Below are 61415 nucleotides of genomic sequence, written 5' to 3' on the forward strand. Positions count from 1 at the left end.
TAACATTCATAACGAGAAGAAAATTGCATGGACTGTTATCATTCACCTGAATAAATAACCCGCCGACGGAGGCGTATAACTCCGGGAAAGTTTTATTTACGTACTACCTTTATCCGTTCCACATCTCCCAAGTTTCTGTCGCTGACGCACGCGATTTTTTTGTGTAACTCGAGACCTGAATGGGAAACTCCTTAATTGTGTGTATTTGATGTAGGCATGCGATACCTAGAATGCAATGTATTCGGAGAACGTTGGGAGCGCGCGCCCCTGCTGCTTTGGTGCAATTTGTTTGGCAACAAATATGTTTTTTATTGGGGCGTGTATAAACGCCTTAGCAGCTTTTACACGTGTCATCAAAGCCAGAGAAATATGGCTAAGGATATATTTCTTCAATCTTTCATGAGAGGAAAATAACGGAATAAGCGGTAAGGCGAGAATATTGAAACATCAGCCAAATGTAGTGTTTAATCAAGTGACGCTTTTCTAGAACGGATTTTTTATGTCGAAATAAAGAAAAAAAAAGAGAGTATATTCCTAAAATGATTCGTGGAGTTTCTATGATCCTGCATATATTAGACATGATAATTTTTTAATAAATGTAAGAACTGTTAAATAGGTATGTACAGTTCAAAACTTACAGATCCCTTAAGGCACCTTCCGACGGGATTTGGCAAATATACTCGGTCATAAGTAAATTTGACATGTTGCAAAACAAAACTTGAAATCAGCTAGTTGCAGTGTAATTGAAGCAAAATCAAAAACAAATCAATTGTATCAGAATTAAGAGGGGTCTGGAGAGTTTTAACTGCCAAAGAAAGACTTATTTAACTCTAAAATTCTTTTAAAAATTCTGACGCATTGTTACAGATTTGGAGTTATAGAAAGATCCTGTGCCTCTGATATTTTATTTTCTCTTATTGCAGTATGCACTGTCTATAAATAAAACTCTAAGAACCAGGGTAATGTTAGGATTTTTATAGCAGCTTGTCATTCATAAAAGCTTATTATTTTGTTATAATTTCTTAATAATTGGAATTATGTGCTTATGGAATACTTTTATCTATTCTTCTGACAACGCAATGACATAAAAATAACTAATTTATTTAATGAAAGAAATTATACAAAATTAAATAAAGATTCAAGCGAATTAACAGAAAATTGAATTTATAGGATATAAATACAAATAAGGAGCAAAATACATATAAATAAGTTGTATTTAAAGATTTTTAAAATATCCTAAATAAATCCACTACTACCATCCATTTCCTTAAAAAGTTTATATAAAAAAATCCTGAAAATATCAAGGAGAAATTTTGGAGTACCCTGTATATTTGCCAGTTTTCCGCAATTTTACTTTACTACTTATTTGCTAAGAATCTGAATAATTTCAATTTATAAAAAAATGTAAAAAAATCGGTATGAGTGAAAGCAATGAAGGTTAATCATTTTACTCATTTGTGATTATATTTAAACTAAAACTGACAGACAGATGGAGCTATTGTGGTTCGCGTACTATGTACCTCTTGTCGGGAGTATACGACATTATAACAGCTGGATGGTTCGTCGGTTGTCCTACCTATGACACACTGATGAGGACTAATAAGTCCGAAACCGGTCTGTGCCTAGTGGGTTAAACTGATGACGAGCGATCCTAGCTGTTGCATTTAGTGTTGCGAGTGTAATCATATAACTCGCGGTGTAGTTGTTTCTCGCAACACTGGTTAAAACTGACTACTTTCACTCAAATATTGGTACTCCTTAAATAAATTCTTCACGTAAACTCGTATTTGGTGCACTTGTACCTAAATCAGGGTAAATGTCCTCATTACTGAGTGAGTTTCAATGTATATTAATTGCGAGTAGTTTGAATGGCGTCGTGAAGATGGCACCACTTACATATTGCTTCTGTAATCTCAGTTGATAGGGGCCCGTTAGATGCTACAGAAAAGCATGATCGCCAGGAGAACAGGCCTTAGCCGGCGGCGGCGGGTCTCAGCTGGCGGGCCTCAGCTGGCGGGTCTCAGTTGACGGGTCTCAGCCAAGACAGGGGGAGACCCCGCGAAGTGAATTAATTTCAACACTGTATATCCTAATTAATCATGGGTGATTTATTTTTTAACTCAATATTTAGTTAATTAAAAACCACATCTGAGTAAAAAATAATAGTTAAATTTAAATCATATTAGATTAAAAGTCAACTCTAAATTGGTTTTATATACTCAGAATAGTCAAAAGTCGCTCAATTGATAGCATTAACTCATTTCTGATGAGTTGAGTTTCACTCAGTTTTACTCATACTAATAGAGTGAAAATTTCACTCAGTCGAATGTGGACAGAAATTGATACATTGTTGAGTAAAATTGAGTGAAACTGTTTTACAGTGTATTTTCAATTTTTTCAACACAACTCTGATCAAAGTTTAATATAGGCAGAATATCCAGTAAGCTGTGAGAAAATTAAAACTATGCCATAAACAAACATTGCAGACAATATATGAATAATACTGCGTAAATTAGTTCTCTAATAGTCAAAGTTTAAAATATTAATAATTTTATATCCAAAACTTTTAAGATATCACAAAAAATATATTTATTAGCTAGCTTAAAAATGGACGATTTTATAAAAAGTGTATACAGGGTTTTTCAGTCATAATGACATCAATTTTACCCACCCATTGGGAATGCCTAATAAAGGCAGAAAATAAAAAAAAAAAAATTTATCGATCTTTAAAAAAATAAGCAAATTACCCCTTAACTCGCGTTAACTCAGCGCCCCACTTTGTAATAGGGAACGCGCCGCGCAGGCCGGCGCAGTACACAGTGATTGGACGTTGTAGCGAAACAGCTGATTTCCTAGTCGTCCGTCGTCTCGTCCAGTTGCAATTGCTCTCAAAATCAAAGTACAACGGATCTCAACTTTATTGAGAGTTTATGGACGAATGAGTCAGTGTTTTTTAGCCGTATTGGTGATTTTAAATAAGTAGTTACCATACAACTCTGAAAAGTAATAAATTACACAATAAGATATACGTATTACAAACTGAATAATTACCTACTTGAACATAATGTAATACTAAAAACTCGCATTCAATTATAAAACATTAAAATTGTGTTAGTGATTGAACTGTAAGGTAGGCCAAGATTCACTCTCGATGTATAGTAGGTTAGCGGTCAAGAGTGGTCCGAAAAAGGGGTTTAAACAATGATTTCAAAATATTTTTTTTTTCAGCGTAAATATCCATTTTAATTTTTTTTAATGGCGTACTCCTTCCCTTAAAATTAGTGACATTATGACTGAATCACCCTGTATAAAAAGAACCTACCTCTTTTGTGGTGTATCTAAAGATATCGAGAGATAATTCAGGACCATCGTGTATATTTTCCGGTTTTCCGAAATTTTAACCTTGCTACTTACTTATTAACTAACAAATTGCAACAAATTCCGTGCTGTGAGGCTTACAGTTTCAACCTTTCCGTGTGCCAGACAACTTTGATCAAAGTTTAATATATTTCCGCCGGTACAAGCCGAGGATCAGAGAAGATTGCCAAAACCAATAGAAAGGACTAGACACGATGTAGGTCCAGATTGGACGAACTCCCGACAAGATTAGGGCTGTCAATACGTTAGGAAGGGGATGGATGGCCTTGCGGGCCGCCGATTTCTATTTTCTCCCTAATCAAGAGCTTCACACGAGCAATTAATTAGCGGTCGACCGCCTGACCTTTGCCCGCCCGTCAGTTTAACCTTTCCCGCGCAACGGGGCAATAATAACGATTTAAATATTTTAAGCTGTACACTGAATTATTAGTTTGCTTTGTTTATCTAGGCGGTATACGTGCTGGCGATTTGAATCTCCGGTTTGCGCGGCGATCCCTGCTACGCCCCGATGCCTTTGTGTGTGCTTTAGCCAGAAATGAAATACAATTAGGATAAAGAGGAGCACCGCGTTCTCGGTATACATTGAGGGTAAAGTTTTTCCACTCCGCCAAAAAGGGGAGTTGTTTAAGGGAATCCTGGCCCGCACCGGAATTTTTGCTGAAATAAAAGCACTTTGTGCAAAGCATCCACCGTGGATTCCAAATCTCGAAATTGGATATGCTTATGTTTAAGGAAATACAAAATACGCCGCATTACATTTATTAACATTCACAAATTCTACATTTATTGCTAACAAATTCAAGACTTATGAAGCCACTACATCGGGGTTCCTCAGTGTTCGAATTTGGGCCCCCTACTCTTTCTCCTATTCGTTAATGACCCTCATAGTACACTAAATATGCGTTTATATCTCTTTTGTCAGTCAGGCCCACAAACTTCAGGAAGAATTCAATACCTGTAGTTTCGTTTATTTACAACAATATTAACCTAAATATGAATAAATGCAAGTTTTTTCACGGCTCCAACATTTTTATGGGCACTACTAGAATTACCCCAAGGTGCAATGCCATATGTCAAATGACTGTGAACTAATGAGTAATACACCATTCCCATTACACTGTTGTCAACTGAAGGTCGAATATATCTTAACAGGAATATTTGTGTTAAGAGTTTTGAAGCTAGACTATCAATATGTGCTGTCCAGTTTAGACTAGAATCTAGAGTAACACCCAAATACTTTGTATCCGATTTGGATTGGATTTTACTAGAAGTAAATGTTAGGTGTTGAGTTTTGGAAACATTTAGCTTCAATTTATTCGCTGAAAACCATCCGCAAAGATGATACAGGTACTGTTAGGAATATTGCCCGGTAAATCGTTGATGTATATCTGCAAAAGCACAGGACCTAGCACTGACCCTTGAGGTACACCATTACATATAGGGAGTGATGTATTTTCCGTGTTATTTATACTTTCATATTGCTGTCTGCCTATTAAATAAGATTGAAAACGTTCACTGTTACGAATACCGTAATATTCAAGTTTTGCAAGTAAAATATCGATATTAACGCATTCAAAGGCCTTCGAAAGATCACAAAAAGAAGCATAAGTAACAGCATTACTATCAAAACCATCAACGACTTCGTCAGTAACTGCTAGAAGGACTTTGATGGTAGAAAAGTAAAATATCGACATTAACGCAATCAAAGGCCTTCGAAAGATCACAAAAAGAAGCATAAGTAACAGCATTATTATCAAAACCATCAACGACTTCGTCAGTAACTACTAGAAGGACTTTGATGGTAGAAAAGTCCTTTCTGATATCAAATTGTAAAGGTGACAATATACATGGTGTCCCAGAATGTGTGGTCAATCTCTCGGATTTATGCTGGGGATGTTAAAATAACATGACAAGTTCCTATAAAAATTCTCCCTAGAGCCCCCCCCCCTCCCCCCCGACGGAGATACAGGCCCCTAAATGATGCCCTAGTAAACTTCTAAAATACTTTGTGTAATTTAATTATTTTTTAATATGAAGGACAACAGATAAGACTCCTTAAAAATTGACGCATGAAAACAATTTGGCTTCTTTGGTTTGCCAGGGACTGACTAGTTTTAGCACAGTAATGTCAATTTTTGTACACCCTGTACGATAAAGACACAAAAATAATATTTTTATACAGCTTGAACCTTAAACTAAAAAAGGTACTCTTGGTTGATATCGATAAAATTGACTGTTTTCGAGAAAAAACTATTTTTGTTTAATATGATTTTTATTACATAATTTTGTATGTCATGTCGGTTCAACTTGAGCTCCTTCTAATGTTATGCATTCTCTAGGTATACGAATTACAGATTGTTGGATCGAGGAGGCCAAGCCACTGGTCTTCTTCTTCCTATCCAATGATTTTCGAAATGCCTGTTTAAGTGTTTTCGAACTGCCAGACTAAAATGGGGTGGTGCCCCATCATGCATGAACAACATACCATGTCGCATTGCCAAAGGTAGGTCGTCTAAAAGTTTTGGCAAGTTGTCTTGGAGAAATTCCAAATAAAGTTCCCCAGTTAACCTTCTAGGCAATATAAATGGTCCAATGAAATGTTGCCCGATGATTCCAGCCCCGTTAATAGGTTCAAACTGCTGCTAGATGCGTCACAACAGAAGCATGTGGATTTTCTTCTGCCCATAAATGCAAATTATGGGAGTTTATGATTCCATTTTTACAAAATCAGGCTTCGTCCGTAAAGAGAATAGAACCGATTAAATTTGCATTGTTACAGTAGGTACCTATACAAAAGCTAGTTTGAAAATTACATCCTTCGCGGAAAGTCTTCAGGAAGAAGTGCAATAAGGATGCAATTGTTGCTCTTTAAGGATTCTAAGAACCGTAGATTTTGGGCAATTAAATTGTGTCAATTTCCGGACACTTCTTGAAGGAACTGCTTCTATGGCATTTAGGATAGAATGCAAATTTCATTCGTTTATTTCTCTTTACGGATGTAATAAAAATCGTATTAAACAAAAATAGTTTTTTCTCGAAAACAGTTCATTTTATCCATGTCAAGCAAGAGTACCTACTTTTTTTTAGTTGAAGATTCAAGCTATCTAAAAATATTATTTTTGTGTTTTTATCGTACAGGGTGTAAAAAAAAATTGACATTACAGTGCTACAGCTAGTCCGTCCCTGGCAAACCAAATAAGCCAAATTGTTTTCATGGGACAATTTTTAAAGAGTCCATCGTATTAAAAAATAGTTAAATTACACAAAGTATTTTAAAAGTTATTAAAAAAAATCGAGTTTCAGGGGCATCCTTTCCTCTAGGAAAAATTTTTATAGGAACTTGTCTTGTTATTTTTGTTATTTTCACATCCCCTTTATAAATTCGGGAGATTGCCCATATATTCTGGGACACCCTGTAGATTTAACTTCTAAATAAGTAATTAGTTTTTCTTTTATGAGAATTTCAAATATTTTTGAAAAAATCGGAACTATAGAAATAATATTTTGTATTCAGTATTTTATTTTGATGGATACAAGTTATTCGAATATCCTACACTATTTTCGTTGCCCTATTCTAATAATTACTATTCTACCGATGAGACATACAAAAATTATTTTCTATTATATTGATTTTATAACTAACCAAAATAAACTAAAATTAAGTTGGAACGGATATTACCTACAATAGAAAATATACGTTGTCTGAATCGTTAAAATGAATAGCTTATTAACAATTGCTTTTGTCGGTAAAATTCGCTCGTGACGCAAATAATTACAATGAAATGTTTGACTTTCAATTACAAAGTGCAGGGGCTGCGCCCCCTCGGGAAATTGTTAATTGAAATATCTCTCATCCCGCCCTTTGTTCCAGGACATAGACTACGAGGGTTTCCACAAATTCCTGGATACGTTTTTGGAGGTGAGGACGCCCGAGGAGCTATGCAGGCATCTCTTCTTGTCTTTTGTGAGGAAGGGGGTGAAAGTCGAAGGTAAAGCCTTCAAGGAAATGACAGTGCTTAGCTCGACAACGGCTTGTGCCCCGATAACGTCGCATAACAAAGGTTGCTCTTAGTTAATAATCACTCTAACACGTCTAACAAACACCACACAGACAAGCTAACACGCCGCTGGTTTGAATGGGTCGATGTTTTACTCACAATTTGGATGTTTAACAATTTTAGTACATAACATTAAATAAAGATTCAGATGTATACCGAATTTTTTGTTAATCACTGTATACTGTATGGATTATTTGCTAAATTAACTGCTAACTAATGCTAACTAACAATCTTTTGTCTTTTGAGGCTTGTTATTTAAAAAAAAAACAAAATATGTGGCTTTTAAGAGACGGAAACAACATACCAAAAAACTACTTGTGCAGGATGTTTTTAAATTGTCTCCCAATATTTTCAGAACATATAGTATTACCTACGTCTTTTGCGATATCTTAAAAAAGTTGTTTGAAATATTCATGTATTCAACTTTTTGCACCATTTTTAAAGCTGTTGAATAATATTTGATTTCTGGACTATTGGAAAAAAGGTACTTCTTCAATTTTGACGTTTTTTTTTTCAAAAACTCGAGTTTACACACGAGAATGTATTTTTAAAACTTCGATCAATTTGTATAAACAAATACTTTAATTATTTTATTGCCAAAAAAATTAAAATTTTCGCAAGGCCAACCTATTTTCAATATTGCAGCAGAATTTCTAGAAAATATTTGAAAAAAGAAAACAAATTATTTTATGCAAATTTATTTTTTTTTTTCAAATGATAACAACTAAAGTACTTATTTTATAGAAACTTTTCGAAAGCGATCGATATTATGAAATTTTACAAATGCAGTATCTTACTCATATACCGGGTGTTTCAATTTGATATTCCCGGCCTTGTAATATATTTTTAAGTCGCCGCTCAAACTCTATCAAATGACATTATTAGATCGTCTCCATGGTAACATAGGTATGTCAAAATTGCTATAGTCAACTGTTTTTGTCCAAATGGCATACTATATACTTTTTAATCAATTCTGGAAGATTTTTTTCTGCGTTCAACTATGTAAAGATGTCTATAGTTTCATTAGAAACATTGCTAGAAAAATAGCAAAAAAGATGAACCCTAATTCTCGTAGCTTTATTCCGAGAAATGATAGCCAACTGCGGAAACAAGTTACTATGTTCTTCAAAGTAACATATTTTATTTTTAATACGATAATAATATAACAATTTATAACAATATTTATTTCAAATGTTCAAAATGACCTCCCCTTGCTTCCAAACGCAGAATAGCTATGTTTATTACTCCACCTCTACAAACACATTCTTGTTGTGTTTCTTCATTTAATCTCCGACATTCTACTCTTATTTTGTTTTTAAGGTCGTCAATATCAATTAAAGAAGAGCAAACTTTTTCTTTTAAGTAAGGCCAAAGAAGGAAATCTGTAGGAGCGAGATCCAGAGATCTAGCCATTTAACATCTTTATCGAATGTTCTTTTTTTTTGAAAAGTTCCATCTTCCGCCAAATTCCTGGCTAACTTTCCGAACCCTCCTAAAACTATGCCTTATGCAAGACATGGGATTTAAATAATATTGCGTAAATTAGTGTTCAGATGCCACAAATCTAATATCATTAACATACCTCAAAGGATTTTCAAAATATTAAAATAATAATAAACTTAAAATACGAATAAGATATGTCAGAGTTTTTATAAATCGATACCCTTATTTTTTTGATGTACCCTCCTTGAAAATATCGGAAGACAATTTAGGACCGCCTTGTATAGTTACACAAACATTAATTATGTAATTTTTTTAATTAGAAATATGATAAATACATACGAATATTTGGCTATTTTAAAATAACCAAAAAAAAAAAAATTATTACTCTACTCCAGACTTGCATTGTTCGTATACTGATATTAAACTGGCTAAACAGTGCAATGTTTGCCCGCCTTTAGGGTTCGTAAGTTCCATTAAGTAACAGAGTAATACCGACATTTGAGGGGACGCTGCGATGTTTCGATGTTGCGCTGTTGCAGGATGCTGTTCAGACTTGAACGCGACATTCTTACGGTACTGTATTCTGTTGCATGTCTGTAAAGACCTAGAAAAGATATACGACTTGCGTAATGCTACAATTTTAAGATGTTAAGCTGTTGTAGGTGAGTCCAGACTTATACGTGACGTTTCCGCATTTTTCAATGCAATTAATTCACGGGAAATGGTAGTTTACGTCGTAAACTTTATTTTCCGAAAAATTCAAGTCTTAATATTTAGAAACAATTGCGCTACGATTTAAACAAAAAATCTTATCCATTGTATCTATTTTCGGTGAGATAGCATAAATAGCAACAATTGTATTCAAATTGTTTATAAGCGAAAAACGAACAGTTTTTAATGCACAATTTGAGAATGTTAATGTCAAAAAAACAGTGATATTTTTTAATAGGTCGCTTAATTACGTCTTTAAGATTACAATGACGCTTTCAGAATCATGTTTCATATCATATCATAGCAATGTTACCATTTTTAACGTTAGATATTTTTTTTTCCGATTTTCTGACTGAATCGCCCTGTATAAAGTTTTTTTATTATATTTATTATCTACTAATTTTATACAAAAAAATTTTTGCAGCATAATCAAAATTAATTAAAATAATATTAATCACAACCATTTTCAATAATAGATATAATGGAATATAATACAACTTAAGATTTAAAATTTTTTCTATTTTTATGAGAAATAATAATTTGAAAATAATTTATGAATTTTCACTTTAATTTTACATTTAAATCGTAATTAAATAGCTAACAAAATATTGAAAAAACAAGTTTACTTTGCCTTAATATGTAAAAGAAATAACTTTTTAAATGAACGATAGCTTCCTTTATTTATTTAATAATAGTAAAATAATTCCGAAATTGAAATTTTAATTAATATTTCGTTTAACAATAATTTTTCTGATATTTTCGTAAATTAAAAAAATTTAAGTATGTATTTAAGATGCATTTTTTCTGGGGTTCAGGGCTATTCTACGAATTCGTAAATATGCCCATTGTTATTTTTTCGTCGAGCTATCCCAGTTTTAAAAATAAAATAAGTTTCTACGATGAATAGAAGCCGAGATATTGTAAAATTTACAGCGCGCATCAATTTGAATTAACTTTTCTCGCGCGCGCGACCGCTTGGACGAGCTTCCCCCATCACCACGCCGCCGGTCGCCGGACAGTTTACTTAGCGAGTACCTTCTATTTAAAGGGCTCGTGAGTCGTTAATTTTTCACATTTTTCAATGCAATTCACGGGAAATCGTAGTTTACGTCGTAAACTTTATTTTGCGAAAAATTCAAGTCTTAATATTTATAAACAATTGCGCTACGATTTAAAAAAAAATCTTATCTTGGCTCCTGTTGGTCGTAGAGGGTACTTTTTTATTTTAAAACTTTATTTTTTTGCCAGCTATCCATTGCATCTATTTTCGGTGAGATAGCATAAATAGCAACAATGTTATTCAAATTATTTATAAGCGAAAAACACACGGTTTTTAATGCACAATGTTAATGTCAAAAACACGGTGATATTTTTTAATAGGTCGCTTAATTACGTCTTTAAGATTACAATGACGCTTTCAGAATCATGTTTGGTTGAAAATTAACGCCTGTACAGAGGCTTAAAGTATATAAACAAATAGAATTGTGCGAAAACTATTGCACCTACAGCGCCCACTTCTGGTACACTTTTGAAGTATGGCAAAACCCTCAACTTGTGAAAGGTTTTATAAAATTTTAACAATAAATGCGATAGTTATAAACAAATTAAAAAATGGGCACTTTTCTTGTTTTTTTTGCAATAACGTTTTTGTTTATTAACCGATTTTAATTTAACAAGTCTCATTTTGTAGATAATTTTATTCCCTACAAGCAGTCTAAGAGTCACTTTTCGCTAAAATTAATTATTTTCCCTGCAAAGTGAAAAAACTGTTTTCCCCACTTATTTGTTTAAATAGAAAAGTTAGCTAATAAAAGTTTTTGACTCACGAGTTGAGAGATGTCTTGTATTATGTTCCTTTATACAATTTTACAATAATCTCGCGGATAGGACTTTTTTCGAGTAATAATCTTATTTGCTTGGCCTATAAGGCAACAATGTTATCGTATCTAATTTTTAAACAGATTTAGCAAATATTCACATATAAGCTCATGAGCGTTTACTAAAGAACGTATTTGTAGAATTTATGAGTTTTGGCCTAGGCATACGGAAGTACCAAGAAAAAACGACGCGAGAAAATCTTTTATACGTCGTAATTTTTCTGGATTTGGTAAGCAAAGAAACATCTCCCGCCAGTATCGTCAACATTTGCACATTTGAGTGCAAACATATATCCACATACATTAGAAACCATTGTGATTGAGAATTCGATCCAAGCCGGGAAAATAAAAAAGCATTCCGTATGCTAAATCAATGAATATTTTATTAAAGGAAGCCAAGGACTTCTATTTTCAGGGCACACTACGTAAAGTAATATCAGAGATTGATGCAGTATAAAAATATTTTCCCCAAGAAAGCATATTTATCCTACTGATATAAAATGGAGCAGCAGACGAAAATAACTCGTCTGTATTTTATATAATCCTTCAGTTCTTGTTTCATATTTTATTCAGCTGAGATGAGTCCTTTTCTGAATTTTTTCAGCAGATTGTTCTCACAAATGTGTTGATGCGACAGATATATATAGTTTTAGATAAATATGGTTTTCATGATGATGGGTGGCAAAGCAGTTGAATTTGTTTCGAAAAAAAAGTTTTCTGATTGATAGATCTGCATATTTTACTTCAAAATTTAGATTTTTTTTCAGTTCAGAATAAAATTCTGTAAAAATATATTTTATTTGTCTTAAGACATAGATAGATGACTAAGTCAAATAGGACGCAGTTTTGTGTAAAGATTCTGAAAACTTAGAGTGGATGTACACAACTGGCTAGGCAATCGTGTCCCGGCTAATAAACAGCAATTTGCTAGGGTAGATGTTCGTACGCAGTCTTGGCTGGCACTACAAATTTCTAATAGAACATCACCTACCAGGTGGATTCAAACGTAGGAACAAATTTCAACATCCCTGTCGTTCTCTCTCGGACTGTTGTAAATGACGTCCTAGTCGTCTGCAAACATAGAGGTAGACTACCTCTTTTGGATGTCGGGAAGTTGTGGAGCTGTTGGCTGGAAGCCCGCAAATTTGAAAGTGTGTTGAAATTTCTCTATACCCCTTGTTGCTCAATCGTCCATTTAGGATTAATTTAAGCTTACTAGGTGGATTGTTTGGAAAAATTCGAAAGGTGAGTGGTTTAAAAATATTTTGTAAAATGTTAATTGTTTTCAAGCAACGCCTCGGAAACGAAGCCTTTCCAGACATTTGTTTTTTCTTGTTTTGACTACGCGAATTCAAATTTTTAGCTTAGTAAAGAGTACTTCGGATGCCTTTTCATAACAAAAGCGAATTATTACACCATCCATCTTCTTCCGAATCATATTTCTTTATTTTCCGATATTAATAGTCGCCGCTTCCCTAGCACGAGTGGCGAAGCCGCTCCCGAAACGGACGAAAGCGGGGGCGTCCGTGTTGTCAGGCTGTAAAATCCAATTTATATTCTTATAAACTAATAAAACGCCTAACGAGAACGAATTTGTACATTAAGAAGGTTACGGGATCCCGAACCCGTAGCTTCCTTAATTAAAATGGTCCATTAAATTGAACAGGAGGACATTACATCATAATCTCGAGTAATTTCGCTAGAAAATTGCCCGTAAAATGTCTTACGATCCCGCCGAGCCACTTGTGTACGAACAAACAGTTCCTGGAAGGAGATACGGACGACGACGTCTCCTTTCCTGAAAATTGCAAGAGTAAATCTCGGGGAATAATGAAAATGGAGCAGGCCATGAAATATTCAGGCGATATATTCCGCGAGTGCGCCTGCATGTATTGCGGGCCGGAACGGGTTCTTCATGTTCCAGCGTGTATTACAGAGTGGCATCAAAAACTGTCTATCCATAATCGGTATTTCTTAAATAACAAAAAAAACAAAGATAAGGATTTTGCATAGAATAATTCTTATAAGGATAATAATTGTTTTCGAATTTACATTTTTAATATGGTTAACGTTTTCACTGTTTTATACTAGAATATGAGTTTTTAGTATTATGTTCAATTAATTATCCAGTTTGTAGTACGTACACTTTATTATGTGACTTATTACTTTTCAAATAGTAGTATGGTACCTACCTATTTAAAAAAACACTCACTCATTCAGTCCATAGCACTTTGTTGGGATCCGTCGCACTTTGATTTTGAAACAAATTGCAAAATTCAAGAAGACTGAGGAAATCAGCTGTTTCCCCTCAAGGTTCGAACGCTTTGTAGTCCGTCGGCCGTTCCCTATTATGAACTAGGGCGCCCAGTTAAGGAGTAATTTGCTTATTTTTTAAAATGTCGAGTAAGAATTTTTCTTTTCGATTTTCTGTCTTTATTAGGACATCCGAATACGTGGTTAAAGTTAGTGACATTATGACTGAATCACACTGCATACAAGAAAATGAACAAGACCCAAAACCGACCTCTGCGGCACCCCAGACGTTATTTTATGCAAATCATCAAGTACAACCCTCTGTTGCCACCCTGTAAGATACGAAGAAAATGAATTTAGAGATGTATTGTCGAAATCTTAACATTTCTTTTTAACGTATAATAATGATGTATCCAGATTGTCAAATGACTTATAAAAATCCAACAACACCAATGCACTAACCCAGCGGTATTCAAACTGTGTTCCGCGAAACCGTGGGATTCTCCACAACCTCTCTAGGAGTTCCGCGTAAAAATTCAAAATTTTGAAATTAACAATATCGCTACTTTCTACAAAATTTAAAAAAATTTATACTCTTAAAACTAGTATTTATAAATATATTATATCTTAATAAGCAAAAAATGTGTTCGAAAATTATTTTAGGTTTAGGGTTCCTCAAAAAAAATTGAAATGTAGGCAGGGTTCCGCAAGTCGTAAAAGTTTGAAGACCGCTGCACTAGCCATACCCTTATCAAGCGATGCAAGATGGTAGTACTAAACCCCTTCCTAAAAGCTGTTTGATTTTCAGAAATTATGTTGTTATACAGGGTGATCCACAAATGGTGACCAAAAATGAAAAAAAATATTTTTAATTTTTTTTAAATAATTTAAAAACTAGGAAGTGAAATAATTTGAAATTGGGCACATGTATTTATGGAAACATTGCCCAAAATCTGAGAGTTTTTCCAAAAATGTATATGTTCCAGTGGCGGAGTTACAGGGTATTGGTGGCATATTTTTCTTCTAAATAAAATAATACTCCATTGCTTTACGGTAGCAATCATGTAATTTTCGGATTCACCTTTCAATTTTCTACAAATTACTACACTTTTATGTTTTTCGAAAAAAGCCTGATTTTCAAGCAAAACTTAAAAAACAACTGAAAACACTTTTACTTAAATGACATGATAAGCACTTATCACTCGGTTATTTATTCGAATAAAGAAATTAATAACATTAGTCATCATTTTAATGATTTTATTTGAGTAAATGCTCAAAAATACCTCCATTTCCACGAACACAGGCCCGACATCTTTTTAGTAACGAAAATGTAATTTATTCGAATATATTGTTGCTTGAATCTGATGAAAAGCATTATTTATTCTTTCTTCTAAGTGCTCAGAATATCAAAGTTGCTATCGCAGCCCACTATGTAATTTTAAAAAACATTATATTCGAATATCGAAGTGTGTTTTCAGTTCGTTTTTTAAGTTTTACTCGAAAATCAGGGTTTTCGAAAAACATAAGAGAGTAGTAATTTGTAGAAAATTAAAGGACGAATCTGAAAATATTATGGTTGTTACAGTAAAGCAGTGACGTACCATTTTATTTAGAAAAATATGCCACCGATAGATACCCTGTATCTCCGCCACTGGAGCATGTAAATTTTAGGAAAAGCCCTCAAATTTTAGACAATGTTTACATTAATTCATGTGCCCAATTTCAAATTATTTCACTTACTAGTTTTTAAATTATTTAAAAAAATTAAAAATATTTTTTGATGTTTTAACACCCTGTATCTTTTTAACGAAGCGTCCTAGATAAAAACTTTATAGAAAATACTACCCTTAAAATCCACTAAAGAATACAAGGTTTCATTTCTGGTCACCATTTGTAAATCACCCTGTATAAACAAATTGTTGCTTTTGCATTTTTCCAAAATTTTTGACATAGCTGGTAAAATGTTGACACAACGAAAGTCACTATTAAGACGGCGGCGAAACAGTTTTAGGAAGAGGCTTAATAAGACAAATATTTCCGCATTAAAATTGTAAAAATGCAACGCTCATTTACAATAAAGAATATATTAAATTCTAGTAAATCTACATGCAATTCTTTCTTTTATACTATAATTTTATTGCGATAGTACAGAATTTTTTAGATAAAATTACAATATTTTCACAATCATTCTCCGCAAATAGTTTGCTAGTATCTTGTTGAAAAGCTAAACTTGGTATATGTGTACATAGATAACTCGTTCCATCTTATGACCTCTGGATCTATAACCATAAACTAAGTACACACAATGCCAAGACTTCCGCGTAATACATGCTATAATGCGGGATTATATGCCAATAAAAGTATCTCAAACTCATAGTTCGATACGGTACTAAACTAGACGGATTATTTTGTATCGTCCCGTTTACATTTCTGTTATGTAGAAGTAATCCTTTACTTTATTACCTATTGATCCAACTCTCACGAGCCACAGACGACTAGACTTCGAAAACATTGAAATCCATTATGGGACTTTTATGATGTTGGTCTTTCTATTTAACATTTTTATGGCCCTGTCTATTTCCTCATTTGTTACAAAAATAACATCATGAAACAGTTTTACGCTCGTTTATAGATATGGTTATACTGTGGCCATAGCCAGTAAGAGATAATTTTCTTTGAAAAGAAAGTAGAACTAGCAAATTGTTCAATTTGAAAATTTTAGAAAGCATTGAATAAGATATAAGTTCCAGTTGAACACTGAGTATCGAAACGGTTTTATTATAATCCTTCTAAAATCCCTCTATATATCGGCAACGTTTGAAGATTTCCATCCCCAATTAGCATTAACCAAAATGGTTGCATAGGATCGACGGAAACAATATCCTGTGTATTTACCTGCATTTAGCAAATTAAAAAATGTTGCTACAATTTGAAGCATTTTACCACACTGACGTATTTCGACTACTTGTCAGCAACCTTTCCCTTTTGAATATTTACAGAGAAAGCGGCAATTTTAAAAATTTTCTGGTCTGCATGCAATATATTTTCTATACAGTGGCATATAAATTTCGTTTGTCACAAATGAACTCGGTTTTTCATTGTCCGGGATTCTAATCAAAAGCTTTGATCTTAAATCATCTATATATTTCAAATTTAGTTGATACAATTCATCACGGCGACATGCACCGACAACACCAAATATTAAGTAACCTGAAAAGGAAAAACTAATATATTTTTAATTTGTACATTCCGAGAAATGTGACAACACAGTAAAAAGAAAAATTCATATATTCCTCATTTTAACATAGATATTGGACTTTCCCGCACTAGTGAGACACGCTGTATATGATAAAAATAATTGAAAGTGGTAAACATGAAAAAAATTTCGATTTTTTTTGAAAAAGTTAAGAAAAAATTGAAAAGATCGTTTTGAATAATTTTTTTGTATTTTTTTTCAAAAACTACATCCAAAAACAAAGAAAATGAAAAAAAAAGTTGTTATTTGTTCCATTTTTGGAGGAACAGTGGGCTTTAAAAAAAGACATGCAACGCAAAATTTTCAAAATGGTGTTATGTGAAATACCTAAGCTAAAAAATAGAAAACGAAAAACCACCACTGAAAAAATTTGAGGATTTATAACAAATGTCAGCTTTTTATAAAAATAAAATTTCAAAAATGGTAATCGAGAAATTTTCGTTTTTTAAAACAACAGTGAAGATAGGTCCAGATAATTTTGATCTATTTTTTTTCAAAAAGTACATTTAAAAACAAAAATTTTGTAAAAAAAACGTCCCGACAACTCAATTTTTGAAAAAGTTATGGTTATTTAAAAAAAAAGCAATTTTTTTTCAAAAATTCATAACTTTTTTGAATTATGGGAAAAAAATTTAAAAAATTCTCAGAGGTTTTCAATGGGGTAGAAATCAATAAAAAAGTTTCAGTCAAATCGAAAGGGGTCAGAGTTAAAACTCTGCTGACCAGTGTAATTTTAATTAGCATTTAGCTTTTTTAATATACGCCCTAAGTATTAATTTAATTTTTTAAATGCTGGTAAGCAGATTTTTTAAAATCTATACTTAGAAATCAGAAAAAGGACCTCTAAATTATTATATCCCAAAAACAGATAAATATTTGTATGCCATGACGAGCTATAAGCGTATGCCCCGGCGAGCATTGAATTACACCATCAATATCATTAAATACAGCTGGGATTATTCATCGGCCAAATGACCAGACATATATCGGTTTCGGACTTATTAGTCCTCATCAGTATGTCGTAGGTGCGAGATTAATTAACTCCAGGAAAGGAGTAAGTACAGAAAAAGATGTAATAAACATAAACAGTTAAATCTAGTGGCCAATGCTACTAGCTAGGTACCTGAAACTTACTAAGGGCCGGTTTTTCAATCGTTGGTTAACTCCTAACTTAAGGTTAGCCATCACTTTATTTTCTTCTATTTTAGTGGAGAAGCAATAATTTTCTTTTAACATGCAAGCTTTTAACAAAGAATGAATGTATAAATTCGTATTTAATTTTTTTTTCTTTACTAATCTATGACATCTCCAATACAAAAAGTGACGAGGGCTAACAACCCCGAAACCGATATATGCCTATGATTCTGCTGGTATAATTAAATGCTAGCCTGAGCACATGGCCCGTAGAGCAGTTATTTCTGACAATATCATATGGCGACACTAATCATGCTTTCATGGTACATGAAATATATGTCGCTTTCTGTCATTTTTTGACCTTTGTAGGTTTCAGGTAGTTAAAATACTTCGCGCAGCAGACCAATTGGAAACCAACATTCTTCGGTTACAGATTACTCAGTTGTTTACACTAAAGTGGTAATTATTGCTGCAGGATGTATCAGCGAAATGACATGAATGTATAGAAAGGACCAAATTCGATTCTTAACATTGGAAATTGCAGATAAAGGGAGTACTGTTATCAACGTGCAAAGTCGCATTCCTAATGTGTTAATTAAACCTATTTGAACTGTGAAATATTCATTTAGACGAATCCAGATGGAATTTTGTTTTGTACCACAGAAATGTACGTCGCTGTTCACCTACGCATTATTATTTATAAAAAAGAAAATACAACCTTACTTTCAAGTAGGATAATGTATAGCCGGTATTTATCTTCCTAAAAATCGCTATAAAAAAACTGTAATTTTACACCGGCGCTACAACACCACTGGGATTAAACTGATATCCTGCCATAATAATTACATAGCGGCGAAGGGTAGAATTTTCTAGCTAGCGCCGCCTTCGAATCCTATGTTGAATTCTGCGGCAAACATGATTTGATTTGAAACACTACGGATTTATTATTTATTATTGTATACTAAAATAAACAAATTAATTCATTAATTAAAGCCCATTGTAAAAATTACATAATACGATATAAAATTACAATAATTCAAATGGATGCCAGTAGTTATTTACAGCACCAAATTTGCTCAAAAACTTTTTCCAGGATTTTCTTGTAAGTCATTTGAAATTCAAACCCAATTTTCACGAAAAATAATGGATATAAAAGTAACAGAATAAATAGACGTTTTCAACTGAAACTGTTAGTATGATCTTGATAACAATTTTGAAATTTAATACATTGTTAATAATTCAAATTTGATGACACAGACATTCTGGAGACCAATATTTAATCAGTTGTTAGGTGAAAACTAAGGTCACCATCTAAGAACCGCGCACTAATTACATTAGAAAGTTACACAAAATTGAAAATTGCCATGGATACGAGTTATTTTTGGCCTCTGCAAATAAAGTTCCAATCATAGAAACGGTATGTTTGTCTGTTTTTTTTGCCCACTTTTACTCCATTTTAAACAGGTGAGTAGATAGAGTAATGGGGATAGAGAAGTCACCCATTTGCAAGCAAGGTAAAGCCCATGAACAAACGAACTTCCTATCACGCCACCCGCATCCTTAACCCCCCTCCCCTCCCCAAATCGATTATAATTAGCCCAGAACAGGGGTTAAACGCATATATTCCACCCGTCACATCTGCTTATAGATAAAGCCCACGAACATATTGTCACGCCATCCGCATCCCAATACCTCCCCCTCCCTCCCAATGACCAAGATCCAACCCCAAAAGTAACCCACACGCGTCTCTGATCTGTTCCATCGACCGGTTCTCCACCATCCCCGTAGCTGAGGACTTTATTGGCGCGTTTGAGCGATTGGAGAGGATCGAGGTAGCGTGACATTATGTTTGTGGGGTCTATCATCCTCAGAAACAATCGGTGGAACAGATCAGAGACGCCTATAACCCCTTTTGGGTTTAGTTCTTGGCCATTGGGTTTTATCTCTCTTGAAAATGGGTAATGGTGGCGTGACAGTCTGTTCATAGCCTTTACCTTCCTTGCAAATGGGTGACTCGTGTCTGAAATGTTACTAAAAAAAATAATTAAAAGTTACCAGCAACAGACAAACAAACCATCTGCCGGGGTTTTTATGATCTCAACTTTATTTCAGAGACTAAAAGTAACTCGTATCCACAGCAATTTTCAATGTTGATCAAGACCACTTTTTAATGCAATTAGTGGCCCTTCGTCATTCAAAATCCAACAAATTTTGGTTGAAACATATTTTGTCGAATTATTAAGGGAAAAATAAGTTTACATGCAGAAACATACAGCAAATCTAAGGTCACTAGCAGATTATACCAGCACATATCTTATAACTTTTTCAGAAACTTTTTTTGAAAAGTCTCAATCCTGAAAAGGGGGCATCCATGAATTTATATAACTGCTTATGTCCGGGATATATTCCATTAATGTGGTCCATAAATGATAAACGTATCATCAACATATCTAAACCAACATTTTGGCTTAAGAATTACTGACCCATTAACCTTGTTCTCGATGGGTTCCCTGTAGAAGTTTGGCAGGTGAACAAATAACTGCTCCTCCAAGTCTCCTAAATTATCCTTCAACAGGGTCCTTGGGTCCTTCAAAACGTCTTATATTAGTTCTTTTACTTCTTTTGTAGACAACGACGTCATTCCAAACAAAACGTTTAAAGAAGAAACACTACAAAATAAGCAATGTTTGTTGTTTTTCTTCATATACAGGGTGTTATTTAAGTATGTGGCCAAACTTCACGGGGTGATTCTGTGAGTGATTTTAAGACAAAAAGTTTATATGAACAAGTTCAGTTGCTTCGTTTTCAAGATACAGGGTATGAGACTTTTTTAAAAAATCGTTTTCTCCTAAAAATCTTAATAATCCTTTAAATGCTACTTATAATAGAAAAGGGCTAATTCAGCCCTAACTTAATTAAAAATATTGTTTAATCCAGTGGCGTCCCGAGGAGAACACCTTAACTAATATTTTTGTAAAAAAAATGTACGCCACTAACTTTTTAAAAACTTTTCGCAATAAGCAACTAAAAATACAACTTTTTTGTGTCTTGAATTTTTTTCGTATCTTGCCTCCTTTTTGGGAAAAAAATTAAAAATCACTTTATTGCATGTCCCTGAGACAACATAATAAAAAATTAAACTATCAAAAACTTGGGCGTACCTGTAATTTTTTAGAAATTGTTATAAAAATTAATATAATAAAACAAATAAAACAAATTTTTGTGTTTTATTAATTATTAAAAAACGTTTTTTTATAAAAGCTTTTCGTCTTAGAATCAGTCACTGAAGTTTGGCCACGTACTTAATTAAGACCCTGTATATACAATTTTTATTTTTGAATTTATATCTGTATTTTGTAAAATCTCTGTTCTACGTGAAATCTAAAATTCACTTGGCTTAGGCGACAATAAACGAAAATATATAAATTTTCCAGCAATTTATAATTCAACGCGCGTCTCCAATTAACAGCCAAATAACCACCCGACGATGACATCCGCGTTAAGAGTAGCACCCACTTTATATTTTCGTAGAAACGCGCGTACGTAGTAAACACTTCAACTTTGATTTTTGTGAAACCAGACCCACCCAAATAACACTAACACCTGTAATTCCCACGATATATACCCACGCGGCTTCTAATACGTGCCTTTACGCTTTCCAGGATCCACGCCAAACGTGAACTCCGTGGGTGAAGTGGAGAAATGCCACGCTAATGAGAAACCGGCGACCTACGGCGAAATGCTCGTGGAGAAAATTCACGGATTGGGGGAGAAGCTCTTAGGGCATCACAGGTCCGACAGCGATTGTTCCACGAGAGGGAAAACAGGTGAATATTATCATAATACCTATTTCTTTAGATATAAGAATCGATACCTAAATAATGAAAACTCCATTTCGTAACGCATATTTTATTTTCTATTTATCTTATTTTTATTTTTACAAAATAAGATACCCAACTAATAAATAACATTATCCTTTGACAGAACGACATAAATTAAATCTAACACAAATTGCTGAAGTAAATGTAAACAATAAACATACATTTTATAGCATACACAACAAAAAAATTATATATAATATTGAAGACAGTTTTTTAAAAACAGTTTATTGTTATTGCACCAAAATATCATGTTCATAAATCTTTACATCGTCAGCGACAGCAACGAAGATATTTTCGAATAATGAAAGCAATTTTTCTATATCACTTTAAAGAACTAAACAGAGAAGATCCAATTAATATCCCTGAAGAACTTGTGTAGTTACACAAATTAAATCTCATTTGAAATGATTTAAAGTCACATATTGATATCCACCAGATAAATAATTAGAAATCAGTTTTAAGTTTTAAGAGATTGTCACAATACGAATAGTGAACCTTGTCGGACACCCTAGAAAAGTTGGTATACAGGGTGATTCAGGTTTAATCTCCATAACTTCAGGAATCGATAGAACAGGTTAAAATACGAGTAATGTTCATTCTTGATATAATTTATTTCCTAAATTGCACCGTTTCGGCGTTAAAGTAGGAATTTTTTTCCCGTTTTTCCCTCATAACTTTTGAACCACTCATCCGATTGAAGTGAAATTCGGAGCACAAGCACTCCTTGTGATCTTACAAGCTCCTTAAATTTGAACCACCTACCCCTCTTAAAAGTGTATTTTGTGTACTACCCCCCTCTTACATTATTTCAAAACTTTAAAAAAATTAATTAATTTCAATAAAAGAGCTGGACACCACCTTTTCCTTATTGTTTTTGAAATTTTTTCGTCTTTGTTTTTTTTTTCGATATTTGGCCTTGTTTCTGAGATATTCAATGAAATTCGTGACAGTGTAGCGCTCGAGGCAGCGACCCAGCCGCATAAATTTCATTTAACGATATAGCAACCCATGAAAAACAAAACTCACAGTGATTTGTATAAACTGACGTTTGTGAAAATCATCGTTAAAAGTATTATTAAGTTCAAAAGTTATGAGGGAAAAACGGGAAAAAAAAATTCCTACTTCAACGCCCTATATGTCCAAAACAGTGCGATTTAATAAATAAGTTTATATCATGAATGAACATTATTTTAATCTGTTCTATCGATTCCTGAAGTTATCCAGATTAAACCTGAATCACCCTGTAATAAGGGGTATCCAAAAATTAATGCAACAAAATTTGGACACAGATTCTTTATACAATATACAAAAGTTACGTATTTTTTCCCGCAGAATACGAATCTGCAATAAAAAATGTAGGGTTCCATTTAAAAATTCAACGTTAACGTTAACCTTGAAATGACCTTGATAATTGACTTCAAGAACAAATTCAAGGTCACCATAATTTGAACCCCAAGAAACCTGATACCTTTTGTTCGAAATATTTTTTTATAAAAGTCGAATTAAAAAAATTATGCGGTCTGGTACATTAAAATGGGACACCTTGTATCATTCGAAAGGTAATAAAAATACAAAGAAGCAAAATGTACAGAAAGCTCCATTAGAAATAACAAACTTTAGTAGCATTTCTCAAAATGGTATAAAATATAAAAATATAGTACGCCACTGTGTTCTGCGAAAAAAACGTATAGAAAACAGTAAACATTTTTGTTACAACAATGGAGATACTATGGACATTAGAAATCAGCCCAAGTTTTAAATATCCTCTATACAGGGTGTGTCATTTAACACTCCCTCTGCCAATATCTCCAAAATGAAGAAATTTATTTTAGTTCCGCAAACTGGGGTTGTTAAGTCCCTCGAATAGCTTCAAATTGTAGTTAGAACTGTTAGTACAAATCTTTCTGTATAGATGGCGTGGCTATACTAAAAAAATTTTTTATCCCTAGAACGTGGAAATGCAGTCCATCTGAATTTTGAGTAATTTTTGTAGTATAAAGTTTTTCCCAATAGTTACTTGTTTTCGATACATGTGGACTTCGATATGCAACAGGAAAATCTATTATTATATTTAAATCACACAGAAACAAAATATTCTTTTAAAATATTGTTATAATGGCTTTAATCACACCACATACTAACAAACTAACAGAAAAATAATGTACAATGGCAAATCTTATAAGGGGCAGAGACGAACCGTATTTTATCAAATGCTATTAAAAAATGCAGTCATAGGTGGCTCATGTCAATAAAACATGTATGACAGATGACACATATTAGTTTTCCAATAATTACAGTTTTATCAGCTTTTGGCTTGTTCAGTTTAACTATACTAGTTATAAGATACCATTGTACAATGTTTTTTCTGTAGTTGATCATTTGTTTTTTTTATAATTTATTGTTTGTTAGTTTGTATGTGGTGTGAATAAAGTCATTATATCAATATTTTAAAAGAATATGTCTCGGTGTGATTTAGATAAAATAATATATTTTCCTGTTGTACGCGGGAGCGCAAATGGCTCCATCTGTGGTGCAGACTCCCAACTGTGCCATTCAAATGGCTTTTTAGTAACGCTACGCAGTACGCCATCTATACCGAAAAATTTGAATTAACGCACAGTGGGAAATATTGGACAAAATTCTCGCCACTCGCCAATTTTCATCGTCTCGTCGTGATTTTTTTTTAATAATCTCGTGGTAATCTGAATTTTCATATTCCGGTGAGGTTTTTTCGAAAAACCCTTTTTTTAATGCTTAGGGAGCGCCCCAACCTCAATGTCGAAGAAAAATTTTTTAAATACTCGATGTTCAGTTGTAGAAAAAAACTGTTTAAAAAGTATCTGCTATTAATAAAATTGATTATTATGACCCTTGATGATATATCTGATGTTTTTTCGTCAAAAACCTAACCTCAAAATTATTAATTCTAATCTAAAAGCCTTAAACGAAATTTACATTGGAAAAAAAGTTTTTTTACATGCCAAAAGTACGAAATAGATTCAATAGAACATTAACTAAGTTTAAACTCACTAAATTAAGGATTAATAAAAAAAATGAAAAATATCTTTATTGTACAGATTCGATCAACAATTTTTCCGAGAGCACACACCTTGTGCCATACTGTACCCAAATCTGACACCTTAACCCAAGAACCTAACCTCAAAACTGGAAAGATTGTCAAATCAAATCATTAGAGTCAAAAAAAAATTGTCACAAAATTATTTTCTTTAATAAAAAGTGTAAATGTATTTTTGTTGAGTGTTCATCATCGCGATCGCCAACACCTTTAGTCAAAACTGAAAACATAACTTAAAGACCCTGAAATTTTGTTTAACTCGAATTTTTTTACTAGAAAAATTCCATAAAAACATCTACATAGCAATAAAACGTTTGTAAAGCATTATTGTGGCTTATTATTACTAACCATTTATTAAATTTGCAATGAAGCCTGATAGACTAACCTAACCTCAAATTCAGGCCTTTGAGTCCAATATTCCTAAAGCCTAGACCAAGGGTCGGCAACTAGCGGACCGCGGTCCAGGTCCGTACCGCGGAAGGTAAAATACTGGACCGCCAAAAATTTGTTTAAAGTATAAATTGCTCAAATAAATTATTTAAAAAATATTTTTTTAAAGTGCCAATCATTTTTTCTAGTATTTTACAATTGTGTGTGTTTTGAGTTCTTAATGGTTAGTAAGCAGATTAAATTTGAGTCCAAATTAAAATAAAAAATAAGAAATGTGAATTTTTTTTCTGGACCTCGTTAAAAATTTTCAAAAGTATCCGGACCCCACCTAAAATTACTTGCCGACCCCTGGCCTAGACCCTCAAATCCTTTACTCCCAAGCCATAGACTACAGTATATTTCCCACTGTGTAACGGTTCTAACTACAATTTTAAGCTATTCGAGGGGCCTAACAACCCCAGTATCCGGAACTAAAATAATTTTCTTAAGTTCGGAGATATGGGCAAAGGGAGTGTTAAATGGCACACCCTATACTTATATTGAAAATCCAATCAGCCAAGCCAAGCCAAGCTTGAAAAAAAGCACGAGACACCTATACTAGTTTTTTTTCTATCTGAAGTGTTTAACTTATCTTATAATTCAATTGCACCTAAAGTAGACCTATAATTACGTTTGTGACAATCAAAATACTGTAATTTAAAAAATACGAATTTTTGAGTTATTACTTTCTGAAATATCCTTGTATATCTATTTACAAATACAACGCACTGATATTATCCAAATATCGTTCAAAAAAATGGTATGCACTTTAATTGTGTTGTTACAATTACAGTAGGTACCACATAAAAAATGCATTTCAGAGGTGAATAGATCGTCCGATAGCCAAGGAATAATATATGGTCGAAACTGTTTAAATTTGAACAAAACATGTAATTTCTTTCCACCGAATTTCTATTTTAAAGGTGTTTTTATATCGAGTACTGATGTTGATGTAACCATTAACTCATTATTCTTATAAATTTCACACAACACCTGAAAAAGTGTTCAGTATATAATATTTTGTGCGAACTTCGTCAGTTGGTTTGCACTACAGTATAGTTTACAAAGTTAAGACAGAAGTGGTTAAGGTAAACGATGTGTTTCGATGTTCTGATACTACTGTGTCAAAATATAATACGTGGTCCAGTATTTAAAAAAAAACTAGGAGTTGGAAAATTATGTTCAATAACTTTTTAAATAATCTACTACCGCTTACACACTGTGTCGATTTCAGATAAACACCGCTGAGTAATGATGACAAGGGTTTGGAAGTCCTTTCAAACTGAAATGCAGTGAAAGTTGTTTTGAAACTTTTCTCCCAGACAATTTAGATTTAAATATTTAAAATAGACATTCTGGAGAAGTTTTACTTTCGGATGCGTAAAAAACGATGTTTTGGGAAATGAGGGAAAACCACACGCAACCGAGAAATATTGTTGAGCAAATGTCAAATTTAGTTTAGTTAATATTTTTATTCCTGTTTACTAGGTGGTGGTGATTGTGATATAAGAATAGATAAATTATTTTCTAAGTATAAAAAAGATGATATACCGGTTTTCAAAATATTTAAAAATATCAGCAGGCGACAAGTGGTTCATAAATTGCCCAGCAATGCAGTGCAGTAGTGCGAAATTTGGTGTGAATCAGGCAATTTTAATTTATTATAGGCACCTTCTATTCATATTACAATTGCGAAAGGGAGGAATAAGAGGGATATTTTGTTTACTAATATTATCACAACATGGCATTTTGGAGACCTTTTGAAACTGAACAAAACAAAATTTACCACTAACATAATAAAATTGTTTGAGGACATAAATAATTAAAATATGTTGTTTGGCCAATTGAACATATAATAGAAATTTTCTACACATTATATACAAATTATTATAATTTTTTACCTTTAGCAGGGACGCCTATGAAACTCATTAAATTTTATTACTAGACGTTTTTTTGCGTATTCAACTGACTTCGGAAGGAAGGACTATAGCAACCACATGTTTTGTCTGACTTTCAAAGCCACATCTAGAAGACGATTTTGTAAAAATTTCAGATAACCTTTGTCCATAAAACAATCTGGCAAGAAAAAAGACTCAACAAGAATACCGTTGACGATAGCAGACCTCATATTACTGAAAAGATTTTCTTTCGTTCATTTCATGTTGCTGTAAGAACCTCTAGTTACAATGAACCCAAATTAGAATGGTTTTGTAGGTGTAAGGCTCGAACTTTTGCACATGAAATAGTTGCAACTGATTTTTCCGCAATGTTATCCAAATTTTTTAGCTCAATTCAACCTGGAATGCATTTCTCGAGTACCTGTTATTAGTCTTCATCATCTATATAGTCTAGATTCAAAATTTATTCTCTTGTTATCTGCTTTCTGATATTACGCTATTGATTATAGGATTTTATGGATAACGTTCAGGATATTTTATTACATGAATCGTTCAAATGGTCATTTTAGATGAAAAAACCTCGGAGTCCTATTAAATTAGAGAGTGGAAATTGGAGACAGGGGTGAAAATGCATCCCTTTCAGTTTTTTAATTGTAGCTCGAAAACGAAGCAAAATTTCACTATAGTTCATAGGAAAAATTATTTAGAGAATTGAATTTCCCATCGAAATGGCTTATTTAATCAATTTGAAAGGAATATTTTATGCACAAAATCGTTAATAAACAATTTGAAAGAAGCAAAAAATTCGATTTTTTATTTTTTTTACTTTTTTGCCTCTAGTTTTTTTTGTAGATAGGTTTAGACATTGCTTCATAAAAAAAGTAGATAAAATTTCCTTCAAAATAAGAGGTTGTAAAGTATTTTTGAATGAAAATTGACTGATATATGGCCGCTCAAACTTACAATTAGCCATTTTTTTTATTTTCGTCGCTTTTACGCTTATACGTTTTAATTCTCATTTTTTGCAAAAAAAAGGGAAATAAGACGTTCAAGGATTTTCATCACATGACTTGTTCAAAGGGTCATTAAAAATGAAAAAATTGTGGAGTACTTTTAAATTAGAGGATTGAAATTGAAGATAGGGGTGAAAATGCACTATTGCAGTTGTTTAAATATAGCACGAAAACGAAGCAAAATTTCGGTATAGATCATAGGAAGTATTTTATAGAGAATTGAATTTCCCATCGAAATGGTTTATTTAAAAAATTTAAAAGAAAAATTTGATATAAAAAATCGTTAATAAACAATAAAAATGAGGCTTTTTGATTTTTTTACTTTTTTGGCCATTTTTTAGTAGAAGTAGGCAAAGAAAATTGCTGTACAAATAAACTAAATGAGATTTCCTTCAAAATAATGCGTTTTCAAAAGTTTTTGGACTAATATTAAGTGAGTTATAACTTAAATATTTTTTAGATTTTCGTCGTTTTTAACATACCTAATAATGATTATAATTCTTATTATTTTTACAAAAAATTAGTTCTTTACTTAATAGTTATTTCAAGTTCTTTTTTTTTGTTAATAAAGAAAATAAAGATTTTCGCAACTTTCGCAAAAAAGTAAAAAATCAAAAAATCTTATTTTTTGCTTTTTTTAAATTGTTTATTAAGGATTTTTTTCGTAAAATTTTTCTTTTAAATTTTTGAAAGCCATTTCAATGGGAAATTCAATTATCTACAAAATTTTTCCTATGAACTATAGCTAAATTTTGCTTCGTTTTCGAGCTACAACTAAAAAACTGAAAGGTGTGATTTTTCACCCCTATCTCCAATTTCCACCCAATTTAATAGCACTTCGAGGTTTTTTCTAAAATGACCCTTTGACCGATTCATGCAATAAAATTGCTTGAACTTCATAGGTCCTTTTAACCCTGTTTTTTTGGATATAATCAATAGCCTATATACTAGGTCTTCTCGCATGCTCTTCACGATGTTTTCCCAAATCACCAGTATTTGTGCTCCTTTTCACAACCTAAAACCTTGCGATGCAGCATTGGCATTTTGACGACACTCGCCATAAATTAATGATAACATATCAACGAATTCATTATAGCCATAAACATTGGCCATCGCAAGAGAAATTATACGATCAAAATTCGTGGGCAAAATCCACGATAGAACTGACTTCAACAAACAAGATAGAACATAAAGCATTCACAAAAACAAAATCAAAAACATTATATTTACGTTTTGCCTGTTTATACTATTGATCGACATACTTGATTAAATTCTTTGCAAGGCTCACCCTGACTTTTTTACAATTATTTTGTAGTTATTTAAAAAATGGAGTTTGAAAAAGAAATTTTCGAGAAGTTCTACGTTGTTAAAAAATATTAGTTGCCCTGTGTAGTTAATAATAATTTTTAATTTCAGGGACTGTTCACCCCATGCTGACGATAACACACACTTCATATTCTTGTCACGAAGTCTTAGGAAAAAAGAGCACCGATTCCTCGCCGTCCCATAGCCAAATATCCAGGAATTCCTCGAAAAAATCAAATAATTCCCTCTTGGTGAATAATGGAAAACTAGAAGGTAGGTATGCCTTTATGAAAGCATGACAAAGACGTGTTTAATATTAATCACTATCACGATATTTTAGAAATTATTAAAGCATAGTTTCACTTGGAAACATATCTTTTTAAAACTTAAAGAAACAAAATGACATACGATTTGGCTTATTTATTAACTTATAGCAGAATGCAGCGATGCTGCCGACACATTGGTAATAGACACCCGGTATTTGGGCGTTGCAAGGAACCAATTGAATCACAATGTAAGACGAATTTGGCTCACGTCCCTTATTTACATACGAAAGATTTATGGGATAAACAGGGGCAAATTAGATTGCAACCCATACTGTTTATTTTCGCACACTTAAAAATAGACTAAACGTTATTAGAAAAAGGAGGAGTAAACAAAGCGGCCGCGATTGATTTATTTGGCGGGCCGAGCGCCGATTCCGTAAAACTAACGCACTTTTCCCCGGCCTTGATTATTTTCACTTTTATTTTTCTTTACCTAATACAAATAATCCGATGCCTGCGGATAAACCTGTACCTAGCGGATTAATTACTGTTTCCCATCCTATCGCGCTCAGCCGCATACCGTTTATTATTGCTAAAAAAATGCACCATGCAAAAGAGCCAAACCTGAAGGCCTTTATTCCTATTAAATATTCCATTAAAATAGCGACTTACTACTAGTACCTGAAGTTGAGGTGTCAGTGTAAAGAATCCTGTTGGCTATTTCATTTTTGTTAGTTAAACTGTCAGCAACATAACTGTCTGCAATTGTGGCTGATTTCCACCCACCATGTCTCTTGCTAATACATCAATTCCTGTATTAGCCAGTAACGTTGCCGATGTTCTTCGGAATGAATGGCCTGTATGTGTTTCAGGATGTTCTAGTTTTATTATTGTCAATGACAGAGATTGCCATTAAATACAAAAATACAGACCATATCAAAAGGCTATAGCTAACGTTTTTAGAGGGTTATTTTTTAAAATCAAACAAAGATTCTTTAAAAAAATGCACGATTGTGTATTAATAAAGTATTGTACATAATATGTACCTGTGGTAATTGGTAATTATCTATATAATATACATATTTAAAAATTACACACAAATTGAACTTTTACTCAGTTATGGACACAGAACCACACGGTTTTATGGTGGAATATTGCACACCCATAATACTACGTGTGACACATCTGCTTTGTTTGCTACATTGTCGCATTTTATCCGTTTTTTATTTTCCTTCCACTCCATTTCGTTATCTAAAAGACTTTTTTCTTCCAGAAGTAAGGCACATTGTGAGAAAGGCGAGTATGCTGGATGTGAACCAAGTGAAGGTGTCGTTAAAGGATATCGTCTGTTATTTATCTTTATTGGAGGCCGGCAGACCAGAAGACAAGCTGGAATGTGAGTATTATAAAACGTTTCGCAAGGTACGAGAGAGCATTTCGATTAATCAACAGAGTACAATAACTTTGTTTCTAAAATATACCTATATAAATCGTGATTATTTTTGCAGTTATGTTTCGCCTGTATGACACGAACGGTGATGGAGTACTGGACACGAATGAAATGGATTGCATTGTGAACCAAATGATGACGGTGGCTGAATATTTAGGATGGGACGTATCCGAATTGAAACCGGTAAATCCATCACATTTACATTTATAGGAAATATGTTTGATATGAACCACCACACCGTTTAACCGAATGATTTTGGTGGATCGATAATTCCATTTATAATCCAAAAGCAAATAAATCGTTTAGTGGGTGTTGCATATTTCTTTGTTACGCACACATATAACAAAGGCGATTCCATTAAAACAAAATGTTTCAGATATTAAAAGACATGATGATAGAGATTGACTACGACGCCGACGGCACTGTATCTTTGGAAGAATGGAAGAGAGGCGGACTGACAACAATACCCTTACTAGTACTTTTAGGACTCGATGCCAACGTGAAAGAAGACGGTAATCACTTGTGGAGACTGAAACACTTCAGCAGGCCGGCGTATTGCAATCTCTGTCTGAACATGTTGGTAGGACTGGGCAAAAAAGGATTGTGTTGCACATGTAAGTTACTAAAACTTTTAGTTTTAAATACTTAATCATTTTAATTGCTAATGTCGTAGATGAGGGCAATGTCTACGCCTATGACTTTTTACTGTAAAAATTACATCTTTTCGTCTTTACAATATAAATTCCACACCAATTTTTCACAAAGGAAAAAAGAATTGATAGATTAATACAGCAAACTAATAAAAAATAAACATAAATAAGTGTAATATAAAAAATATGTATACATATATGTAAAATTACTGGTCACACGTAGACAAGGCGAAAACCTCGCATTCGTGGGAGAAATTTTCCGACTCGATTTTTTTATATATTCAGATTCGTGAGATATTCCTTAACATGAATCAAGATGATGCCGGCCGGAAATCAGGTGCCCATTTGTTTAAACAAACTTTTTTAAATTGTGAATAATGTGCTCATAGCACATTATTCACAATTAAAAAACAAGGCTTTAAAATAATGAGTCCCAAAAACTTTTCAGCATCTTGTAGGGGGATGTTTAAACTTTAATTTGGGTACCTGGCAACATCAAAAATAACAATTTTTAACCCGGAAATCGGCCGTTGAAAATCGTCAATTTCGCATTTTTAGCAACTTAAATTGTTTATAACTTTAAAACATCAATTTTACAGGCATATTGCATAGGAACATTTTTGTTTATAATGTGCCAAAAGACCTAAAAAAAATGTTCCAGAGTAAAAAAACCAATTTTTCCAATTTGTTTAAAGAAGTTTGTTTCAACAAATGGGCACCAGATTTCCGGCCGGCATCATCTTGATTCATGCTAAGGAACATCTCACGAATCTGAATATGCAAAAACATCGAGTCGGAAAATTTCTCCCATCCCACGAATGCGAGGTTTTCGCCTTGTCTAACGGGCAATATCCAAAAAAACGCTAGTTAATCTCCAGGTGACGTCATAACATTGTCGGGAGTGTGCACAATATCGTTTCTCTTAGTATTCGTACCCTACCAAGGACCAGTATAAATACTAGCCAGACGACGTAATCTCGAGTTTCAGGATTTCTTCTGAAGAAGGCGATACGTCTCTCGAAACATGAAGAAATCTAAACCGACGACGTGGAACCAGCCCATAAATTGTTCAGTTATATTCAGAAAAGTGTTATTTTAATAAAGTACACAATACAATAGGCGTAGAAGTTATGTTTTAACAAAGAAACTCACCACACCATATCTACGACAGTACTAACTGAAATGTTCGATTATTAGAATGTTTAAAAAATTGTAAGGCCTATACAAGGTGTCTCATAATTAGCTGCCAACCCTGAACAGGCCGATTCTATGATCAAAATTAAGTAAAAAAGTTCATATGAACATGGGTCCGGAAATGCTTCCTAAGGGCACAGGGACCCATTGAAAAGGGAGGAATGGAAATCATTTTTTTGCAATATCTCTCAATCGCGTTGTGATAAATGAATGAAATTTGGTATACACAGCTAAATTTTGATGAGCAATTTGATGGACTAATCCATTTATTTCCACAAGGTCCATTGGGGTGGGTACGGGGGGGCCCTTGGTACTTTGCGTGTGTAACTTTTTCATCTTTGACTTTTTAACAAATTGGACAGCAAATTCCGTTTTCCCGAACTGTTTTACGTTAAAAAGGTACTCTTGTTTCAAATCGTTATCTTTAACGGTTTCTGAGAAAATCGCTCTTGAATTAATCCCACTTTGGTCAATTTCATAGTAATTTAAACAAAAAAAATTTTTTTGTTTAAATTTAATCTAATTTTAATAAAAAAATAATAATAAAAAATTAAATTAAATAAAAATTAATCCTTTAAATGGAAAAGAGAGGAAAGGAAAATTATTATTATTTTTTTTTGTTTAAATTACTATGAAATTGACCAAAGTGGGATTAATTCAAGAGCGATTTTCTCAGAAACCGTTAAAGATAACGATTTGAAACAAGAGTACCTTTTTAACGTAAAACAGTTCGGGAAAACGGAATTTGCTGTCCAATTTGTTAAAAAGTCAAAGATGAAAAAGTTACACACGCAAAGTACCAAGGGCCCCCTCGTACCCACCCCAATGGACCTTGTGGAAATAAATGGATTAGTCCATCAAATTGCTCATCAAAATTTAGCTGTGTATACCAAATTTCATTCATTTATCACAACGCGATTGAGAGATATTGCAAAAAAATGATTTCCATTCCTCACTCCTCAATGAGTCCCTGTGCCATTAGGAAGTATTTCCGGACCCATGTTCATATGAACTTTTTTAGTTAGTTTTGATCATAGAATCGGCCTGTTCAGGGTTGGCAGCAAATTATAAGACACCCTGTATAGGCTATTGATTATAGGATTTTAAAAGGAACAATGACGTGCAAGATATTTTATTACATGAATGGTTCAAATGGTCATTTCAGATGAAAAAACCGTGGAGTGGTTAAATTAGAAGGTGGAAATTGGAGATAGGGGTGAAAATGCACCCATTTCAGTTTTTCAATTGTAGCTCGAAAACGAAGCAAAATTTCGCTATAGTTCATAGGAAAAATTATTTAGAGAATTGAATTTCCTATCGAAATGGCTTATTAATAAAAGAAAATTTTATGCACAAAATCGTTAATAAACAATTTGAAAAAAAGCAAAAAATTCGATTTTTTGATTTTTTTTCCTTTTTTGCCTCTAGTTTTTTTTTTGAGTAAATATAGGTATAAGTATTGCTTCATAAAAAAAGTAAATTTCCTTCAAAAAAAGAGGTTGTACAGTATTTTTGGATGAGAATTGACTGATATATGGCCGCTCAAATTTGGCCAATTTTTCGATTTTCGTCGCGTTTACCATATACTTTTTTTTTAATTTTTTTGCAAAAATGGAAGGAAATAAGACTTTTAAGGATTTTCATCATATGACTTGTTCGAAGGGTCATTAAAAATGAAAAAAACGCGGGGAGCTATTAGATTAGGGATGAAAATGCACTTTTGCTGTTTTTTAAATATAGCTCGAAAACGAAGCAAAATTTCGGTATAGTTCACAGGAAAAATTTTGTAGAGATTTGAATTTCCCATCGAAATATCTTATTTAAAAAATTTAAAAGAAAAATTTTATGGAAAAAATCGTTAATAAACAATTTTAAAAAAGTAAAAACTAAAATTTTTATTTTTTTTATTTTTTTACACTAATTTTTTTTTAGTAGAAGTAGGCAAAGAAAATTGCTGTACAAAAAAACTAGATGAGATTCCCTACAAAATTATGCGTTTTCAAGAGTTTTTGGACTAATATTGACTGAGTTATAACCGGTCAAACTTAAATAATTTTTAGATTTTCGTCGTCAAATAAGTAAAAAAATCGAAAAATCTTATTTTTTACTTTTTTAAAATTGTATACGCCTCCGTATCCTACTGGATTCTTGTTGCGCGATTTTGTCAATGCCGCGGCTAGTGAGGCTCCTGGGAATGCGTAGAACTTCGTATTGCTTTTATTTTGTAAAAAAATATCACAAAACTTTCTAAAATGGTATGCTACTGAAATAATAGCCTGGTTTATGGTTTTACCGTGGCCTGAGAGTCAGTAGTCGATTCGTAATTATGCGTCTGTCACTATCTTAATTTAATTGATGACTGATGACAGCGATGTCGCTGTGTTTTCGCTGTCTACGATGATTTTATATTTATTTTACATTAGATTTAATGCAAAGTCTCGGGTTCAGTGACAATTGTTTATTAACGATTTCTTCAATAAGTTTTTTTTTTAATTTTTTAAATAAGCCATTTCGATGGGAAATTCAATTCTATACTAAATGTTTCCTATGAACTATACCGAAATTTTGCTTCGTTTTCGTGCTATATTGCAAAAAATGAGAATTAAAACGTATAAGGATAAACGCGACGAAAATCGAAAAATTGGCTAAGTTTGAGCGGCCATATATCAATCAATTCTCATCCAAAAATACTGTACAACCTCTTTTTTTTTATGAAAGAAATTTTATCTACTTTTTTTATAAAGCAATGCCTATACCTATCCTTACTAAAAAAAAAACTAGAGACAAAAAGTAAAAAAAAATCAAAAATCGAATTATTTGCTTTATTTCAAATTGTTTATAAACGATTTTTTTTTGCATAAAATTTTCCATTTAAATTTTTTAAATAAGCCATTTCGATGGGAAATTTAATTCTCTACAAAATTTTTCCTATGAACTATAGCGAAATTTTGCTTCGTTTTCGAGCTACAATTAAAAAACTGAAAGGGGTGCATTTTCACCCCTATCTCCAATTTCCACCCTCTAATTTAATAGCACTCCGTGGTTTTTCTTCTAAAATGACCCTTTGAACGATTCATGCAATAAGGTTGCTTGAACGTCATAGTTCCTTTCAACCCTGTTTTTTTTAATATAATCAATAGCCTAATATGTTTGTATCAACTTGCGCACTTCCCCGTAACACATCTTGATGAAAATCATGAAGTTTGAAACATTGCGTAAACTTAAATAAATAAAATATAACCCTAAATAAAATAATTATTCAAAATACTGTCCTCCCGCTTCTAATGATTTTTAAGATCTTTTTAAAGAATCTACTGATGTTTATATAATTTTTTAAAGTTCGAAACATCAACCTTCACATGTGACAAGTAGACTGATTGCTGCTCTTCGAGTACTTATATTTATGTCTGTCAAATATTCGAAGAATACATCTTACCAAACTGATTGTGTCTTAAACTCCTTCATTAAGATCTCTTACAGTCGTGGATCACCTTTTTTGCAAATTTGAATGAAAGACTGGATCAACCTTTAACATGGTTCCCATGTTAAACATTATCCGAATTAGCTCCGGTGACAACGGGTTATATAATGTGATGAGGGCTTCGCACATACTGACAGGAGACTGTTAGCAAATTCATAATTTTTTAATATTTCAGTTTGTAAATACACAGTTCACGAGAGATGTGTCGCCAGGGCCCCGGCCAGCTGTATAGCGACCTATGTGAAAAGCAAAAAGTCCTGTCAGACGTTACAGCACCACTGGGTGGAAGGGAACTGCCATGGGAAATGCGCGAGGTGTAGGAAACCGGTCAAGGCCGGTATCACGGGCCTCCACTGCCGCTGGTGCCAAATTACGGTGAGTGTTCACAGATGTCCGCCGTCGGTTTCAATCCCTATATGTATATCATCAATTATCAGAATTAATTACATCATTTGATTTCTCGGAAAATTTTACCAGTTTTGATATAAACATGTTGTTTCCTTTAACAAATAAAGAAGATATAAAGGTTCAAAGTTGTCAAAATCCCAATTCGTACTAGTGTGACCTTTAAGGTGTTCACCCCAAGTGTGACCTTTGAGGGTTAATCTTAATATAATGGAAACAAGCAACCAAATATATTATAAACGTCACGGCTGCCAATAGGCCTCTTGCATAAAAAAATATTTTAATAGTTTTTGTATCTACACTGAATACTACAAACAATGTGTAAAGGTTTTGTTATATTAATTTATTTTTAAAAAGTTATTAGATATTAAAGTTTTAATCGGTTCGCTTCGCGCGCAAACGCCATGGACTGGGATGTCGACACGTTGACGTCATCGGTAAGTAAATGGCAAGCGCGACATAATATACAATAACGCGTTTCGACAGTGTAGCTGACTGCTTTGGTTATTAAATGTGTGGAGTGGTGTCAATAAGCAGTACGATACCTTATATATACTGTAAATTTGTGAAGTTAAACTTATAATAACTATGGCAAATCCCTCTAAACCATATAAATAGTCCAGGCAGCATCTATTTCAAAATGTCCATATTTGGGTAAATCGTATATCCACGGAGATTTTTGGCTTTTTGGCTTTCAAATATCACTAGAAATAAAAATTTTTCTATGCGCATAAAAAAATCGTGGGCTTAATTTTGGCGGCACAATATGTTAAAAAAAATCGAAAAATGTCATATTTTTCTTCCTATTTAATTACGTATATTTTCAAGAGTTCATTTTAGGCGAAAATGGAAGAGGAAAAAAATGTTTGTAATTAAATTTTTTACAGAATATGACTAGTTACAAATCGAATGAATCATGGTTATTATTGTAAAAATCGAACAAATCGCCAAATATGGGGTTAAAAAACATTACTTTTTAGGGAATCTTTTTGAGGACTTTAAATTGGGTTGGGACTTTCATACTTGGCTCAAGAAAACTTTATGTTATGTAGAATCATTACACCAAAGGACCCCGCACAAATCTTATGGAAATTGGGTCCCGGTCAAATTCGCTGAATTTTTGATATGTGATAGAGTTCATCATACTGGTCAATTCTCTCAATGGCCACAAAGCTCAAGAATGGATAGTTTGGCCGGTACAGAGCTTTAAAGCTCCGAATATCCTCCACGGATTTATGTATATGCGCAGTGTGTATAGACTTTTGAAATAGCCTATTTCATTTTTTTTATTATCTAGGTTTATATTTTTGAGGTTGCTGAATTCAGATCTGTTGTTAGATTTTCAAAATTGACAGTTGGCAGCTGTCAAATAGCTGTCAATGTGCTATAATAAAGCCAAAAACTTGTTTTTTTATGTTTTATCTTTCTTTTTTTTTAGTTCGATAAGTTCAAAGACGATATCAAATCAATAACAATGACTATCGGCAGCTGTCATTTAGCTGTCAACAATTCTTCAAAGTCCGGTAATAAAGTCAAAAAATTATTTTTTGTTTATAACTTCAAGTTTTTTAGATAAGTGAATATAAATATGATATAAAATTATGTAGTCATCAGCTTACAGCTGTCAACAAGCTGTCAACTAACTGTCAAAATGCAATAATAAAGTCAAAAAGTTACTTTTTTTAAAAAGCTTTAAGTTGCTTAGATCACTGAGTTCAAAAGTGATGTCATAAACTTATATCATGTTTGATTTCTTATCCACAAAGTTAAGCACAAAAAATAAGTTACTTGCTCTATTATTGCATTTTGACAGTTAGTTGACAGCTTGTTGACAGCTGTAAGCTGATGACTACATAATTTTATATCATATTTATATTCACTTATCTAAAAAACTTGAAGTTATAAACAAAAAATAATTTTTTGACTTTATTACCGGACTTTGAAGAATTGTTGACAGCTAAATGACAGCTGCCGATAGTCATTGTTATTGATTTGATATCGTCTTTGAACTTATCGAACTAAAAAAAAAAAAAAATAAATCATAAAAAAACAAGTTTCTGGCTTTATTATAGCAAATTGACAGCTAGTTGACAGCTGCCAACTGTCAATTTTGAAAATCTAACAACAGATCTGAATTCAGCAACCTCAAAAATATAAACCTAGATAATAAAAAAAATGAAATAGGCTATTTCAAAAGTCTATACACACTGCGCATATACATAAATCCGTGGAGGATATTCGGAGCTTTAAAGCTCTGTACCGGCCAAACTATCCATTTTTGAGCTTTGTGGCCATTGAGACAATTGACCAGTATGATGAACTCTATCACATATCAAAAATTCAGCGAATTTGACCGGGACCCAATTTCCATAAGATTTGTGCGGGGTCCTTTCATCAAATTCGGTTAGATAGATTTTGTATAATAATTTTGCAATCCAGATTTTGAAAAATTCAAAATTTTGCACAGCAAAAACCAAGGCCCTTAGATACTTGGAAATTTTATAGAAGGGCTCTCAAGCTTTCAAATGCTTTTTGAAAAATTCGAATCCGTCAATTAGGAGAGCATAGAAAAATATTCATTTCTAGTGATATTTGAAAGCCAAAAATCTCCGTGGATATACGATTTACCCAAGCCAAAACAGGTACGGCCTAGTCTAATACTATTACTGGTGCATTGTACCGATGTGTGAAAATACATTAGTAAAAACGCCAGAATAAAATGTATTTTAAAATAAATTTATGTAGATATCTATAAATCACATTTTCATACCTGTTTGCTTTTATTCCCCTTATTTCAGCCGAATAAAATAAAATGTTCCTCGAAAAAATAATCATCATGGAATTCGGTAAATTGTCTGATGGGACTTTAGCATAACCTTGTTCGGTCACGTTACAAATATGCTTAAGAATTTTTAAAAAACTAAAAACTAATATGATTATTTAAAATAGCAAATTTAGATTTAAAATATTATTTAGATAGTAAATAATATTATGCTACCCGAGGAAAACTCACTTGAACTAAACGTCGTAAAAATTAAATATTGTACCTACAGACTTAATTATTTTGCTACATAAGTGCATATTTAGGTATACCTACATAATAGAACGGAAACCAGTTAATAAATATAACAGCACATCAGTATCGTTATCGTATCGTATGTAAACTAAAAATAATAAATATTTTTAAAAAGTAATAGGACCGACATCGTTTTCTAATGTGAAGCGGCCAGTTTNTAATTATTTTGCTACATAAGTGCATATTTAGGTATACCTACATAATAGAACGGAAACCAGTTAATAAATATAACAGCACATCAGTATCGTTATCGTATCGTATGTAAACTAAAAATAATAAATATTTTTAAAAAGTAATAGGACCGACATCGTTTTCTAATGTGAAGCGGCCAGTTTACTTACCGATGACGTCGCACCAATAGCACCTCGTTCTACGACACGCCCGTACAGGATGCTCATCTCCAAATTTCAACGTACGATTTAGTCAATTTTCGAGTAGAATTTTTCACAAAAGATTTTTTAATTAATAATTTTAAATAAGGCCATATTTAAATATGTGAACTAATATAAAAAATCCGGAATGTGCAAGAGGCGATTGGTGATTGGTGACTGGTGATTGCGCGGAGAAACGCGTTCAGCGAAAGTTCTCGGGATGACATAAAAGCTTTCTCTATATTTTATTCTTTCTTAACGGCTTCAGTTTAAAACGCTCTTTACTACCACTTTTTTAAATCGTAAGAGATATATGTTTTCATCCTTTCACATCCTTTCACCTTTGCATGTACATTGTACATCACTTATCCACTTTTTCAGCTGCACAACAAATGTGTGTCACAAGTCAAAGCGGAATGCGGTTTGGGTGAGCACGCCGTCCATATCTTACCACCTGTCTCTATCTGTCCCATCGTCCTGGACAGGCAGAGGTCTCTCCAGAAACGGGGATCCAAATATGGACAGGACAACGTAAGCACTATCCCCGCTCCCGAACAGCACTTAACCATCCGCTTTCTTCAGGGTTCCATATCAAGTTCCAACAAGCAACCGGCGATGTCCTTCCAAATAACAACGTCTCCCAACTCAATACCGCTGCTGGTCTTCATCAATCCAAAGTCGGGAGGAAGGCAGGGATCCAGGATACTCAGGAAGTTCCAGTACATACTCAACCCTCGACAAGTACATATCCTGGGGACGGGGAACGGTCCCATGCCGGGGTTGAGTATGTTCAAGGACGTGCCGAACTTCAAGGTGGTTTGTTGCGGAGGAGATGGTACCGTCGGGTGGGTGCTGGAAACCATGGGTAAGTCCATAGAGAGAGAGAGAATGTGTTGGTGGTAGTTTGCTTGAATCGCAAAGAAAATGAAAATGTTCATTTCTCAAAAATATACAGGGTGTTTCATAATATATGCGCAGGACTTCAGGATGTGATAGCTCGTCCAAAAATTTGAAAAAAAGCTAGTATTAACTTACCCTCTAAAATGCACAATTTTCGAGATACAGGGTGTTGAAATTGTAAAAAAAATTTCGTTTTTTGCGAATATCTCCGGAACCGTTTATCGTACAGAAAACAGCTTTTGTAAGCATTTACTACTCATAATAAGCTATGTTCTGTGCGAGAAAAAATTTTTTTCAAAGTCATAATTGGTGAAGATTTTGAAGGGGAAGTGGGTGTTTTTCTCCCCAACTTCTACGCCACTGGAAAAAGTACGGTTTTGAGACGCCCATTTGAACCGCCAATGTTTTCTACACAAAAAAAGTACTCTTGGTCATAAGCTCTAAAGTTGACCGTTTTCGAGAAAAATCTACTTTTATGTTGAAAAACATGGTCAATTTTTTGAAATAAAATTTTTTTACTAATTAAACAAAATTTATTTAATCGTTAGAACAAGTAACAAAACCAAACGTTAACTTCATAGTTGCAAAATTTAAAAAAAAAAAAATCGTACACAGTTAAATTAAATGTTGGAAATGTCCTCCGTTAGCTTCAATGCACGCAGCAATTCTTCGACGCATTGACTGTCTAACACGCAAGAAAATTTCCGGAGTGTTCCGAATTATGTCGCAAGATGCAACAATGCGTTCTCTTAATTGATCAACATTTTCAACTGGAGTAGCGTAGACTAGGGTTTTGAGATGGCCCCAAAAGAAAAAATCTAAACAATTAAGTTCGGGAGATCGCGGGGGCCAAGGGTGGGGACCTCCTCGACCGATCCAACGGTCTTGGTATTCGTCGTCCAAGTATTGGCGAGCAACCAAACTAAAGTGGGCCGGAGCTCCATCATGCATAAAGTACATGTTTTGTCTTACTTGAAGCGGTACATCTTCCAGCAGTTCCGGCAGTACTTCTTCTAGAAATTGTCGATAATCTGCACCGTTTAATCTGTTCGGTAAAAAATGTGGGCCTATCAAATGATCACCGACGATGCCAGCCCAAACATTCACGGAAAATTGTTGCTGATGATTGCCTTCTGCAATTTCATGTGGATTTTCTTCAGCCCATATGTGGTTATTGTGAAAATTGAAAATACCATCTCTCGAGAAAGATGCTTCATCGGTAAACATAACTTCGGCTCCAAACTGAGGATTTTGAGCTATTTTGTCTTGCATCCATCTACAAAAAGCCAATCTTGGCGGAAAATCTCTTGGCAATAAGGCTTGTACTCTTTGGATATGGTAGGGATACAAAAGTTGTCTTTTCAAAATTCTCCAAACCGTCGAGTGAGGTATGTTTAAGTTGTGAGCAATTTTTCTGGTACTTGTGATCGGATTTTCTTCAATTTCGTTGAGGACAGCCTCTTCTACTTGGGCATTTGCAGCTTCCATAGGCCGCCCATTATCAGCAGTATTCTTTTTAAAACTTCCATTTTCCCATAGTCGTTGGTGAATGCGTTGAAACAAGTTATGATGTGGTACTTGGCGATCACGATGTCTTTCTTGATACAACCGCCTTGCTTCTGCCGAATTACCGCTCGCCATTCCGTAAAGGTAATGCATTTCGCACATTTCAGCGTTTGTGTAATTCATTTTTACTTTTGTAATACAAATTGACTTTTCGCAGGTACAAACTAATTGTTATTTTGACAGGAGGTAGCTTTCGTTTTAAAATTTAAAGCCTACTTGATAAAAAAAATTATAATACATTTAGTAAAATAAAAATTTTATTTCAAAAAATTGACCATGTTTTTCAACATAAAAGTAGATTTTTCTCGAAAACGGTCAACTTTAGAGCTTATGACCAAGAGTACTTTTTTTGTGTAGAAAACATTGGCGGTTCAAATGGGCGTCTCAAAACCGTACTTTTTCCAGTGGCGTAGAAGTTGGGGAGAAAACACCCACTTCCCCTTCAAAATCTTCACCATTTATGACTGAAAAAAAATTTTTCTCGCACAGAACACAGCTTATTATGAGTAGTAAATGCTTACAAAAGCTGTTTTCTGTACGATAAACGGTTCCGGAGATATTCGCAAAAAACTAAATTTTTTTTACAATTTCAACACCCTGTATCTCGAAAATTGTGCATTTTAGAGGGTAAGTTAATACAAACTTTTTTTCAAATTTTTGGACGAGCTATCACATCCTGAAGTCCTGCGCATATATTATGAAACACCCTATATAGGTACTGTTTTTAATATTTTGCCATGTGGCTACGGTTTCTTCAATAATTAGGGAAGGTTAATAAAAATAACACGTGGCTAATCCTTTTGATGCAAAGGTCTCTTTAACTTATTATTCTCCTCGCGTTTACTAATTGTCACATTTTTCTCAAAATGATTTGACCGGTAAAGTCACTAAAACAGCATGATGCGACGTACTACTGGAACCTGAATTGAAGTGTCATTGTAAAGAATCCTGTTGACTATTTCATTTTTGTTACTTAAACTGTTAGCAACATAACTTTCTGCAATTGTGGCTGATTTCCACGCACCATGTCTCTTGATTGTTAATACATCAACTCCTGTATTAGCCAGTAGCGTTGCCGATGTTCTTCGGAATGAATGGCCTGTATATATTTCAGGATGTTCTAGTTTCAACAACTGTGCAATCTTATTAGGAATCATAGAAAGGGTATTCTTGCCGACTGGTTGGTTGTAATATCTACATGCTTGATAGCGCATAAAAAAGCGTATAATTTCAGTTTTAACTTCCAATCTAATCTTGATATATTTCTTGAGAATTTTATCGAAATTTAATTGCCACTAATTCGCAGTAATACATTTTTAAAAGTAATTTCACATGTACAGTATGAACTTTTTACGAAACAAAATAGCCGTTTCAATGAGAGGACCTGACCTAGCCACTTGTTACATTAAAGACCCACCGCGGCCCTATCGACGGCACACCGCAGGCCGACCAAACTTGTAAAACCCCCACAACCGCTACCCGGGAACTTCTGGCTGTCGCCTCACCCTTGTCATCAGCCCTCCCCCACCCAAAACGCGACCTGATTATTTCGCGGAGTCCCAGATTTGAATCCGCACCCCATTGTCTGCTCTGGGGTAAGTCAGGACAGATTGCCGGGCCGAATAAGTTGCGGAACGGGATAAGGAGGTCGAGATAGGGCCTCTTAAATTTAATTTATAGGCGTCGCGACGTAAAGCGACTGTAACTCGAGACGTAAATAAGGATGAAGCGCGGATCGCAGGCTTTATCTCTTATTATTTATTACGGCATAAATTAGTAATCCCGAGTAATTGTGGCTCGCGTGGCGTTTAAGCCGTAGAGGAAGGTCGCGACCTCGAGAATTTTAATATCGCACGAGCGCACCGACCTGCCTCGGAATCTCCAGGATTTTCAGTTCGCTCGGTAGCCCCATTCTCCCGCAGGGTGAATTATGACAAAAAAACAGGCAGCATCAGAAATTAATCTATACATTAAGAATGAGACATACGTAATGGGAGATTCCTTGATTGAACTTAGCATGTCTTAATCAGGCTCCTTATTAATACTAAACAGTGTAAAATTTAAAAAATAAAACTTTTGAACGATAATCTCAGCATCACCAAAAGCTCTAACGCGAACCATTCTCAAGAAAAATGGCTTTTTATGATGGAAAACAAAAGAAAGTGGCAAATGATGAAAAAAAATATTTCAAAATTAAGCAAATAAACAACAAAAATCACTCAGTTATTGAAAATGGCGTCCTCCTAAGGTAATGCAGGTTTCCAACCTACGCCTGAGTGACTGACGTACACTGAAAAAAAGTATTTCAATAAAATGAGCAGATAGTTTTAAGTGGAATTATTTTCCGTAAATGTTAGTTTATTCTATTCAAATGTATATACTTTCGTCAAACTAAGTGAAATATTTGCTATAATTTTTCTTAGAATTTATATTATTTGTAAATATATACAGGGTGATTCACAACTTATCCTAAAATATTTGGGAATAGATGCAGCATGAGAAATGGAATCAATATTGTAAAAAAAATGTTTGTAAAATCCTTATAGTTTCCGAGAAAAAAAATATTGAAGTTATAGTACATTCAACCACTACATAGCTGGACAACTGTAGTCTCTAGCGTCATTCGCCACGTGGCCTCAGCGACTCCGAATACTGAATTCGGATTTTGCAATCGTCGTTGCGATATTTACCTGTTATATGTGGTGTTTTAGTAGTTACTGTCAAAAATGGGTAGTTAGTGTCAAAAATGGTTTGCGTGTACTCGGAGAAGGCAAAAACAGTTGAAATTCTATTTACATATTTCTTTCCTTGCGAAAGTTTTTGTCCGTTTTTATCACACCGCCATGCCGGTCGCATTGTGCTAGGTCAGGTTTTACAGTGGACCAGTTTTCTGTGCCGTGCAGAAGTGTATTTTTAAATCATTTTCGAACTGCCCTTTTTGATTTTTTCTTTACAAAGTCGTATTTATAAGGGTCCCCTGTAAATTCAGATTTTTTTTTTTTTTGGATATGTTCTGAATCACCCTGTATAATTTAATTCAAATCTTTTATAGTTTTGAAATTTATTATCTCGAACTTTAGCTACAATATCTCTTACAGTTTATCATAAACTGCAAATATTTATACAGGGTCGGAAAGTCCCCATGGTTCATCGGCCGTTACGTGAGAGCGACAAAGTAAGTCATAGAAATCCGTGCGATAGAGAAAGATGGCAATAATAAGAAGTGGATCTTATTTGTGGAAGGGCGAAATGGGCGATGACTATTAGACGCCTTCATTATAGCCATCTTTCTCTATCGCACGGATTTCTATGACTTTCTTTATCGCTCTCACGTAACGGCCGATGAACTATGGGGACTTTCCGACTCTGTATATTTTTAAAATTTAGTATTAATGTAGGAATTATTCAAGGCAAATGTAGCATATTATAATCAAACTTATGTTTTCTTGAAACAAAGAAAATTGTAGGTTATAATAACGTAGCTAAGACATTGGAATATTTGTGTACTTTATGTGAATATTGAATTGTTAGTTAATTTTTGATATTTTATGAATTTGTCTACTTAAAAATCAATGAATAATAATTAAACTATTTCAGTTATTGTGTTTGTAATAAAATTTTTCCTGAAGATGTATTAAAATCCAGAGTAATTAACAGAAAATAATTAAAATTAAAAAACTACTGTAGGCGAAAACACATACAAAACCAATGAAAAAAACCTCTCAAGTCCCTTCCTCATTATTTCCAGACAAAGTAGAACTGGAGTGTCAACCAGCAGTGGCGGTAATACCGCTGGGCACCGGGAACGACCTAGCAAGGTGTCTACGATGGGGAGGAGGCTATGAGGGCGAGTCCATCCATAAAATCCTACATAAAATCGCCAGGGCTTCCACGGTCATGCTGGACAGGTGGCTGATTGAGCTCACGGACACGGCACCCCCGGATCCCGATCAGAAGATCGCCGACACCCGGATACCGTACAACATAATCAACAATTATTTTTCCATCGGCGTGGTAAGTACAGAGTTCGACAATGCCACGAACATAATTCGTGAGCAACAAGGATATAAATGTGATCACATACACTAAAGTTAATTAGAGTTATGTCACAATACAATTTACAGATCTTCCATTTTTCCATCCATGATCGGCGAATAAATTTTTTATTTCATGTTTTATTTCTTTTTGCACTTATGAATCGCTGGATATAACGTTAATCCATTTTATTTTTGTCATATTCAAATAAGTCGCCCTGTATGTATGTGTATTCATTTTGTATACTGCAGAGCCAAAATAATAGGCAGTGGAGTTAAAAATAAATCAAACTACATTTTTACTATATTTTGTGCTGATAAAATATGTTGTGTCTTTGCATTGAAATTGTAATGTGCCATTAATTTCGTATAGTGTTCCAATAATATGTTCGATTTGCGTGTGCGTTGTTGGTGCGTTCTGTATTTTTGGAACCTTCGAAAATGATACGCCCATGGAATGGCATGCCTGCTATTTTAGCACTGGAATATACACCATTTGTAATTGAATTGTACCAATTGTACTTTAACTTACTTTTTAATTTCTAAATCTAAAAACTTAATTATGAAATTAGATCGTTTCAACTGGAACGCATTGTATATCCCAAACACATATTAACGAAATTTATTTAAAAACAGTTTCGCGTAGGTATTCCAAATATACTTGTAACTTGGTGTGAAAATATATATTTTTTGTTTAAGTTTAATAAAATGCAAATTTTGTCATTATATTATTTTCCAGGACGCCGCCATTTGTGTGAAATTCCACTTAGAGCGGGAGAAGAACCCGGAGAAGTTCAACAGCCGCATGAAAAACAAGTTGTGGTATTTCGAATACGCCACATCGGAACAATTTTCGGCGTCCTGCAAAAACCTACACGAGCATATTGAAATAACTGTACGTACAACTTTCAGTGGAGGTCCGAAACTTTCAAAACCACATGTGACCCACTTGGGGCTGTATTAACATTTTTAAGGACAAACGTGGATAATGTGGAATGAGACAGGGCGATATAAGTCCTTTTGTCTTCATTGTCCATGTCTGTTTAACGAATTGGAAATTAATATCAATAACTATACGTTTGTTCTTAAGGAAATTTCACTATTTGACTAATTAAATGCCTTAAAGTGAGTCGTAATTAAATGAGAGAGGCCACGGTTACGAGCACAACAATTGTTATTGTTACAAAATCGTACAAATCTCTGTCACAATAGTTTATATCGGGTCTCCCGAAATTCACGCAAGATTTGAATTTTGCGCCATTTATGCGGCAAGGCGCGAATTCGCAAACAGTGTAACCGCCGCCTAACACCTAAGCTACGCCTAAGTTAATGTATTATTGTTTCAGTGTGATGACGTGAGCTTGGATTTAGCCAACGGGCTTCCCCTGCAAGGCATCGCCCTCCTCAATATTCCCTACACGCACGGCGGTTCCAATCTATGGGGCGAACACCTATCGGGATCTAGAAGACGGACCAAGAAGAAAAAAAGACAGAAGGACCTGAGCACCAATAGCTTTAATTCCGTAGATCTTAGTGTAGCATTGCAAGGTAAGGACCATAGGGCGATTTTGGAATTATGTTTGAGTGTTTTGTCTCGTTTAGATATTGGTGATGGACTCATAGAAGTGATAGGGTTAGAAAACTGTCTCCATATGGGACAGGTAAGAACTGGCTTGAGGGCCAGCGGTAGGAGATTAGCGCAGTGTTCGTCCGTCGTAATCAAAACCAAGAAGACCTTCCCCATGCAGATCGACGGGGAACCTTGGATGCAACCACCAACAACAGTAAGTTAAGGAACGGGAATAAGTTTGAGGATGGGAGAGAGGTTCTTCTGTTTCATGCGCTGTCGCCCCGATGTCTAGTGCGCATCTGTGGGCGGGTCCGACTCACCCGCAAACTTATTCTTGCTAACCTATGCGTTTAATATAAATATGCAGTGTGTAACTTTATGTGGGATCAGTTCAGGGCTTACTAGAATACTAATCCGAAATATCTTTTTTTTTTTAATGAAATGAATGTAAGTAGTCGATTTATAATTCGTTTTTTAAACTACACGGAAATTCTTGTTTATGCCCCCACTCGGCAGAACCCGAATTGTTGTATCAGCGAGCTTATCGATAAATTTTATAAAACCAGATTGCTTTTGTATGACCTTATGGCGGGTTATTTTAAAGTAACCAAATTTTTTTTTATTTTAATAAAAAGTATTTGTTACTATTCGTTTCAATAATGTTTAGTTTGCGATTTTCACTGTCAATGATCTCTGGCATTTATCTGCTTTAGGTGAACTGCATAACATCATGCATTTACTAATCCACTTAACCTCATTCAAAATTGCACTCTATATAGGTACATGAGTCAATTGAGACTTTGGGTTAAGCCGCTTTCACACGATGCGACATTTTGTCGCTTCGTCCGATACGATATAGTTCCGAAAAGCCTGTCATTACCTAATTCTTATTATTTTAATAGTTATACCTAAAGTACAAGCCGTGTGTTTCATATTGATATTTTGTCGTTTTCAGATACGTATCACTCACAAAAACCAAGTGCCAATGCTAATGGCACCCCCTCCCGAGAAAGGAAAAGGCTTCTTCAGATTCTTTCGTAGGTAGAAATCTACAAGTTAGTTACCTCAAAGTGATATTAAATTAAATTATTCCTCTACTCTAGTCCTTTGCAAAGTTTATTTAACGGTGACAATAACTTAATTTATTCTGTTTTCGCGTACCAGTTTACATGTTGTCCATTTTTTTTAGTTCATTATTTAATGTCCGTAATATTAAGTGTTACATTAGGAGTACGTGAATATTTTCGATTATAAGGAGGTATTTATTGTTATATGTGTAAATGTTACAGATTGGTGTAATATTTGTTTTTGTTTTGGCATTATATACTAATATAATGCTAGCTGCTATACAATAAATTTTAAAGCCTCCCGAGGGCGAAAATAGTATATGTAATATTAGAGGATCATAGGGACCATGATGCTTCACCAGAATCCCGTCAAATAGTACCTACGCCATTACTAACGAGTTATTATAGTGACCGTCCAATTATAAAATAATTTTCACAGCGCTCAAGTATAGTTCCGAAAAATAATAATTTTCTTTAAAAAAATCATAATAACTAACTGACTTCAAGACAAGTTGAATAAAGTTTTACTATGGAGAAAAGAGATGTGATTAATATTGCAGATTTATATAAAGTATAATTTTATTGCACAGGGTAGAAATTTCAAAAAAAGTTGGGAGTGATGGAATAGAAAAATAAGATGATGTTTCCTGTCAACTATGGACTTATTATCTTTCGTTTTTGAGCTACAGGGCACCAAATATCAATTTTTTTAATCAGATTTTGGTGACATCCATTGAAACTTTGAAAATACTAAAAACATCAATGTTATTAGTTTTATGTTGCAGAGATTTACGATTTTTATCAGTGACATTTTAAGACAATACTTTTTTAGGCTAGATTTTCTGCATTGTATGTCGGTGTATGTTCAGAAGTTTTTACACAGGTACCTTTTATGTATTAAATTTAATTTCATATTATATCCTGATATTACAACAACTGTTCAAAATTGTGTCCATCGATGTGTAAACATTTGTACCCGTCGTCTTCAGTTTCTACGAACTAACACAAATGTTGTCTTGCTTTACCATAACACAAATGTTAACTTGCTTCATCCAGCAACTCCGAGTTGCTATACACGTAAGCCATTTTTGACACTTGAAAAACTAATGTAAACACTATCGCAAAAACGTTAATAATAAAATCGGATTTCAGTATTCGGAATTGCCTGAGGCCTCGTGGAGAGAGAGTGCGTTGCACACAGCGCATAACGCGAATAACGCTACAGACTACAGTAGCCCAGTGAAGTTAGGATTTTAAATACTACAACTAACATCTTTTTTTTTTCGGACACTAAGGATTTTATAATTTTTTTTACGATATTGACTCCATTTTCATGATTCCTAAATTTTTTTGGATAAGTTGTGAATCACTCTGTATAATGGAAAAAATCTAACCTCAAAAGATGGTATGCCTTAAAATGCCAATGAAAGATTGCACCTGATGATAGTTGAAAATAAAAACACGCAATACACTATATTTTAATAAGATATGTATAACTAAAGTTATGATTTTACGTCACTTCGTCACGTTTTATGTCACGGTTATCCAGTTTTACGTACGATTATCCAGTTTTACGTTACGGTTATCCAGTTTTTACGTGACGATTATCCAGTTTTACGTCACGGTTATCCAGTTTTTACGTGACGATTATCCAGTTTTACGTGACAATTATCCAGTTTTACGTGACGATTATCTATTTTACGTGACGATTAGCCAGTTTTTCGTCACGTATATCCTCCTTAGATCAAATACTATAAAGTTGTTTACCAAACGATTTTTATATTATAATGTGAATTCGCCTCTTGAAAATAATAAAAGAACATTATCAGAAAACGTTAATGATGAGATGTTGAAACTACACAAAGAAATAATTATAGTATTAAGTATATATCATTTTTTGGCGCCTTGTATCTAAAAACTAAAAGACGATATGTAGTTTATAGAGAAAATCGTTTTATTTTTTGATGTTCTACCAATCCCTGAGTAACTTTTTCCAAAAAACCCTGTATAGAAACAAGATACGAAATTTCACAATTGCATTAAGTTTGTAGTACCTATACAGTGCATTCGACTTGTGAGAAAAGAAAAAGGGACCATTATTAGTAGCATTTATAATTTATTCTTTAATATATCACAAACCAGTAGACATGACTGTATTGTATTAAACAGAAAATCAGGGACGAATGCCTGAATCACAAAACATTTATATTAAGGTTAAAATCACTAAATACTTTCAATTTCGTGGACCCACAAAATCTGATCACTTAACCTCAAAGCTTCTGTTTTCAGGTTCAACATAGTTTTTTCTTAGAGCATATACTAGATGGAGGAAGCACGCTTACGGCGACAGTGTACACCAGTGGCAGGAAGAGAAAGAGATAGTTTGGGTACCATCTTTCTTTCTCGCGAAAGCACGTGATTGGCTAAAGCAACTCCTTCCTCAACGAATAGTCCAATTAACTAAGCCTTTAAATCGAAATTTTGCCAACTTGGCTGAATTTTTGATATGAGTTAGTTTAAGGTATATTATAACAATAAGTGAGAGTAATTTTTTGTTCAACCCCCGGCCAAGGGTGGAAAAAGATAAAACAAAGGGCTTTTTCAAGATAACTCAAAAAGGGTAAGAGCTAGAAAAAAAAGTTTTTCATGAAAGTTGTAAAGCAGACAATTCTACATAAAAATGGCCTCTTAACTTTTTCTTGTACTATTACAATTAACAGAGTTAGGGAGGCTAGAAGTTAAGGGAAGATTTCAGAAATTTAAAAAAAATCATAACAAACAGAAAAATGATTGAATTTTGTAATTTTTTTTTTCAATCTGCTCTAAAATATGTAACTTTTCTTTTCAGAGAAATAGATATATTTTTTAATTTTTAATAAGAAAGTTATAACAAAAAATCAAATTTTTAATCGTTAATTTTAATGATTTAACAAAATTAAATTTCTGAAATCTTCCCTTAACTTCTAGCCTCCCTAACTCTGTTAATTTTAATAGTACAAGAAAAAGCTAAGAGACCATTTTTATGTAGAATTGTCTGCTTTACAACTTTCATGAAAAACTTTTTTTTCTAGCTCTTACCCTTTTTGAGTTATCTTGAAAAAGCCCTTTGTTTTATCTTTTTCCACCCTTGGCCGGGGGTTGAACAAAAAATTACTCTCACTTATTGTTATAATATACCTTAAACTAACTCATATCAAAAATTCAGCCAAGTTGACAAAATTTCGATTTAAAGGCTTAGTTAATTGGACTAGAATATCCAAACCATCGCTTTTTCTCTCTACAATGTCTACACTTTTTAACACGAGGTGCTTCCTCCATGTAGAATATTATGTTTTAGGGTTTTTTTTCTAAATAATATGATGTAGAAGAGTAGAATTTGTATCTATATCTTTGTCTGTATATTATGGCTTTTGAACTACTGCACATATTTGTTTGATCACTCGTAAAATTGGGAGAAAGTAAACGAGACGTATGTGAAAATTATTTTTTGACTGGACGTCGGGGAAAATCCAAATTAAAAAACTAGTAGTTATTTATTATACACTACACTTTAACTAAGATAAGCATTTTGAATATTCTACGCTTTAAGCGTTCGTGTATAAACTATGTTTATATTGATTGTATTACATGTTGATTGAACATTATATTGTATTTATTTATTAAAATGATGTATCTATGATAAATATAGTCGTTAGAAGTTTATAGAGAATGTACCGTGAATTTCTGAGTCAGAGAGTTAAATTTAGTATTTTAATTTAAATTATTTATTTTTATATAGTGCTACATAAAGTATACAATACTTAAACGTTAGTGAGAGGAAGGTCGAAGGGCGCTCTCATATTGGTTTAAAATTATTAACAAAATCATTAGTAATAAAGTCATCTATGCACAATTTTTTCTTAAAAGAACATAATTGCTTTTCTGTTCGTAATGTAGTTCTTAATCGTTTATTACCTCTGTGAAAGTTAAGCCAAAATATAAAGACATTTTCAACTTTGGAGATTTTGAACAATAAATGAAGGTCCCTTTAATGAAATTTTGAAAACATGGGAGGCAGTGAATTAAAAGGTTGATATTCTATAGTCAATTTTCAGAGCGATTCTTTTAGTAAAAGGAAAAATGAAAAAATAAGAACAATATTTGTTCCTAATGTGATTATTAAGGGCTCAACAATTGTTCAAAGATGGAAGATAAAACGGAGTTTTCATTTTAATCAAGGTTCCAAGAACTGCGTCGTCGAAATTATGATTAGAAACGTTCGAAATTTGCTCAAAAATATAAAAAAAATAGATTTTCATTTACTTGTGACGATTTATTTTAAAAAAAACTTCATAATAAAGGGTGACAAAGTCTTATGGAACTTTGGACCCATAGCATCCAAATTTGGGATGTGTACGAAGTTAGTTAGTCTAACAAAGAAATAATCAGTAGTCATAACCCCCAAAACTCAGCGATTTCTAAGATATCGGTTTTCAAAGCTGCTGAAGTTCAAAAATTACACAGACCCACAAATTAAAAAAGTCATGCATAACGGACTAAACCATAGTATTTCCGTGTATTTTGGTCCGCTAAACCGAATCTGACCTCAGTTTGGCTTTACTCATCATGCACATTTCAAATATTTCAAAAAAGTATTTTTGCCATAGATAATACTCATGGAATGGTCAGAGTACTCTAAAGTTTAAGACGTTTAATATCATTTTATAGCGCCTTAATGGACACTATTTTCTTATCAGTAATCTTCATCAAAATATTCTTGCAAAACTGGACTAGCCATAAATATTTCGGCGGGTAGTCTTATTGTTTCTTGGTATTCCCCATGTCCTAAATACCAAATAACTGTCATGACGTGCGTACAGCATCCTGCCGTTCTTATATTAACAACAGTAGCCACGAATGGCTTCTGGACCTGCATTGTCTAAATCTATAATATACAGAAAATATCATTCCTCCTGCAGGATCAATTTACAGCAAAACGGAGGTCATATTTGTAATCAGCTACCAAAAAACGTAGGACTTTACACTTTTCTAATATTGAACGTATTGGACCCAAAATTGGTATCCTTCCTTTAAGTCAAAGAAACTTTACCGAATTACCTTTTATTCTGCTTCGAATAGCTTTTTTCAAAAGTACCCCTTCTCATATCTTCCCCAATTTCGACTAGATTTTGTTCAAATTTCCATAAACAAGTGGTACTACCGAAAAATTGCACTGCACCAAATTTGAACAATATTTATATTCTTGAAGAATTGATTATCTGCTTTGAATTCCCTTTTTGAAGAATTGTATAATCATATTACGAAAAAATGTGTCTCTTATTTTTCCTTTGACATTTGACGTGTCACAGTCATAGTCATACAATGTTCTACAGAAAAATATTATTTCGACAAAATAACCGTTAATGATTTTGTGGGAACCTTTATGTAGCATCTAACATTATATCAAAAAGAACTGCCACTAAAAAGGTTACGTGGAGAAAGTTTTAAATTGCTGTTGAGCTTTAATTGTAATATAAACCCTGTATATTGTAGAGATATTCTAGAATGTTTGTCTACGCCTTGTAAATGTGTGGCTTTGAACGTCCAACATGTAGATTTTTATATCTTTAGCTGCCTCTCAGGCTGAACACAACTGGATGTTTACTTAAAATAATTTTAGCGAGAAATCTGAAAGGTGCCTGACGAACTCATATTTAGAAATAGTCCCTTGTTGAAGTTAACGCCGTTCCACCTCCGACTATTACTTGGGCAGCTGTCTCTTTCAACGGTTTGTTTTGTAAAATAGACAGTACAGTTCTTCCTCCATTGCTTAACGTCCATTTTGAATGTAGTACTGCGTATTGTTAGTCATCCTGAATATATCTCCAAATTACTCATTTAAAATCGTAAAATTGTGTAAAGCAAAAGTCAAACATTAAGTTAATTAGTAGGGACAACAAAAATAAAATTCTGTGATATAAATGATTGATTTGGAAACATATTTCGTACCTACTGATTTATAAAGACTTTTTGAACTTCGCTGCTTTTTGACTCGAATGTTTTGTTTGGTGCAGAGTGTCCCACAAGGAAGTGTGCAAACTTTAAGGAATCATTCCTCGTGTAAAAATTGGAAAAAAATGTATAAAAACTTTGGTCCGGAAATGCACTGTTTTCAAAATGTGGGCCTTGGATATAAAAATTTCACGAATGATAGCTTCACACAATTTGATACAGTTATAGATTAAGATTACTGCAGTTTTACTAAATAATTTTAATTAACTGGTTAACATATAAAAAAGAAAGTCTGAACGAGGCTCATATAGAAAAATAATAACATTAATAAAAAACACGTGGACATGGTCTAACATGGTTAATACTACGAGCCAAAAAAAGAGGAAACTTTGAGGGTTAGCGTTGGTTTTCGACATAGACCTTATAAACTACTGGACTCGCCCAATTGTCATTTTATCAATTTAAACAGCAGTCGCACAGACGTGTGCGAGAGAGATAGAGCTAGTGCAGGCTTATGCTTCGTTTACAGAACTTCGACTGTAGCGCGCTACATTTAATTTAACCAATCAGCTAGCTCGATTCCTTACCACTTTCATCTGTTGGGTCGTATTCCCGTTTGCAGTTAAAATGATTTTAACTACATTTATGTGTGGCATCTACACTTTGTGAAAGTATGGTTAAGTTAAAAATTATGGATTAGGTTTTTAATTATATTCAGATGAATGGCAGACGGAACAGCCGACGAATTTTCAACTCTATTAAAACTGTGTAGATATACATTAATTCTATCAGTAAAACAAACTACACTTATGGTATTAAACATTCTTTATAAAAAACTCAAACTGAATTAAATTCGATTTCTCGTCTTTTAACAATACGTATTTGTACCAGTAATTTTAATTATTATTATTAATGAATAAAATTATAAGCACTATTTGTTTATATGGAATTTCTGTACAAATTGAAGATATTAACGGGGGAATTAGAAATTTAAAGAATTAGAATTTAATGTTAAAATATTTTAAATAGTTTTTATAACGCCTTCTTTATGTATTTCTCCATTTATTTTCCTCATATCAATCAGTTAAAATTGCTGCAAGTTCTTCTGACCTAGTTCCAATAGTTCATATTTTCTTGCTTTGCAAAACTGCTAAATTAAAATTATATCGATGCTTTCTTTTTCAATATATTATGTATTTAAAGAGAATTTTTGCTGAAGCACATTATAAGCACAATTCAGTTGAAACTGTTTATTTATATTCAATTTGATGTTAAAAAATAATTTGAAGAGTGGCACATTTAAGGGGGCAAAATTTTAACGTTAAAATTACATCTTACTTTGAGACACTGAAATTACACACAAAAATTTAAGAAATCTTTTACATGACTTCTACTTTTACTCTAAGGTTTTGGTTACGGTTTTTTTATGCCGGTATACCGGTGTACCGTTATTTGTTTTACCGGCATTATTCTGCACTAGCTCCATCTGCCTTGCACACATCAGCGCGATTGACATCTCTTTCTAAGGTTAGTCCATAGTTTATAAGGTCTATGGTTTTCGAATTGTCCGCCAAAATTCAAACATAACTACTATTTCTATTAAAGAAGCTGTCAATGCAATTTTATCTGTAATCAAAGAAATACCCGCAAGAGCCTTTAAAAACATGCCTAGTTCCTCACCATATGGATACAAACATAAAATCTATTTTTTGATATTATATTGTGAGGTAGATAGAAAAGATAAATTCTGGAACTTCAAATTCGGGAAGTTTCAGCGCCATCGTTTGGAAAATAACTACACTACAACTCTATAATATTTTTCAAGTAAATTTTTTACCAATTCTTGTTTTTATCGCATAAGAAAACATTATTACTAAATGTATTGCCACTTACCTTCCTCAATCATAATCTTTTATGTTTGTTTATTCCACAAGTCACTAGCGCAACTTAATACAATTCATTAATTATACATACATACACATTTCATGGGAATAAAGAATTGTGACCTTAAAGAAGTCAACCATATTAAAAAGGAGTAGATTCTTTCTCTTCTCTAAATTCTTCCTTTTCCTTCAGTAAGTAGTTCTATTAGACTAGGTGCTAATGGATTTTGTGGAATCGACAAATCATGAACGCTTGATCGCATAGGTCTGTGCACATCATAAACTGATTTAGTTCATGCGCGTTGTTCATGTTACACGATCGATGACTTGGTAGTTTACAAAATCGTCCGTGCAGGCATAGCCTTACTGATGAAGTTTAGGATCTGGGACATGCACAATCGTCGAATTAAATTAAGAATAACAAGATATACATGTTTATTAAAAGTATGAAATAATTCGTAGACTTAGCGTATTTATCGGAAAATCTGAGATCATGTCAAAAATTGAAAGATCCGCAAATAAATTCGAAAAGTTCACAACGCTTAACCTACCAGTGTATATCATATCTTAAATATCATTATTCAATGCCTAATGTAGATACAAAGCATTACTCTGTACCTACTAGCGCGCTGTTTCCCACAAAATCATAGTTAAAAAGGTTATTTCATATACAAAACATATGCTTTGTCGATAGGAACAAAGTAAAATGGTTTATGCCAGTATTCATTCCGAAGTATCAATGGTATTTAAGATATACACTTTGTACATTATCTCACCCATAATGAATAATGTAATTCAAAGAGAGTTCAATTATTATGCAATTTACTCCAAAATATTTTCTCATAAATATGTCTCTTTAGCCAAATATGCAAGAATATTTCGAAATAGTTATAGATGTAGAATTTACGCTTCACAGAAGGCAATGAAAGCCTAGAATTAGTAGCATGTTTTTATAAGCACGCCCCATAAAATGTTTTATAAATCTATACTTTAATTTTCAAAAGAAACAATATTTTTTTCTTAATTTAAAGGCCACATTTGGAAAATGATGCGTTTCCGCACGAAGAGTTTATATAATCTTTTTTGCTTGTTTTTACCTGAGGAATGTCATTATAAAATTTCACCACTTCCTAGCGGGACACCTTGTGCAAACGATAATTATTCTTACAGTATTTTATTTTTATATATGTAATAGTTATATAGTAGATATGTACTACCTAGTTTATTACGTTAAGTTTCATACACAAATTTGTTATTATTTTAACTAATAAAATTTATGTTCATTAACCAAAGTATTTAATTTTTTAACGATTTCTTAATATAATAATAATAGTAAGGGAGTCCTATACAGTGTAGAAAAGTACCGATGGTCTATCAGAAGTTACGTGAGAGCGATAAAGTAAGCCATAGAAATCCATGTGATAGACAAGGACGGCTATATCTTATTTGCGGAAGGGCGAAACGGGCGGTGACTATGAGAGGCCTTCATTATAGCCATCCTTCTCTATTGCATGGATTTCTATGGCTTACTTTATCGCAATAATAAATTGAAATACTAAAACTGTGTATTATTTAACATAATAAATTATAAAACGTGAAAACGTTAGTAATATTAAAAATGATAAATTGTAATAACCGTACATTCGAAAACAATCATCCCTATTCAATTTGATGACACGATTTTCCTTTGATAAAAGACCGACAACTTTTTGCTCTACTTTGCATGGAATACGATCCTACTACAGTTCGTATTAGTCTAGGAGCCCGATCAAGTTCCGTGTACTAGCTATAAAAATAAACTTTTTACAGCCATTTACACATTTAATTTGTTGATAACAATTAAACTGACCACTTTCAGGCTTTGCGACCAAGTTTTTTGGATTCAGGAGGTCAAAATACTTTAGAATAAGTTGTTTGCAGCCGTGGCGCTCTGGTTGGCAACGGAACCCTGTCTGGCTCCTAGACTATATAAAGTGCACGTGCAAATTAGGTTATTGACCTCGACACAGGTTAGCCTAGGTCGGAAACACGTACCGAGTTGTTTATTTGTCTCCGTCCGATTGTATTTTAATCTCCTATTACTTACAGTCAATATTTAAATACTACATACATTTCACCCTGTCTTTATAATTTATTTTGTGTGTTGGTTTTTTATGTCATTATTTCTGTAATGAAATTTAAATGGTTATGAAATGAAATTTAAATTATTTGAACTCTTGGGGTTTTGTAACTTCAATATTAAATTTTATTTAAAGTGAAACAGAGCTAATTTCTTTGCAGCCATAATAGTCGCATTTGGTCAGATGAAAATCCGCACACTATTCGTCGGTTTAGCTTTCAGAGGCGATTCGGTGTCAATATATGGGCAGGAGTATATGGCGATCGTTTAATTGGGCCGCATTTTCTACCTGAACATCTGAATGGGCCGCGTTACTTTCAATTTTTAGTAGAAGGTTTACAGCAAATTAAAAAATTATCACTATGACGTTAATAAAAAATGATTTTTAGCAAGTCATGCTCAGACCTCCTCGAGGTTCTTGCTGGGCAACAATAACAATTTAATATGTTGATTGCATAATTATAAAAAATAATTTATAGCATTTTCAATTATTATTGGCTGACGTGAGCAAACCGTTTATTTATTGTCTTTCTATGAACAAAAATATATAAATATGGCAACATTGCATCTAGGGCGCTTTGTTCATATCGTACCGGCTGACATCAGCCGGTCAGTAACAGCCTGAAATGGGTGTTAAATAATGATTTGAAATTTTTTTTTTCGTTAAATATGCATTTAAATTTTTTTAATCACGCCATCGTATTATACTCATTTTTCTCTATCTGCTCTTAAAATTAATGACATTATGACTGAATCACCCTGTATATTTTGTATCTCAGACGAGTGACATCCTACAGATTTTAAAAATAAAAGATGATTTAATATACACTGTGTTCTTCATTTAAATTATTGTTCATAACAAATATTTAAAGTGTAACTAGTGTACTAGGTAATTGCAAGTTCAACCTCACGTTGATTTTTAAAATTTAATCTAAAGTCGAATCTTATTCAGTTGCATTTGAGGCAATCTCTGCAAAAGCCTCGTATGTTAATGTTTACTTTATTACGTGAAATAATTCCAATCTGATTCCAATCAAGGTATATCAGAAAACTGTAATATTGATATATAGCATATTTATGCGTTTAAATATTTGAAAATTCCGCAAATATACCACATTCAAAATTCAGAATTCAAAATACTGTTTGATGATTCAACCAAAATATTCATTTATAAATATTTTTGCTTTGCATCTAATACACGTTACTGACAATTTTATTTACATTTAGTTTAGTGACAAATGGGTTGTTTTGAAAAGAAAACCTCAATTAGAGCCACTCTTCTGAAATCGTGTACGAAATTTCACGAGGAATTTTGAATTTTCTGGGAGCAAAGATAACGAGGCATCATTAACCTTTCTACAATTTGTGATCAGCTACATCTGGCAACTCTGTTTCTGATTACCAAGACATAAACCAAATTTGGTACCTCAAAAATAAAAACGTTTAGAAACAAATTAATTTAGTTTCAACGAGTACAAGTTGTAATATTTGTGATGACAGGACAGGTACCTTTCTGATTTCTTTCTCTTCATTCCGAAAATTTATTCTCAATTTGGTGTTCTCAGTTATACAATATTTAAACATTTTTAAATATTTTAAAAACAAAGAGTACTCCAAAAAAATAAGATACGAACATGTGCCCGGACATATTACAAGAAACATTGCCTTCCACTATATACA

General features: G+C 33.3%; 1 protein-coding gene across 1 annotated transcript; it reads left to right on the top strand.

The window, feature by feature from the left end:
• Positions 1 to 7255: 7255 nt before the first annotated feature.
• Positions 7256 to 49775, top strand: LOC108912943 (diacylglycerol kinase 1). The gene is made up of 13 exons (XM_023454974.1): positions 7256 to 7439; positions 21773 to 21937; positions 29824 to 29985; positions 31252 to 31374; positions 31487 to 31611; positions 31805 to 32042; positions 36929 to 37128; positions 40987 to 41470; positions 46820 to 47085; positions 47845 to 48000; positions 48452 to 48653; positions 48708 to 48889; positions 49631 to 49775. The coding sequence occupies exons 1-13, from the start codon at positions 7385 to 7387 to the stop codon at positions 49718 to 49720; spliced, it is 2448 nt and encodes an 815-aa protein (XP_023310742.1). The 5' UTR covers positions 7256 to 7384; the 3' UTR covers positions 49721 to 49775.
• Positions 49776 to 61415: the final 11640 nt, after the last annotated feature.

Source organism: Anoplophora glabripennis, unplaced genomic scaffold, assembly GCF_000390285.2.
Source record: "Anoplophora glabripennis isolate ALB-LARVAE unplaced genomic scaffold, Agla_2.0 scaffold484, whole genome shotgun sequence".
NCBI classification, from domain to species: Eukaryota; Metazoa; Arthropoda; class Insecta; order Coleoptera; family Cerambycidae; genus Anoplophora; species Anoplophora glabripennis.

Excerpts from the sequence above, each read along its gene's own strand:
- LOC108912943 (XM_023454974.1), top strand. The coding sequence starts at position 7,385 with ATGACAGTGCTTAGCTCGACAACGGCTTGTGCCCCGATAACGTCGCAT. Across the intron at positions 7,440-21,772 it reads GATAACGTCGCATAACAAAG|GATCCACGCCAAACGTGAAC; the intron begins GTTGCTCTTAGT and ends TACGCTTTCCAG. Across the intron at positions 21,938-29,823 it reads TTCCACGAGAGGGAAAACAG|GGACTGTTCACCCCATGCTG; the intron begins GTGAATATTATC and ends TTTTAATTTCAG.